The sequence below is a fragment of the Schistocerca nitens genome, chromosome 6, assembly GCF_023898315.1.
Source record: "Schistocerca nitens isolate TAMUIC-IGC-003100 chromosome 6, iqSchNite1.1, whole genome shotgun sequence".
In the NCBI taxonomy this organism is placed as follows: domain Eukaryota; kingdom Metazoa; phylum Arthropoda; class Insecta; order Orthoptera; family Acrididae; genus Schistocerca; species Schistocerca nitens.
This window is the reverse complement of record NC_064619.1, coordinates 474231195-474292708: the sequence shown is the minus strand read 5'-3', so window position 1 is coordinate 474292708 and position 61514 is coordinate 474231195. Positions and strand designations below refer to the sequence as shown.

At 40.6% G+C, this 61514-nt stretch overlaps 1 protein-coding gene across 1 annotated transcript; it reads right to left on the bottom strand.

Moving 5' to 3' along the window:
- Nucleotides 1–856: 856 nt before the first annotated feature.
- LOC126262634 (uncharacterized) lies at nucleotides 857–26806 on the bottom strand. Its single transcript, XM_049959392.1, has 4 exons — nucleotides 26593–26806; nucleotides 19078–19413; nucleotides 2330–2665; nucleotides 857–1078 (listed from the first exon to the last, which is right to left on the bottom strand). Exons 1-4 carry the CDS (start codon nucleotides 26801–26803, stop codon nucleotides 888–890), a joined length of 1074 nt encoding a protein of 357 aa, XP_049815349.1. The 5' UTR covers nucleotides 26804–26806; the 3' UTR covers nucleotides 857–887.
- Between the last annotated feature and the right edge of the window lie 34708 nt (nucleotides 26807–61514).

Sequence of the window (61514 nt, the reverse complement as noted above, 5' to 3'; positions counted from 1 at the left end):
TTCCACATGCCTTCCTATTCTACATCTCCTTCAGCGCCTTTTATACGTATGCTCCCAAGATAGTGAGTATCTTTCCATCTTCCGGCACATATTGCTGCTCTTCGACCTCTATTTCGCTTTGCATTTCATCCCCCTCATAGAGATATTCAATATATTCTTGCCATCTGTTCAAAACCTCCTGTGGTTCTTCTGCTAGAGGACAATCCGCTCTATAACGAAACTCAATAATGTGTATTCTGCCAATTTAAACGTCGAAACATCGATCATGATAAATGAAAGTAGTGAACCATGTTTTAGAACAAAACTTCCTTAATTCTTTTATTCCAAGATTAGTTATCGAGTGAACCGGAGGAAACAGATGGTAGGAGATACTACAAATGATCAGAGAAAAGAGTGAATGTCATATATTCTGTGAAGTTCAGAACGTCCCTTCAAGTGGAGACTGACTGCAGCAAACAAATATCTGTGTACACTCACAGCCTGAGAGACGTAATTCACGGAGTGTTTTATTACGGAGGCAAGCAACCATGTACATGTACTTTTTCCTGTAAATATCTACATTCGTTTACAAAGGCAATTTTTGTGTGGATCGTTACAAATCCTCCTGCAATGAAAGACGTTTCCCAACAGATTTTCCAAATTTCTTTTTACGGAGGGGAGGGGGTATTATCTCTATTAGAAAACTTAGTTCCTGCTTTGCTGATGTCGCCTCTTTCTCGTGCATTACAATGCACTTTCACGATTATATGCGTGTTTTATAATCGATTATATGATAATGTTGTGCATAAATGTGATACATAAAGAAATAACAAGAACGAAACTATAATTTGTGCTTTTATTTGTTTTGGAAGCCACATCGAGTTCAAGGATTTGAGATACATCGTTGCCTAGACTTTCACCCTTTCATAGTCGCTCTGGTATTTGGTTCTGTAGATGCCCTCTGGGTCGTATTTAGCTTCAAGTTCGTTCCACATGGCGGGTTTGTTCTTGATGAGGTGTCTGATGACCTTTTCGGCGCCATCCCGCTGATTTGGTCGGCATCGGTTGCAGCCATTCGTCAGTGCGTCTGGGATGACCTCTGCAAAAATGGGACCGTTGGAGAAACATCACCCAGTTAAAACTAATGAAAGTAATTATTTTATTTTTACTGTTACATAAAAATTCACTAAACTAATATTTTATCCTACTTTAATGATCATGATCTTCAGAATAGTGACCTTTCCACCGTACTACAATTGTAAATTTGTCAACATGAGATACAGAAAATTCCTTTTTTATGATTCCACTATATCCATTGACATCACACTGAGGATGAGAAGAAGTTTCAAAAGACTGAACTGCGAACAGTTTTGAACCACATCGCAAATGCTTCAAAAATATTTTAATGTTGAGAAAAAATATCTGATTCTCTTTGAGATAACTTTATAATTACAAATATTTGTCGACTATTTTGAAGTTTTATGAAATTCCTAGAATGAACCGAACCGCAGATTGTCTTTCATGACTTCATTCTAGACACATTTTCACAATATATGAATGATATTAATTTTGAGTATAAGACTCCGTTTGATTTGTTTTTCGTTCTATGTAACTTCAGATTTTAATGTCATAGAAAAAAATTTTTCTTCCTTTTTTGTATATACACTCATAACAATGAGGTGTTATGAAAACAAGCAGCTCAGGATATCACTGTACACTACATATTGTATGTTTCACTTTGTCGAGAATGATGTAATCAGTGATGGAACGTAATCCAAAGGATATATTTTTATACACAGATTGTAAATTTTAAGCTGATAAACTAGAATAACTCGAAAAATAAGCTTCACACGAAAAAATGTGTCGAATCCAAAGTTGATTATTTTCGAGGGGGACATCTGCTGGTGCTAAAATTAGCCCGCCACTCCAGCCTCCTGGGGTTGGGGCCGGAGGCAACTTTAAAATTTCAAATGGGAACCCCCATTTTTATTGCAGAATCAGATTCTACATAAAAAACTACGTACATTTTGTACTAAACATTTGTTTTGATTCTTGGTAGTTGGCACTGTAATTCAAGAAAATTCATGTTCTCACTTTTGCGTGGAAAATGGTTACGGATAAATAAAAAATACTTACTAACTTCGTAAATTCTGATTCGCTAAAACTAAAACTCTCCCTCTGTTGAGAGAGAGGAATTAGTCTTTTAAATGTTGACCCAAATAATAATTTTTTGCTTGGATGCGAATACGTTAGGTTTGTTTCATGGTCAACATTTGTAAAACTCTAGAAGCTGTTAAAGTATAGTGAAGCAGCAGACGGGTGTACTGTAGTGGCGGCTGGTGGTACTCACCCTTGAGGTACTTGGCGTCGGCGGTGCAGTGATCCTCGGTGTTCTCGATGAGGCAGCGGAAGTAGCTGTCGAACAGGCGGTCGCTGCGCAGCACCTCATCCAAGTTGACGTTGTCGTACTTGCTCGAGTACATATCGGTCTCCTTCTGGCCCTTCACCCTCTCGTAGTCGCTCTGGTACTTCTTGCTATAAACGCCCTCGGGGTCGTACTTGGCCTCCAGTTGGTTCCACATGTCGGGCTTCTTGTTGATGAGGTGCTTGATCACCTTCTCGGCTCCCTCCCTCTGGTTCGGCCGACAGCGGCTGCAACCGTTCTTCAGAGCGTCCGGGATGACCTCTGCAAGACAGAGTTGCCTTTGCATTTGTGCCATGCCATGCGTGTATTGCACGAAAAAGCCTGGGACGCACGTAACGATGGAAAGCGACGCAAAAGTACAATTCATCAGCGCTTCCCAACGGGCCCAAATGGTTGGGTTTCTCCATGATTCAGAAGGGGAGACAAGTAGAACATAGTACAACATTTACGTGCCTGTCCGTGTTTCCTTTCCTTTCTGGCTTCGTCCCTGTAACGAGGGTTGTTGAATCCTCGAGGGTAGATATTCCAACACGAAAGGTATTGAAGTCGAGGACAATTTTCGTTCAATTCCTTGTTTGTGATTACCTTACTAGAGACAAAATTAAACGAAATAGCTGTCTGTACCACATAAAACAGTATGTATATGCTGGGTATAATAAAAGCAACTCCTAACAAGATAATAATCTGTCGATTGTACTTCCGCCTGGCTTTCAACGAACAGCGTGAATGTGAACGAAACAGGTTGTTTTGGACGCCAGGACTCCTTCTCTGTATTTTCCTTCATTATAACACGAAGAACGAGACGTGCCCTCTGTCCCATGACAAATAACGTCAGAGGAAGGAAAAAAAGTTCTAAGGTTCGGACCTGTCCGAGAGAAAAGACATAAATTATATAAAACTGAGGCGAAGATGGCCATTGAACTCTTCAATGGATATGCACGTCAAGCTCGAACTCAATGGAATTGGCGAAATGCTGCGAGTAATATGGACGACGGGCAAGGAACACTACATTCGTAGTGTGTGGATAAGGTGATAATTTGGGTCTGACGGGAGGCGTGCTAGGGTAGTCCGTGCAGTGGCCGTGACCACCGTGTCCGAATCGCGTGGTGTCAGCGCATCTATTTAGTAATCAGGAGACCTAGGTTGGTCTCCCAGGCCCGCACAAATTTTCAAGAGATGTATTTCCAGATATGTAAAAATATAATGTTGCGATCGAGACATCTGATTGGAACATGCGACAAGATCGTTGCATAAATTCTGTTTCATCTATTTCAGTTGACATCAGGAGGCTGATTTTCAGTTGATGGCATAGAATGTTAGATATACTATATTTAAAGGTAAGAAAGCAGCGATTAAATTCCCTTTAATGGTTAAACGTATATTATGTGACTTCTGGGCCCAAACAGAACAAGCACTTCAATATACCTAGAACCACGTTCCGTGCTACAGTTAAACAGTGGCTATAAAATAAATGAATATCAAAGTGGTAGGTATGTTCCTCTAGTTCCTGAATGTCTTAATATTTTATACACAAACTAGTTAATGACATTAACTGCCAGCGAGCATTGATTCATATCAATGGGGAAAACTGAAAATTTGTGTTGGACCTGTATTCGAACACGGGTGTCCTGCTGTCTACACAGATGCGCTGACTCCAGCGCTATCCTGACACGTTGGTCATCCCAGCTGCACAGACTACCATAGGACGCCTCCCGCGAGATCCACCTTGTCAGCTTATCCATACACTACTGATGCAGTGCCCCTTGCCCATTACTCTCCGTACTTGCGAAATTTTTAATTAATTAGTTATTGATACTTTAGATACGTGAAAGCACGTAGCGGTTTCATCAAAGTGAGTTCAGCGTTTCGTAAGGAAGAGAGTGCGTGCAACGTGTGACTCACCCTTGAGGTACTTGGCTTCGGCAGTGCAGCGGTCGTCTGTGACGGCAATGAGACACTCGAAGTAGTTGTTGAGGAGTCGCTCGCTGGCCAGTACCTCGTCCAGGTTGACGTTGTCGTACTTGCTGGAGTACGGCTCGTTGTCCTGGCCGCTCTTTGCCATGTCGTACTCGTTCTGGTACTTCTTCCTGTACGTGCCGTCGGGGTCGTACTTGGCCTCCAACTTGTTCCACATATCGGGCTTGTTCTTCATCAGATGTTTGATCACTTTCTCGGCTCCTTCCCGCTGGTTTGGACGACAGCGACTGCAGCTGTTGTTTAAAGCGTCAGGAATGACCTCTGGAAATATGAATTATTCATAATTACTATGAGGCAAAAAATAATGTATTACCATTGTGATATGCAAAAGAGAAACTAACGTAAGCCACTCAGCTCTCTTACAGAATTAGCAATAAATCGTCCAATATCGTCCTGGTACAATGAAAGAAAGTATCCTCTGAATAACCCACTATATTTATTATTTTGTTTTCAGATTTCCATTTGATGAAAACATCATTTTCAAGTCCAAAACTAACAATACTGAATCATGCATCTATGATACAAGAAGTAAATAAATAGAAATAGACCGAACCCATTGTGTTTTTCATTAACTTTAATTCCGTCAGGACAGAAACTGCGTTTTATAGCTAAAGTAACATATAAGTCTTTGAATAGTGCTAAAGGTGAATGCCTGACCAAAAATCAACGATTACGGGACAGTTAGGATCCAGATGCACTATCGTCAAAGTCATCCACTGAATCATACCGTCTTGTACCCAAGGACGTTCGATGTACTTATATTTGAAGTGTAATAGTTTCATGTCGTACTCGAAGGGCAGTTTTACCCTATTCCTTATCTTCATCATGCCAAAGGCGTTGCCTCAGTGGTAACACCGATTTACGTAAGCCCACCGAAGTTAAGCGCTGTCAGACTTGGCTACCACTTGGATGGGTTACCGTTTGGTCTGGGGAACGCTGCTGGCAAGTGGGCGCACTCAGCTCTTTTGAGGCAAATTGAGGAGCTACTTGATTGAGAAGTAGCGTCTCCGGTCACGGAAGTTGACAACGGCCAGGAGTGCTGTGTGCTGACCACATGTCCCTGCTTATCCGCATCCAATGACGCCTGTGGTTTGAGGATGACACGGCGGTCGGTCGATACCCTTGGAATTTCAACGTCTTTTCAGACGGAGTTATCTTCATCATATAGTACAAATACGACACCATATTCCGCACAGCTGTTACACGTTGTCACCTACAGTCAACAGATACATTTAAGACACAATTCTCGAATGCCGTGTGGAACAGTCCGATAGGGTACGGTCAAGGAAAAGTCTTCTGATCAGCCGTCTGAAGTCACCCACCAGTATCTCCCAACCAACAATGCCATACGTCTCTACGTTTTATTTCTCTCATGTTGTACGTATCTCGTCCTGCTGAGCTTTCTTCCTGAGCTCTAGGGCTGTTATAGCACATACCTTGATAAAAAAAAAATGATTGAATATCAAAAGAAATTGCTTACAGAAATTCCCATTTCATCAGCTAGTCGACAATGTAAAGGTGACAGACGTGTTGCACAAACAGTACGTTAGTCACATTCCTTGAACAGAAATCTCTGTGCGATTTTCAAACGACATTTAATTCCTGAAACACAGTTTGATTTTATTTCAGTTTCCTTAATAGAGCATTTCTTTATTGAATACTCATGACAAATACGAATCTCCTTCGAATCGTCTTCGTAATATTTTGAGATCAGAATATCCTTACAACAATTGTACAATTGGATGACGAATTATTTCAAGTATAATTCGAAGACAGTAGACACAGTTTAGTTTAGGCTAGTGCACAATACTGACATGTGGATCATCTAAAGCAGCATATATAGGGTGGCGCAAAATAGGTGCTAGAAAGTGTTTGTCTACTGTGGCTTAATCGTCTGCCATAAATGAGTTTCCTTGTGATATTTTACTTTAGCTCTGGAAATTCTGCAGCTCACTCATCAACGTCTCACTTTACTTTTCATAACGGAAACGCAAGCACTGGAACAGCGTTTGTTCAAGGTAAAGACGTTTTATACAAATTCTGGACGCGTTAGGGTGAGTCGCGCATTCGACAGCACATTTGATCCAAGAACAGCACCATCCCGAGTGACCACCTCTCCGTGGGATTACAATACTGAAAGGAAGTCCAATTGTGATGACAAATCTCAAACATTACCTGGTACTGATTTTATTTAAAGTTTCCTCCGTTTTATTGAAGGCTGATGAAACATTCTGAATTACTGGATCCCCACGTGCCACAATGAAAGTGCACTCATGATGACCAGCCTCAGCTGAAACCCAGGCGAATGTGGAGCTAGTGGAAACCCTATTCAATGGAGAGCTAACTACATGAGATAGACATTCAGTGTGGCAACTCCCTTAACAAATTCAACTGTGGAAAATTTTTAAGGACAGTGACGTGGAGCGGCGGCATTCGTTTTCAAATGACAGGACCGAAGGCTTTGACAATGGAACAGTCGTTAAGAATCCGATTTTAATGATGAGGCACACTCCCAACCCTATGGGGACGTCGACAAACAGAAATTGTTCCACTGATTTACTGTGGACCGACACCTTCAAGCTGCTGGACGTGGTGTGAAATGGCCCGCTTATAATATCGATCTCGACCCGTATGATCATATCTTTTGAGATTATCTAAAGTGCAGGGTCTTCGAAGATGAACTTGCAACATTTCACCACCTCCATACTGCAGTTTCGAGAAATATCCGTGCAGTCGAAAATGGTGGTCTTCAGTAATTTTTCACGGAATTCAGACTCTGCACACTCGTTGAAGCAGGGGGAACGCTCTTGCACTAATTTTCTGGTTGTCTGCTATAGAATAAATATAATAACAAGAAACTATCACCAGATACTATGATACCATACAAAAACTTTGTAGCACCTATTTTGCGGCTCTCTGTACTTGTTGTAACGATATACAGAGGACTGAAACGTGTGCCTCTATTATATTTACTGTTTGCTGTACGTTAAGCGTTTGCACCACACAAAGTGATGAAATCGCCTCGTAAACCTCACTGCTGCGCTAAATGCTTATTGTGGGTGTCACTCACCTTTCAGGTACTTGGCGTCGGCTGTGCAGCGATCATCCGTGTCGGCCATGAGACACTCGAAGTAGTTGTTGAGGAGTCGGTCGCTGGCCAGTACCTCGTCCAGGTTGACGTTGTCGTACTTGCTGGAGTACGGCTCGTTGTCCTGGCCGCTCTTTGCCATGTCGTACTCGTTCTGGTACTTCTTCCTGTACGTACCGTCGGGGTCGTACTTGGCCTCCAACTTGTTCCACATATCGGGCTTGTTCTTCATCAGATATTTGATTACTTTCTCGGCTCCTTCCCGCTGGTTTGGACGACACCGACTGCAGCCGTTGTCCAAAGCGTCAGGGATGACTTCTGTAAACATGAAAAGACACAGTTTCCTCTTTAGTTTTTATTTGGTAAAGAAGTTTGTCACAATACCTTTAGTGATTAATACAGCTTTTATTTGACGTTACTCGCATGAGTGGGCAGGCTGTTATTCAATTTTATATGCTGTTCATACATTAAATGCTCCATTTCGGTAGACTGAATCGAGGAGAATATGAAGCCCGGAGTTATAATACTCCATTTACTTGCTCCAGTCCTGAAACTCAAGTCGTTAGGCTGATAAAGTTACATTGTTCCTATAAATAGTCATGAGTTGTTATCAAATTTCTGGAAGTAGAATGGGTCAAGCAGGACGATATCCGAAGAAGGTTACCGAAAGGTTTTTCACGACGAAAGCTTGGAAGAAAGAACAAAACGCAAATATCAGCATAATCTTTGACCATCGATTGAAAAGTAATTACAATAGAAAGAAATACGTGAAGTCTCATGCATTGGCAGTAAGCCTTACTAGTAACAGACTACCATGGACTGCACACTATAACTCAGTACATTGATGTACATTTTTCTGGTACTTCGATAAACATGAGCTTCGCGAAATCGAAAGTAACATACCAGTCTTAGACTTCAACACCGTCAATTTTACATTTGCTTGGAATCTTAATTTTTTTTTTCTGGAAGTAGGTGTGATTTGAGACCAAAACAGTTGTGACTACTGTACATATTTTTGCATCTACATCATACTCCGCATTTCACCTAATAGTGCCAAAGGGTACTTCCTGAACCAGTAATTGATAATCCAGCCTCGTTATAAGCGTCAATGGCGCTTGGTGAGAATGGTTGCCAGTAAGCCTGGGTATTGGCTCTAATTTCTCGAATTTTCTCGTCGTGATCATTATGCGAGATGTATTTTGGAAGAAGTAACGCGTTGTCCGACGTTTCTCGGAAAATAGTAGTTCTGTCCGTGATGCACAACACCCCACTTGTAACGTCTGCCAATAGTGTTCCTTGAGCATCTCGGAAGCGCCCTCGCGCCGAATAAACGATTCCATGAAGATCATTGTATGTTACGTATCGTTCTTCACTGTATCCTACCTATCTCTTCTATGAATCCTGTGAGGCTCCTGTATTGCTGAGCAATACTCAAGAATCAGTCGAACAAGCGCCTTATGAGCCACTTCCTTCGTGGATGAGTTACACTTCCTTGAGATTCTTCTTACGAATCTCGGTGTGGCCTCCGCCTCTCCCACTGTCTGTTTTATGTGACCATTTCCCGAAGGTCGCTCTGGATAAACCTGGTAACCTGTTCATATTTGTTACCGAAAACTGCTGAAATTGGTTGCTCTGGAAAATAACGCACCGGACAGTATTTCATTTATCAGATATGGGCTCTTCTCTGTTGTTCCCAGTAAATAATTACACAGAGCTTAATGAAGACGTAAGGGATATATGGCTAGGAAATTATGTCTTACTAGCTGTTACAATTTTCCACTGATGTTATACTCGCCAGTGTTTTCGTAAACTGTATACAACTTTCTTCAAGATCAGGAATTATTGATGGGAAGGAAAGAGGTAATGGATGAAACGGTTCGTTGGAAAATTCTGCACGAATTGCCCTTATTGTCAGCTACGAAATTTGGTTAATACATGAGCAGTGTTGCTGTGGTCGCTGGCATCGGCCATTTCTTTATCCATCGACTCACTTGACAGAGATAGCCGGCAGCCGTTTGTATTCGTAGCCGTGAAAGAAGAATGTGAAAATGTGGTAGGAGGCTAATTCATATTGATCAGACTGTGCTCTAACGTTGTTGCACGTAGGAAACGTCAAACTCTTTATCCTGTGTTCGGTCATGTTAATCTACTGGTCCTATCGCAGAGTTTTAGACCCTGTACCGACTCTATGTTTCAATCCCCGCTAAAAAAAATTGTTTTATTCTCAAGATGCCGCCACAACATGTCAAATAAAACACCTGATACCTAGTCATCACATTAATTTGGAGTATGTAGATATTCCTCTGAGGCAGTTAGGAGAGGAGAGAAGCCATGGCTAAATATTTTAAGGACAGACAAACACACATGGACCTGTGTCATAACTTACTAGTTCATTCTAATGACGCTAATTTCATTAGTAAGAGAATACAGTATCTGACATTTCATTTTGTAAAACTTACTTTCCTCTTAATTACTTTTCCTGAAGTGTCTCACATTGCTCGGATAAACCAAGTGATTCAAATCCCACAGCAAAAGGGAAATATGTATAATTTGAAAGATATTAAAGCTAATGTGATTACATTTCCACGAAAATGCACGTAAGTGAACAAGATTAACTATATTTACGTCGATAGGCACCCCTTAAGTTATTTGTATTTACAAGAGGGTAGTACAGTCGACATTTGTGTGCATTTGTAATTTCATAAAGTGCATAGTACGCTGGGTGTCTTAACAAATATTCAGCAGGTGTTCAGTTTGCTAAGAAATCTCTTTCAGTTGCTTTAGCATTATCTTGGAGATAGCAAGGAAGCTACCTTGAATAACTATTGTAAAATATTTTTCATTGTCACTAATATTCTATGTAATTTTCCATGCAAGCTGCTTCGCGCTGCTAACGATGGTTGGTAACTGAAGCACTGAAGACTTACTTTTAATCCTACTGTGAATCACCCAGTATTTCAAACATCGACATCCTATAATCAACGTGTTTGTCACTAACATGACTGCAAAAAAAGACACACACTTGCTACATAAAATTTTCACTCCGAATCTGAGTGAACTTCGTTTTGAAACATTGCGACTGGTTAAACCCACTTGAAACACTAGGATAGAACACATGTGTATTCGGATTTTTGATGAGTTGGGGCTTCACATCTGTCAAACAATTGTGAAACTTCATTACAGATAACCATCAGTTGTTTGATTTTTTGCTCAGTGCCACCGGTTTCCATCAGTAGTTCATTATCAAGCCGAAGCAAAGTGTGTATTTTCATTTGCCTACCGACATTTATGACCTAGTCCAGTCACTGGACAGTTTTCGGTACCAGCTACGACTAAGTACGTCCCATTGTGAGATTCTGTAATTAGAACGCATCTGCTGACTCACCCTTGAGGTACTTAGCGTCAGCAGTGCAGCGTTCTTCGTTTTCGTCCATGAGGCACTGGAAGTAGTTGCTGAGAAGGCGGTCGCTCTTCAGCACCTCGTCCAGATTGACGTTGTCGTATTTGCTGGAGTAAGGCTCATTGTCCTGGCCAGTCTTGCTCCTCTCAATGGGTGCCTCCCCCCGCTTGACCCTCTCGTACTCGCTCTGGTACTTCTTCCCGTACACACCCTCGGGGTCATACTTGGCCTCCAGTTTCTTCCACATATCCGGCTTGTTCTTGATGAGGAATCTGATGACCTTGTCGGCACCGTCTCTCTGGTTGGGGCGGCAGCGACTGCATCCGTTCGTCAGAGCATCTGGGATGACCTCTGAAATTTCAGCAACGGAAATACTTATTAACACGCGTCATTGTAATACGGTATCAAAATTTCAGTGTTTCCCGTTAGTAACTAGTTTTCTTGACAGAAACTAATAAAATCTATATTTGTTGCATTGCAAATAACTCACAATTCTACAACCGATTTGAATTGTATTATACTTATTTTACCTACTAATTTTTTTTAAAGAAACATTAATGAAATAACATTCCGTATATGCTTATCACAATAAAGCAGAGGGACTTTTTTAGCCCGTAACATGAAATAATGGAGAGACCGATGAATGACTTTGCTCCGTAGCAGTGGTGCGATCACGATTTATTTTCCTTAACTCTAGAGGTATTACACTCACACCAAAAAAATAACATGAGCCAGAGAAAGTACAAAGAAATAAATCATTTGAAGAGACGCTATATAAAACACCAGTTATACCTAACAGAATTTATGTCCCTCACTTGGAGGGAGGAGGAGATTGGTGCTTAACGTCCCGTCGACAACGAGGTCACAAGCTCGGGTTAGGGAAGGATGGGGAAGGAAATCGGCCGTGCCCTTTCAAAGGAACCATCCCGGCATTTGCCTGAAGTGATCTAGGGAAATCACGGAAAACCTAAATCAGGATGGCCGGACGCGGGATTGAACCGTCGTCCTCCCGAATGCGAGTCCAGTGTGCTAACCACTGCGCCACCTCGCTCGGTGTGTCCCTCACTTGAACGTAGATGGGTATTCTGTGAACTGCATTTTGTAGCTACAAAACACAACGATACGTACACATGCACATGTGTCATAACACAGCTATAGCGAAGGAAATGAATTAATTGTTTTTGCATGTACCTAATTTCGATTAAGGCTTTTGGGTGCTTTCCCTTGGTTGTAATACAAAGATACGAACCGATAATAGCACACATTTATTCCTAACAGGGAAACCCGTCTATCCATTACCAGATTATCTGATATTTAACCGAAAAGAACCGAAACTCTATAATGTGAGGGACCTCAAAGAGCCGGCTCTATTCGCTTGACTGGAAAATAAAATACACAATATTAAAGCAGCAGTATCTCATTACTATGTATGTCTCAATGGCAAATCGGTTCGAATCGCAATAGACAACTATTGTACCGTTCAGTCTGGCAGGATAGAGATAAAAGTATTCTGGATGTACGAGGAATGCGTTATGGTCTCATTCTCAATCTAAGGAAAATCCAACTCAAAAAAATAATTCAAATGGGTCTGAGCACTATGGGATTTAATATATGAGGACATCAGTCCCCTAGACTTATAACTACTTAAACCTAACTAACCAAAGGACATCACACACATCCATGCCCGAGGCAGGATTCGAACCTGCGACCGTAGAATCCAACTCACACGTCCTAGTAATGGAGAAAGGGCAACGTCTCAGGTGAGGGCCGAGTGTCTCTCGGAATGAGAAGTCATTCTCTGTCAAGAGACAAGAGTCTCCTTGGACGGCACGCAGGGGATTCTACTCGCCTGATAAAGGGCCAAGCAAATTTTTCCTATTCTCGAAAATGATATTCAAGTTGGAAAGAAGATGTTTAAAATCAACCTAACCTCTCGAAAAGCAAATGTAATCACAGTATTCAGTTTCAATTTACCAGGAAGTTCCACTGCGATATAAACTCAATTAGAGAGTAGGGTTTTTGTCTGGAAAATCGACTAATTTTTACAGGCATACGAGAAGGACAAAGATAGACAATAGAGCGTATTATAGATATTTAGTGGCAACCAGTCACTGCGTTAGTGGCAACTTCAAACGTGTGAGAGTCTGAAACAGGGCGAAAGTATCCATTTCACTTCCAGTGGTTCCACACGTTTTTCTACGCAAAGTGTACTTCATTCAGGTTAGAAGTGACTATTTATTGGCGCCGGCCGGAGAGGCCGAGCGGTTCTAGGTGCTTCAGTCTGGAACCGCGCGACCGCTACGGTCGCAGGTTCGAATCCTGCCTCGGGCATGGATGTGTGTGATGTCCTTAGGTTAGTTAGGTTTAAGTAGTCCTAAGTTCTAGGGGACTGATGACCTCAGATGTTAAGTCCCATAGCGCTCAGAGCCATTTGAACTATTTATTGGGGTACTAGGTCAGTTCCGGCAACGAGCTAAGCGATTTGGAGTCCTGCTTAGACTGCTGACTTAACCCAGTACAGGAGTACTGGGCACCTGCCTAGCTTACTCACCCTTGAGGTACTTGGCGTCTGCCGTGCAGCGCTCTTCTGTGTCGGCGATGAGGCACTCGAAGTAGCTGTTGAGGAGTCGCTCGCTGGCCAGCACCTCGTCCAGGTTCACGTTGTCGTACTTGCTGGAGTACGGCTCCTCGTCCTTTCCGCTCTTGACCCTCTCGTATTCACTCTGGTAACTCTTCTTGTAGATGCCTTCAGGGTCGTATTTGGCTTCCAGTTTGTTCCACATGTCGGGCTTGTTCTTCACGAGGAACCGGATCACTTTCTCGGCACCCTCACGCTGGTTAGGCTTGCATCGGCTGCACCCGTTTGTGAGCGCATCTGGGATGACCTCTGCAGACAGAATTAGTTAATGGATTATCGCACTGCTAATAGAGTAGACTGACACATAAGGCAGAAGTGTCGCATTCGTCATGTGTCATTCGTTATTTGGAATCTTACCATCTGTGACACGATCACTGACGTTTTTAAGATCATTTATAATTAATGATTTGATCAAGGTGGAAAGTGAAGGGAAGCAAACCTTTCGATGTGTTCTTCAGTTTAAATTCAACAGAGCGCCAAAATTCGAAGATGCCTCAAATTGTTGTAATGAATGATATTTTGGGAGAACCAAGACATAAATGTGTCTAGCCGTCTCAAATAGACTTATTTTGGAGCGAGCGTTTCACCTTGTGGCCACTTAACTATGTTCAGGAGAACCCCTTAGTGAACTTCCGTGACATTTGGAGGGAAGGAGAGATGTACTAGCAGAAATAAAGTAGCGAGAGAAGATCGTGAACTGTGCCTTAATAGTTCAGACGGTGAGAGCTCTGCCCGTGAATCACAAGGCTTCACGTTTGAGTCCCGCACCTGTCAATCGTTTCAATCTACTGCTAGTGAGTTGCAAACTGGTATAAATTCCGCTCCAGAGTGGAAGAAATAGTTTTGAAACCGATAGGGCGCGACGAAACCCTTTTTAATGACCCACACGAATTTGAGAGTTAAGAAATATGATCAATTGTCACAAGCCCCTGGAAGTGCCAGTAAGTCTGCATACAATTCAGTCTTTTGTTACCGCGATTCCTTATGTTCTTGGTGAGATAGCTCGTGAAAGGCATAGATTTTTTCTATTCAATATTAATACTACCAAAGTTTTTGTCCTTCGGTTGAAGGTGATGTTATGCACATGATGGAATGGAAAAATTAGTTTAACGGGTTCGTATATACAATTACCGACTTTTGTTACCAAAATCTCTGACGCCCTCAACTATAATAATTAAAAAAAACTGCCGAGAATGCAATTATTCCAACATAACAACGTCGGCTATAGATTTATATCTTACTCTCTGGGACTCCTAAGTGTAAACTGAGATTTAAGGCAAAAGTCGTTATAAATTCTTAATTTATGATAGGTGTTGTTTAAATACTTCTCGTTTTTCTTATAGCACTAAGTAAAGCTTGCAGCATTTTTCTATTTATCACAGAAAGTCCCGTAGTTTTGTGTGAGTCTTTTTTTTTAAATAGTAGACATAAATGGACGGCTACAGAACGGAATTTTACGTTCTGAGAAACTATGCCGTCTCTGAAGGAAATAAATTGAAACGTAAAATTAAATTATAGGGTTTAAATTTGCACTTAGAAATAAGGAAGTCTGCCAAGTTTACGTTCGTTGCTGGGAGCTACGTTTTTATTATCACTACTCAGAAAATGTTTGATTTTAACTGACACTGTAACTGTTTTATTGGGGAAGCATGCAGATCTCCGCCACAACTGTCCTGAAGTTCTTTCTCTGAATGATCCTCCTATTCGATAGCGGAACTATGATCACTGGCTATTGTAAAATTGTCGTATTCTTCGTCTCTTTCTTGATCTATATTACTGACGCCTTCCTCCATCTAACAGTGTCATCAAACTCGAGAAATTTAATACTGACGCGTTCCTGCGAACGCATTTTGTGTTATACACTACTGTGCAGAAGAAAAGAGGTACGTAGTTGATTAGGTGCGGTCTAGGAGTTCTGACACTTGTCAATAGCACGTGTCAGCAACAAGCAAACAAGTCGTTAACGCAACCGACAGCATAACACGCTAAGGCCGGAAATTTAAGGACGATAGAGAGTGCACAGAAGCATTCCGCTACAAATAACCTTGGAGAGCGAGTTCGAAAATTTTCACGCAGTCTGAGAGAATACACCTCATGAGTTAGAGGATTACTGTCTCTTTTGATGGTACACTGAAGTAGGGCGTTGGTAGCATTAGACTTACCCTTGAGGTACTTGGCGTCGGCAGTGCAGCGGTCGTCAGTGTTGGCCATGAGGCACTCGAAGTAGCTCTTCAGTAGGCGCTCGCTGGCCAGAACCTCGTCCAGGTTGACGTTGTCGTACTTGCTCGAGTACGGTTCATTGTTCCCCTCTCCTTTGGCCATCTCGTACTCCTTCTGGTACTTCTTCCTGTACACGCCCTCGGGATCATACTTGGCCTCCAGTTTGTTCCACATGTCCGGTTTGTTCTTGATAAGGAACTTGATCACCTTGTCGGCTCCCTCACGTTGGTTTGGGCGACAGCGGCTGCAGCCGTTGGTCAGTGCGTCCGGTACCACTTCTACAATAGAAAAGTGACCGAATTTTGTAATCTGATGACAGGTATTTCTTTCACATGGTGCAAACAGTTCAATGATTACCTAATTTTGATACGTTATGAACAGAGTACTCAAAATTTACAGTAGTTATTAATTTGCTCTCGCCGTTTCAAAATTTTCACATTTCCCAAATAGGTTACATGCATGGACTCATCTGTCATTTCTAGGTTCTGCAGTATAAGCATAGTTACTCAGTTCAATGATTACCTAATTTTGATACGTTACGCACAGAGTATTCAAAATTTATAGTAGTTATTAATTTGCTCTCGCCGTTTCAAAATTTTCAAATTTGGTTCAAATGGCTCTGAGCTCTATGGGACTCAACTGCTGTGGTTATCAGTCCCCTAGAACTTAGAACTACTTAAACCTAACTAACCTAAGGACATCACACACATCCATGCCCGAGGCAGGATTCGAACCTGCGACCGTAGCAGTCCCACGGTTCCGGACTGCACGCCTAGAACCGCGAGACCACCGCGGCCGGCTTTTCACATTTCCCAAATAGGTTACATGCATGGACTCATCTGTCATTTCTAGGTTCTGCAGTATAAGCATAGTTACTGCGGTGCACTCTACTGCGTTAATTTTACACGCCAAAGGACGGGAAACGGTTGTATGGCTACGGTTACCTTCTGATTCCATATATTGTTCGAGGATGGGCTCCGGAGCACTGTGTCGGCTCACCAGTAATCGATTGTAATGTTTTTTGTTTCGGTCATTTCATTGATGAAGTGAGGGCAAGCACTAATAACAGATTTACGATACATGCGCAAGCTAAGTAATATTAGAAATCGGGTTTTGATTTAACTGACGTGTCACTTACATTGAATTTAATAAGATATGTAGTATTGCACAAAGTTATTTTGTTTAATGTCATAAAATAAATATAAATCAGACAGACATGTCACGTCACAAGCAGGGGAAGAGATTATATGAGAGCACTGAAGGGAAAATGCATTATGTAAGAGTTTGCAGCCAAGGCTACCACTGTGTTTGCGTGTTTGTGCGTGCGTCTGCATATATTGTAAGTAGGCTGTTTAGGTTTTTATGTTGGTAACGCCACGTAGCGCTCTATGCGAAAATCACTGACTGTGCTGTGTGAAGTCTGTGGCTGGTTTGCATTGTTGGAATATTTGCTATGGTAGTGTTGGGCAGTCGGATGTGAACAGCGTATAGCGTTGCGTAGTTCGAGGTGAGCCGCCAGCAGTGGTGGATGTGGGGAGAGAGATGGCAGAATTTTGAGAGCGGACGATCTGGACGTGTTTCCATCAGAAAGAGTAAATTTGTAATACTGGATATCATGAACTGATATATATATTATGACTTTTGAATATTATTAAGGTAAATACATTGTTTGTTCTCTATCAAAATCTTTCATTTGCTAACTATGCCTATCAGTAGTTAGTGCTTAGAATCTTTTATTTAGCTGGCAGTATTGGCACTCGCTGTATTGCAGTAGTTCGAGTAACAAAGACTGTTGTGAGGTAAGTGATTCAAGAAAGGTATACGTTATTGTTATTCACGGCCATTCTTTCGTAGGGATTATTGAAAGTCAGACTGCGTTGCGCTAAAAATACTGTGTCAATTTAGTTATGATCAGAATAAGTAAAGAGAGAAAAGTCTGAGTACGTTCAGTTTTGCTCAACTGTTTGAAAATCAAATAACTTAAGGGGTTTACCAGCACAGTAATTCGTAAATTTTTCTAAGGGGAGAATTCAATATGTGTGTGTGTATGTGATTTGATGCACGTGCTTGTGATGTGAAAATAGTGAGAAAATTTTCTCTAAAGAACTTATCAATCACTGCACCATAGTTCCCTACAGTATGCACAGATAAACCCATGTGCAGTAGCATCTGTGTTTGACTAGTTCCCTCTGTCGTCAGAGAAAAAAGATTAGAACGTAGGAGAACATTTTGTTTACTTCATATTAGCATCCTAGATCTTTCATGAAATCGGTAGCCGGCCGAAGTGGCCGTGCGGTTAAAGGCGCTGCAGTCTGGAACCGCAAGACCGCTACGGTCGCAGGTTCGAATCCTGCCTCGGGCATGGATGTTTGTGATGTCCTTAGGTTAGTTAGGTTTAAGTAGTTCTAAGTTCTAGGGGACTAATGACCTCAGCAGTTGAGTCCCATAGTGCTCAGAGCCATTTGAAATCGGTAATAAAGCACAGGAAAAGATGATATAAAAGATCAAAACTAGTATCCATATAGAGGGAGGAAGGTAATACTTTTGGACTTTGTTGACGTGTACTTTTAGAAGTAATCATGCCGCCATTTACCTGAAGGTACTTAGGGAAGTTGTGGAAAATTAGAAGCAGTTGAGCTCTTCCCAAGTAAGAGTCATACATATGTGTGTCTGTCCACCAGGTGTGTTCCGCAGTTTTAGAAATTGTGCAATAAACTGTTCGCAAGGCAACAAACCATTTAAGCCGTCATTCCCGTACTACTCAGTGTTAAAGTTAAGAAATAAAATGGAAACTATTGCCGTGAAGGACAAATGATGCATACTCTTGGCATTAATATCACACTTTGTTGGCTCCTATAGAACGTATTTGTGAAAACTTTGTCTGTGCCAGACATGCACTTTTGAAGTTAAAGACGAGAAGAGGCAGCAAAAGTTTGAATACTGAAACATTTCGCTACAAAGGGAGTATCATTATCAAGTATAAAACAAGCTAGCAAATGATGCGATTCTTTAAGGCAAACGTCGTAAGGACTTTTACTACCACTTAAGGCACTGCTAGTACCAATAATGGAGCGATAAGTAAACCTGAACATAATAAGTAAAAGGCAACCACTTTGCTGAATGGATCAGATTTTACAGGGTGCAGAATTTTCGAAGGTTGCGAAGATTTTTTGAAGAAGTGCTGTCCACCGTTTTCTTTCTCGTTGACATTAATCTGTCAGTTAGTCTACGTATTATTCCAGAAGAGTACTCGTACGATAGCCTTTTCATGAAACCATCATCTTTCTTTGCCATCAGTGGTATCATTTGCCACGTCTTGCAGCAGACAGATAATGTACAAAAGTACTCACCCTTGAGGTACTTGGCATCCGCCGTGCAGCGCTCTTCTGTGTCGGCGATGAGGCACTCGAAGTAGCTGTTGAGGAGTCGCTCGCTGGCCAGCACCTCGTCCAGGTTCACATTGTCGTACTTGCTGGAGTACGGCTCCTGGTCCTTCCCCCCCTTGACTCTCTCAAACTCGTTCTGGTACCTCTTCTTGTATACCCCCTGTGGGTCGTACTTCGCCTCCAGTTTCTCCCACATGTCTGGTTTGTTGTTAATAAGGAACTTGATGACCTTCTCGGCTCCTTCCTTTTGGTTCGGACGGCACCGATTACATTCATTGGTGAGTGCGTCCGGTATTACCTCTGTAAGAAAGTAAGTTGATGTATACCACATAAGTACAATGCATACGTGATCAAATTCTCTCCCAGCATTTGGCATAAAATCTTACATGAGTTTCTACAATAGGAGGTAAAGCCTTAGAGTAACCAAAATTTTCAAGAGAGAAGGTTGCCTAAGAAAAACTTACCACTGATGCCTTTTGCATGAAAAACCGTAACATATACGCGTTTAATCCACAGCAACGAAGAGTTACAATTACTTTGTAGGTCAGAGATAATAAGAATGTAATTAATCGGAGTGAGGAGCATCCCCGTGATTGTAAAGGATCAAACCTTACTTCTGTTAGTAGATTTGGGTATGTTGCCTGAGCGACATACAAACAGAAAAGTCAAGAATTCCGATTTTTCGGTTTAATTTCCAATAAGACAGTGATTCAAAAGTAATAAGGGTAACTTTATTAAACAGCTGGCAATACAATTATGCAATTTACTTTTCAAAAGAGATTTGGAGGTAAAGTAAGGTTACTATGATAGAATGGGAATGAACCCCAAATACGTGACTTTACCAGTATTGTACCTCTATGCATGAAGAAACTGAAGTGCCATAAATGTAATCTAAGGGAATATTCGGCAGTACAAAGACTGATAAGAAATTAGTTTGTTTCGACACAGAATAGCGAGAAAATGAATGCCGAGAAACACTAAATCGAAGAAGCGATATGACAATAAAACATATGTTAGGACTTCATAGTATAGCTTGCAGGTCGCTGTAGGGAGCCATAAACGTCAAACACACTAGCAGAAGAAAGAGAAGGGAATATGAAGAGCTAATAACCTCGTAAATGCTACTCTGAGATCAAGAGACTGGCGCGCTGAATCATGCCAAGCAGAAGACTGATAACCACCAACCCCGTCATACACTCACTCCAATTAAAATGTAGTCGAAAAGCGAAGAGCTAGAGTGTAGCGTTTATTTGCGATGTCAGCAACGAGTACCATGCAGGCGTTTCCTTTACAAGCAAACACTAACACCGTTGCACACGAAAACGTACTTGTGTGAAACTAATCTTAACACTATACAGTCTTAAAACTAATTCGGGTAAGAGGGAGAATTATTTTCCATGTGCTTCTTGTTTCTCAGCTCAAAAACATGATCGAGCACTGGTGATCTGTCACTTAACTTTTCTCACCCTGCACGCACACCTGCCGAATAGATGCGTAATACTTGTGTGTTCATGATGAAAACAGAGAGGCCAACATTGTTAGGTCTTACATCTACATTTACATAGAGATGCCGCAAGTCACTATATAGTGCATGGCGGAGGGTACTTCGTACAACTTTTAGTCATTCCCTTGCCGATTCCAATTGCTAATGGAGGGAGAAAAACGGAGTGTCTATATATCTCCATAAGAGCCATGATATCTCTTACCTTATCTTCGTGGGCAGTTATGAGAGATGTGTGTTAGTGGCGATAGGACTGTTCTGTAGGCTGCAGCAAATTCTCTGAAATTTTTCAGTAATATTTCGAGAAAAGAATGCCTTCTACGCTCCATGTATTCCCATTTGCGTTCACGGAGCATGTGCGCACCACTCGCGTGTTGATAAAAAGCACCAGTCACGAGTCAGAACACCTCTGAACTGCTTCAAAGTCTTCGTTCAGCCTGACATATCTGACTCAGTCTGACTCGAACACTATTTACAAACAGGTTTGACAAGTGTTCTGTTCGTGGTCGCTGATACAGATGAGCTACAGTTCCTTCTAATTCTCCCAAGAAATCTAATGAACGACATTGCGATCGTACTTGAGGCTTCGAGGGTTTTTGAAATGTTTTTCGAAAAGAAAATGGTTAATTTTTCTGCACAGTTACTCATAACTTGTACCAGACGTTGCTGGTTTCAAACGTCACCAAACTTCTTCAGACGTTGAGAAGGAAGTAGTAGTTGACTCGCAAACAATGAGAAATCCGGTTCAGTTACTGACTCTGTGCTATCCTAAGTGTTTGCGAATGACTGTTGCTTCCATTCTTACGATATGATGTTAGCCCTCGATGATCGAAACCGGTAATTTCTTGTAAAAATTATAAGTGACTGAGCTGGAAAATAGACTATGGTGAAAAAATCACTATCTGAAGCCCTGTCCAAAATTACCGAGAATTAGAATATTGCCCCCAAACAATCATTAAACAAACTTGCATCACAAGGAGCCTCTAGTTGTTCTAGTCAACTACCAGTCTTCCAGGTAAGGTCATTATTGATTGCTTCGTCCGGAAGTTGTTTTATTCCAGATATTTTTACGCCATGTCCTACGAACTTCTCAATAGCTGACTTGAAGAACAAATGAAGTGTGTTAAGTTCCGTTTTGAGCTCCCCAAAAACTACCGCTAAACCTCACAGCATGCTAAGGGACGCTTTTGTTGAGCGTCAAGAAAGAACACTGGAGTGAAGAACGGCATGATTACCTCCAAGACCTCTTGATAAAAATTCTTTAGTGAACAATTTCGGTCGACGTATCATCATCACGTTCATAAAATCACTTACTACATAGTGCTAAGCGATATAAAATCAATGGCGTCAGATTATAAAATTCAGGAATTCGTCAATGTTTTCGCATAGTTATATAAATTACATTGCTTGCCATAAAATGTGCCAGACAATGCACTCATTCATGCTATATCAACAGTCAGCATTAACGCTACGAACGATGTAATTATAATGTAGAATTGTCAATTCGTAGCCTTAAAGCTGATTGTTGATATAGCATGATTGAATGAAGCCACAGACACGTTTTATGATTAGCGATCTAATTCGTATTGCACAAATAACCTTATAGGTCGGGCAACCTCTACTGAAAAATTTGTACTGCGAAGGACAATCAAACAATTTAAAGTCAGAGATGGTAAAATAGCCTGTGTTAAAACTGAGTGAAAGTACAAATCCGCAATAGCTGTTTATTTTGTGTTCACGTATGACTAGCGGTTTCATAACCTGGAGGTATCTTCAGGTCATATCTGCATACAGAATAAAACTTCATAAGTAAAAGCACTAGTAATCAACATAACCTACCGCACAAAGTAGGCAGTAAAGCGATGTTCTCACAAAACTAATACATCATGTGCTACGAATTCCAACACTGATGATTTCAAGAGTTCTATTATGTGACGCCACTGATTTCATACCTCCAGTGCGATGTTGTAAGTAAATGCTTTTATGAACCTCATGACGATCCGTGGACCGAAACTGGGTTTTCGACAAAGCAATTTTTCAGTAGCTCTTGGCAGTAATCATAACGTTCGACAAATATTTACAAGTTCTGGGGCACCACATTCTGAAAACATTTGAACAATCTTAAGCGAGTTTTAGATGACCAACATTCTGTGGAGAACAATAAACACTCCGACCGATTGTCATCATGCACGACTTAAGACATTATCGTGAAAGTGTGTGAAGTGATCCACTAGGGCAGAAAATAGGCTATCCATGACACATGTGAAATCGTTGGAATTTCGTACTAGATACGGCAAAGCATTCGAGCTGATGAACTGAACATAAATGCAAGGAATTTTGTTCCTCGTCTTTTGAACACCACTCAGTGAAACGATGAGGTGCAGATGCGCACTGAACTGCGAACAACTATTCGAGACGATCCATATTCCCTGTCGTAGGTCGTAACTGCCGAAGAATCATTGATGTACGGTTATCCCCCTGAAGCAAGACAGCAGTCTGTACAGTGGAAGACATCATACTCTCTGCAGTCCGATAAAATGCGCCAGGTTCGCAGCAACATCATGTCGATGCTAACGAATCTTTGCTTGATAATGATGAATTTGTCCTTCAGTACTTTCTTCCATTTGACTAGTCGGTCACAGGTAAGTTTGTAACACCATAGCTCTAATACTCTACGGATTTATTTTGCGTTTTGCTTCGGTTTAATGTTATAACATTGAACATCTGTAAATGTGTTTATTTGAATCGATAACATAAAATTGTATACCCTTTTCTTTGTTAAAACTTTGATGTCATGGTTTGGTTCTATGCAAAGTAGTGTATCTGTCTATTAAATGCTTTGTCCCATTTGGAGGGAACAAAACTAACTGTATATGATTGTAATTTTGTGTGAATAATTTTGTGTAGACATGTTAATATGTGAAAATGTTCTGTCTTATTTAATGTATTTGATAGCTGTTATGTAAACTGCTGATCCTCACTTAGGGCTCTTAGTCATTCTGTATGTAAACGGTGTAGTGGTTCCCCTCGGGAACGGAACTGTGTAGCGCTCGCAAATTGTGGTTGGCCTAGGTGGAAAAGGTGGAACAAGAGTCAGTCGGGGACGAGCCAGCAGTCAGAGATAAGCTACGAGTCCGTGCACTGCTGTGTAAAAGTTGCATAGTGCTGGTTTCGAGAGAGGCTTTTCTGTTATTTTCCAATGCCTCGGATGAACGGATAAATAGCTGGGCTATTCTGGAATTTGTATCTATCATCGCCACCAAGAAATGACAGAGTCCAGCAATTCTGCCTGCAATTCCACCTACCAATATGCAGTTGCCACCACACTGCGCAATCACTGTAACGTAATACTATAATGATGTACAGTGAAGGATCAGCTTAATGGATGTGTTATTGTGCTGAAATATAAGGTAATTTATATCTGAATTTATGTACCTACCTTGACTTTTCTCCTCATCATAACACCTCTCAGGTTCCTCTCCGTTTGAGCTGAAGTGATATCCGAGTGTCCTTACTAAAAGAAGTTAAAGCCTAGAGTTTTGCTAATTAATGTCTCTTGAACTTAGTAAAAAGAAAGTTAAAGTTAATGTGGCAATAGAGTGAGTTAAAGTAAATATTATTTGCTCAAAATAACTTTCCTATTAAAACTGCTACTTAAAGTGCTGTTGCTAACTTCAATATTAAAAGTTCTTAAGACTGAGACTTATAAGGCAAATGATTACATTATCGTCCGTAATAAACCCTAAAAGGTGAGTCAGTTCTTGCAATTTGGTCAGTATTGTGTTTCGCTGTAGTAAAAGTGAGAAAGCTGCAGTTGTGAAACTCTATATATTCATGTTTTCTAAGTGTTTGTGTATCTTGTGTATTAGAAGTGCATGTTAATAGTAATATTATAAAGACCATTCACTTTATGTAAGCCTGAAAGTAATAGTGTGTTTCGGTATCTCTTATAATTTAGCAAATACTGTAGTTTGTGCTGCTCCAGTTGTTAGCTTCAATCTTAAAACATATGTGTGTCAGAGTTCATTGCACTCGCGTGTGGCTAAGTGTAGGTTGTGTTTGTCCATTAGAGTTACTAATAACTACTTTCTTGAACGAGAATGTTAATCATTCTCTTGCCTAGTTAGGCTGACGGCCGTTTTCTTTATCCGTTGAACAGTGCAGATAGGCAAAATTTTGTTTGGTACTGTTCAAATATTTACGTAATTCTGACTTTCATTTCCGATGAGCCACTTCTGTTAGGTACAACACGGTCAACATAACAAAATTCCTCTCAGAGGGTAACACTGCTCTGTTGCTTTGTACGATAATTGCTTTTACAAAATAGTTTTATGTCACAACCTGTTTCTAGCATTGAGGTTATGGTATAGCAGTAGCAGACAGGGAGTGTTATAAGTTCTGCTGCTATGTTTTGAGGAGACTGAGGGAAGATGCTACGCGCTAACATTCTAAGAGAATGGAGAACAAAGCTTCATCGATTCTACTCGCCTGATATAGGGTCAGGCAAATTTTTCCTATTCTAGTAAATGATATTCAAGTTGGAAAGACGAAGTTTTAAATCCATAGAAGAAAGTCACTGCAGTCGGAAACATTAGTGAACACACTTCAAGTACGAGACTTGAAGGAATGCATTTACAGCAATAGAAAAATTGCTGGAAGCGTTGCACACAAGGGACTATTTTGACGATGATGGTGGAGATTAAAATCTAACTTAAGTTGTTTGATTTTTACTAGGATATTCTTGTAAATTACGAGCAGTTTAATGTCATCCATATTTTGCAGCTGTGAGGGTGATATATTCTACGCGCAACAAGCTTCAATAGAAACGCCCTCAGTCATAACTTTCTTCTGGTCTTTTTTTTTAAAAAAAATTACACGATTCACTGCGGGCTCTGAAGGTCCATCTGCAGGTGTAAATCGTCAAATACATAATCGACATTTTCTCACGACTGTGGTGAAATGCATTTCCCTGCTATAAGAAAGTTTAGCGTTAGGTTTCGTATCTCGTGAATCGAGAGCGGAAATTGTGAGAAACAGTGGATGAAACAATGAAACACTTGCAGAACAACAAAAAAGAAACACATTTAACCTTTAGAAGTAAGAATACGTTGATTTATTCATACTTTCGTCGCACATCAAGTCCCTCGATGCGCACATTAGTTTACAAATGTTTAAAAGCATAGAATTAATTTAACCTGATGTGATCAAAGATGAAATTTATCACACAGAAAGAGAGATCTGAATTTTAAGAAGTAAATATACCCATTTAAAATAGGTCTATAAATTTACTAAAATGACTATGGATAGTGAAATCAGTTTGTTCATTTAACACAGGTTTAGGCTTTTCGTCTCTGTGGAGATATATTTCCAGTTGTTCTAACAGATTTTGTGTAGTACCATTGGTTTCATTTTATAGTACTATCACATTGATCTTGTTGATCACGTGTTTGGTTTCTAGCACATGCTGTGCAATAAGCCGATGGTAGGACCCAAGTTCTATTAGAACAATTGTAAATATACCTATTCAAAATAAAAAGCCTGAATCTATGTTAAATAAACAAACAGATTTCACTAGTCATAGTTACTTTAGTAATTTTAAAGACTTAATTTTAATTTATTCCTTTCATAGATCAAATTCTTAAAAGTCAGATCTCTGACACTATGTGATAAACTTCATGTTTGATGACATCAGGTTAAACTACATCTGCGACGTGCTTATAAACACTTGTAAACAAGTATGCACCTCGAGCGAAGTGATATGCGACGATAACGTGAAGAAACCATCGTACACTGTGGAAATGTGGAAACTTAACATGTAACATTATAATAAAAAGAAAATGCATGGTAAGTGTTAGACGAATTGCACCTGAAGTTGAACCCACAGGGTTCGAAATGCAACGTGTAATTTAATGAAACACGAATAAAATTGTAACTGATGGCGTTCGTATCACAAATGAATGAAGATGAAGGAGACGTACCTTTGAGATACTTGGCGTCCGCGGTGCAGCGGTCGTCGGCGTCGGAGATGAGGCACTGGAAGTAGCTGTTGAGCAGGCGGTCGCTGGCCAGCACCTTGTCCAGGTCGACGCTGTCGTACTTGCTGGAGTAGAGCGCCGCGTCCTCCGCCGGCGCCGCCGTCGCGGCCGCCACCAACACCGCGAGCAAGACCGCAGAGCGCGTCTGGAGCATGGCGATCTCTTGTCCGTGTCCGTGTCTGAGTGCACCCCGGGCCGGGCGGCAGCCGCTCTTATAGCTCGCTTCGCGCCGCCGGCTTTTGCCCGGTCACTGACACCGCCATATTTCCCGTTTATTGACCGTTCGCTTTTTGAGCGGCAGGCGCCATTTGCCGATTCCCCGGTCTGCATTTTGCAGGCTCCGGCGGCGCCAGCGAACGCCCGGATCCGGTCCTGCAGGATTTCCGCCGTCACGTAGCGGGCTGGGATTACTCCCTGAGCCTGATGGTTAGGTCGCTGGTATTCCCGGACGAACCAACCGCCGCTTCCTTACGATAGGTCGCGGCGAGAGCACCCACATCTGCCGCAGCTGTCCTCTTTTGTGCTTCCATTTGAACCGCTTATAATTTAATATGAATTTATGGCGGAAATGGAGGAGGAAACGAGGTTACCTTCTTAGACGTCCTATTCAAGCGGGAGTTAGGTGAACGGCTTGGCTACTTGAAGCATCACAGACCCACGCAGACTGATTTCTCCACAGCCTTACTGACGAATTGCTAAAATCCCCTGAAAGGTAATTTTCAGTAGCATCGCACCGAGGAAGCAACGCTTAGCAGATGTGGAGGTGAACCGGACAGTGTTGTCTTGGTTTACACGTTTCTTCCGCTGACGCTACGATGAGGTACCCACATATATATAACGCTGATAAAATAAGTATACCTCACTGGTCAGGATACAAAAAATGTTCACCATTGCGATGGGATTAAAAAAAATGCACAGATTTGGTTATGAGACAATTTTTATGATTATTAGATTATTAGCAATTACATATTACTAATCCATGAGTAATATAGATTACGATTGTTTTCGAGTGAAGAAAGCTGTGATGGACGTAGCAGTTAACTACGGCAATTCAGGTGCGATTGCTCTGGGAGTGAGTATGTGAGTCAGAACGCATTATAGATGAGTGGTGTATTAACTACACTGCGCGCATCCTGAGAACAACCCTGATGTAAACATCACAATATGTATTCTTCCGCTTTTGCTGGAACCTCATTGGATTTCGTTTCACGTGGAGTGGAAGCCAAGCTTTCTTGAGAACAGTCACGTATAATAATAATGATATGGTTTATGCTTTGGCTTACGCGTGTGTCGACACGGCGATGATTCGGGGCAGCAGTTTTGCCGGCGCATTCAATTTTGACACCACTGGCAAGGCAAGTGGTCCAGCTAACTTGCAATGATGTGAACAGTTGCATTTAAGACGGAAAAAGAGACGAGCAGAGAGACAACAGCTTCGAATGTCACTTTATTTTTAAACAGACTGAAATAGTATATGACAATTTTTCGCAATACGTTTCTTATGTAATTAGATGAAAAATATAACATGCTCGCGTTCTTAGTTAGCATAACATTGTAATTAAAAACAAGAGTGCTGAAAATTCCTAGCGTAAACGCAGAGTAATTCCTCTACGTGGGTTATGTGTGACGTAAAAACGTATAGCAGCGATCTCACCATGTAGTTAAATACTGAAGCCACTGAAGGTATTACTTAGTCAGTGGTTTGGTAATCTCTTAACTTCTTCCGTATCCGAATCCGAGGAATACATTTAGGTACTGGAACTATCTGCTACGTTGATAACGAGTCAATCAACAACAGAATCCAGAAAGCCATCCACAAACCACATTTTCTGCTCTTCTTTTATAGCGTGCTGTCCTGCATATCGCCATCGTACGGCAGTGACGTGTGATAAAGCTTCGAGTGTTAGTTCCAGTACGTCTGAAAGCTTAGATGTCTTGTTATTTCTCACGAGAAATCCCTTGACTTGGCTCCAGTGCAATTCTATTGGGTACAGATTGTGTTGGTACGGTGGCAACTGAAAAATGCAGCGTTTGTGCAGTGTGCTCGAGGCCTTGAAAACTACTGTTTTCCATGTTTCTTCGACGCTTATCACTTTGCCTCGTGCGATACCACATCTTTGGTATAAAAATGGATATATGCATATAAAGAGTATTTTTTCATTTCTGTCCTAAAAATTTAGTTGTATAATGTTTCCTTAACTTAGACAATATTTTATAAAATATCAATAATTAAGAATGCCATGTCTAATTAGGTACGAGGAGACATGCATTTTTCACGAAAAATGGTGGCTAAGTATTTTTTAATTAGTGCATTTGATGAATTTCATATTTAAATGATGTAGGTTTTCTGACTGAAGGAAAGGTCAGCGACCTACAGAACACGTGATTACCAGACTCAAAAGCTACCAGTTCGCCCATGCACCTTATATCCTTGATTGGCTTATATTTAATAAATATCGCTTCCCGAAAAACTTCAAAGCAAGTTTTCTTTGCAATCTTGTGAGAAACGTTACGAACAACTTGTTACTCACCATTTTTAACGGTGTACCTCTTGCATGTTTCACTATGAAGAAAGAGGCAGTGTCAGCCATTTTCACAGTACGTATTAACAGCGCGATAGTCAGAACACAACTAGCGTTTACAATGACTGCGACTGTGCACTGTTTTGGTAATAAAAACTACGTAGCTAAAGTGTGATCAAGAAAAACGTTGATGGCTGTCAATGCATTAGAATATCTTGAAGTTTCATTTACAGTGACATATTAATAAAATATCTAATACATAAAGTTGGAGCTACTTCTAACAACGAAACAACACTAATATGCGTGTGCCAGTGCTGCTGACCAGTCAACGCGTCTGTGTTTCTTTACCTCAGGTTTATTTTTGCTACGAACGAAGTATTGTATATCGTAATAATTGTAAGATAATTTCATACGAACAATTTAATATGCAATGCATATCTTGATGTATATAAAGAATATTATATGCTGTGGTTTAATTACAAATAGCGACCGTATTATGATATCACAGTATACTTTTCTTTCGATGTAGCAGTTAGCGCACTTTAGCCTATTCATTTGACGGAAACCATACATGTGATTATAATAAATAAATATTATGTGCTGGATACACTGATGCACAGAGAAGAAGCTATCAGAGACGAAAGACATTTCGGCAAAATGGTTCAAATGGTTCTGAGCACTATGGGACTTAACATCTGTCATCAGTCCCCTAGACTTAGAACTACTTAAACCTAACTAACCTAAGGACAGCACACACACATCTATGTCCGAGGCAGGATTCGAACCTGCGACCGTAGCAGCTGCGCGGTTCCGGATTGAAGCGCCTAGAACCGCTCGGCCACTCCGGCCGGCACATTTCGGCACCAAAGCTAAAAAAATTCGTATAGAATACAAGCGTAGAATTCCATTACATCGAAAGAAGCTTATAGCTTTCCAAAGTCACCACCGGGTAAAATCTAAAATACTAGCTAAAAGCGAAACAATTGAACGGGTGACCGATTTTAACTGCTTTGGCTGCGGTACAGGTTATGATTATGATAATAATACAGATCAAAAGCTGCACAGATACAAGTCAGTATGTGGCACTAAACTACAAAGCAAGTAAACATATAAAAATATTATTATGGGGAAGTGACAGTTCGATAAAAACAAACGTATAAAAATATGCTAACGAAATACAAACAACAGAGACGAGATTCTTGACAAGAGTGGAGATCTGCACAGGAAGAAATTTAATCCTAATTACAAATGTTCCGATTGAACTATTGAACTGAATGTACATCTTACTACTCGAGAAATATTTGGATATAAAAGAGGAATGAGAAATGAAATAGCTACGAAATCGATAGAAAGGATATAGACACAGTTCGACCAAAGAAACGATGGCCGTAATCTTTATGGAAGAAAGCAAAGGCACTACGGATGACGTTTCACCATTGCCGACAATGTAATCTCTGCCCGTATGTGCTACGTGCGATTTCATTGTTTCTTCGAGCCAGTTACTTTCGTGTCGAAGACAGGTTAGATACTATCGAAAGCTGGAATATTTTCTGAGAGTCAAGGTGACAAGAATGGTAAGAGCATTTAATGCAAGAATAAAGATGCATCATTAATTACCAAATTGAACGTGCTTGTATTTATTTGCAACAGAACGACGTAGCTCGTCAATCATCGAAAACACTGAGATAGCGTAATACGGGAAAAACACACATAAAAACGAGAGCCAGTCCTCGAAACGCGTAGTGCAAGAAATAAATAAAAACAATATTCTGACTGGCAACGGAAAAGCTATTTCACAAATAAGCCCATCGTGTTAACAGTCGCTGGAATTTTTTTTTCATCTATATCTCCCGCTTGGAGTCCAGAAGGCCCTGTCAGATACCATCCACTTACACAAACCGCCCTAGGAGAAAACCTCAAGATCGGAAATCTTCGTTTGAATCAACTGTATTGGAGCAGAAAAATGCTCCTTATCGAATAATTCTCGAGTATAGAATATTTATGGCCATTATGAAACAGTTTCAATTCATTTCTTACTTCAATGTGTTAGTATTATCTGTCAATTTGTGAAATGTTTCAGCTGTTCGTAGTAAATTTAAACCGTTCAAAGTTACTTTTAAGTATTTCAGCTTCATGTATATCTACCAGAAAGCGGAAAAACATCATCCGCTAAGTCACAACGCAGAAGATGTTAGTGTTGAGTGTCGTGACAGACGGATACTGAAGAGAATTATGGCAAGAAATAAGAGGATGACAATTGCAAAAGTCGGTGCCGAACTGAATGTCGCACTCACGTACCCAACCAGCACGAAAACAACGCGAAGGGAGCTTCATAAGCAGGGCTATAGAGCAATGAAAGAACATAATTTGGTCGGCTGTCTTGATTCACACTGTTACCAACTTCTGGCCGAATTTATGTGCCAAGAGGTTATTCTGTTCGTTGTACTTCAATTCTTTGTCGAACTGCTGGGAGAACAAGTTGTGTTACGTGTCTTAATGTATTTTTACTTCATTTTATAAGAGCGGCATTGTTCATGGTATAGCACCGTCCTTTTGTGTAATTCTATACAGCAGAGTAATGAAAATAGGTAATACGGTTAGCACAAAATATCTTCGAGGCCAGGTAATCAGTTGTAGCTGTTGCAGTCTTCAGTCCTAAGACTGTTTGATGCAGCTCTCCATGCTACTCTCCCTGTACGAATCTCTTCATCTCACAAGAAGTTCTGCAACCTACATCCTGCCGAATCTACTTACTGTTTTCATCTCTAGGTCTCCCACTACGATTTTTATCACCAATCCCCTCCCCCCTTACACACACGCACACACACACACACACACACACACACACACACACACACACACACTTCCCTCCAATACTAAACTGGTGATCCTTTGATGTCTCAGAATGTGTCCTATCAACTGCTCGCTTCCTTTGATCAAGTTGTGTTACAGATTTCTTGTCTCAACCATTCTATTCAGAACCATCTCATTAGTTACGTTACCTACCCATCTAATCTTCAACATTCTTCTGTAGCACCATATTGTGAAAGCTTCTATTCTCTTTTACCTAAACTGTTTATATCCATGTTTCACTTCCAAACGTGGCTACTCTCCAGACAAATACCTTCAGAAATGACTTTCTAATTCTACATCGATGTTAACAAATTTCTTTTCTGCAGGAATGCTTTTTTTGCTATTACCAGTCAACATTTTATACCCTCTCTACTTCGACAATCATCAGTTATTTTGCTCCCCAAATAGCAAATCTCTTCCACTACTTTAAGGCTCTCGTTTCCTAAACAAATTCCCTGAGCATCACCTGATTTAATTTCACTGCATTCTATTATCCTTGTTTTGCTTTTGTTGATGTTCATCTTATATCCTTCTTTCAAGACGCTGCCCATTCCGTTCAACTGCTCTACCAAGTTCTTTGTTGTCTCTTACAGAAACAATGTCATTGGCAAACCTCTAAGCTTTTATTTCTTCTCCCTGAACTTTAATTTCTACTCTAAATTTTTCTTCAGTTTCCTTTACTGCTTGTTCATTGTACACATTCAACAATATCGGTGATGGCTACAACCGTGTAACGCTCCCTTCTCAAACACTGCCTCCCTTTCATACCTCTTGACTCTTAAAACTGCCGTTTGGTTTCTGTACAGGTTGTAAATAACCTTTTGCTGCTTGTGTCTTACCCCTGCTACCTTCAGAATTTCAAAGAGAGTATTCCAGTCAACATTGTCAAAAGCTTTCTCTAAGTTTATGAATGGTTTAAATGTAGGTTTGTCTATCCTTAAACTATCTTCTAAGGCAAGTCGTAGAGTCAGTATTGCCTCCCATTGTCCTGCATTTCTCCCGAATACAAACTGATCTTCCTTGGGGTCGCCTTGTACCCGTTTTCCAAGTCTTCTGTAAGGAATTCGTTTTAGTATTTTGAAACCATGACTTATAAAACTGATAAATCGGTAATTTTCACATCTGACAGCAACTGCATTATTTGGAATTGGAATTACTATATTCTTTTTAATGTCTGTCAGTGTTTCGGCTGTCTCATACATCTTACACACCAGATGGAAGAGTTTTGTCATGGCTGACTCTCCCAAGGCTGTCAGTAGTTCTGACGGAATATCGTCTACCAACGGGGGCTTGTTCCGAATTAGGTCTTTCAGCGCTCTGTCAAATTCTTCTCGTACTATCACACCTACTATCTCATCTTCGACTACGTCCTCTTTCCTTTCTCTAATTATGTCCTCAAATACATTCCTCTTATATAAACTCTTTATATACTCCTTTAAACTGATTTTCCATCTGAGCTCTTAATATTTATACAGCTGCTTCTCTTTTCTCCAAACGCTTCATTAATTTTGCACTTTCTGGCACTCTTATCTTTTAGAAGTTTTTATTCCCTTTCGCTCCCTCATTTACTGCATTTTTATATTTTCTCTTTCAATCAGTTAAATTAAATATATACTGTGTTACCAAAGGATTTCTACTACACTTTGTCTTTTTACCTATTTGATTCTCTGGTGCCTTCACTGTTTCAAAAATGGTTCAAATGGCTCTTAGCACTATGGGAATTAACTTCTGAGGTCATCAGTCCCCTAGAATTTAGAACCACTTAAACCTAACTAACCTAAGGACATCACACACATCCATGCCCAAGGTAGGATTCGAACCTGCGCCCGTAGCGGTCGCGCAGTTCCAGACTGTAGCGTCGAGAACCGCTTGGCCACTCCGGCCGGCTCACTGTTTCATCTCTTAAAGCTAACCATTCGTCTTATACTGTATACCTTTCTCCTGTCCTCGTCAACTGTTGCGTATTTTGAAGTTGTTTCAACTTATCCAGGTCCCATCTCCTCAAATTCCTACCTTTTTGCAGTTCCTTCAGCTCTAATCTGTATTTCAAACCAATAAATTGTGGTTGTAGTCCACACCTGCCCCTGGAAACTTCTTAGAATATAATACCTGATTCCTAAATCTCTGTCTAACCATTATATAATCAATCTGAAATCTTCCCCTCTCTTCAGGTCTCCTCCACGTATACTACGTTCTTTTATGATTCTTAAACCAAATGTTAGCGAGGATTAAATTATGCTTTGTGCAATTCTACCAGGCAGCTTGCTCTTTCATTCCTTTCCACCAGTCCATACACACCTATTATTTTTCCTTCTCGTCCTTTTCCATTCTCTCATCACAATTACATTTTCGTCTCCTTTAACTACGTCAACAATTTCTTGTATCTAATCATACACCTCTTCATCATCTGAGGAGGTACTTGAAATATAGACTTGTATTACTGTGGTAGACGTGGGTTTCGTGTTTATTTTGGCTGCGATGATGGGTCCAGGAAGTTGTTCATAGTAGCTTACCCGAATTTGTTTCCTTATTTATTATTAAACCCATTCGTGCATTACCCCTATTTGACATTGTACTTCTAACCCTGTATTCATCTGCCAGACATTCTGTTTCTCCTGCCACCAAACATCACGAATTCCCGCTATATTTAACTTCAACCATCCATTTCCCTTTTTAAATTTTCAAACCTATCTGCCCGATTAATGGATGTAAAATTCGACGCTCCTATTCATAGATTATAAGTTTTGTTTCTAGTGATGATGACATACTCCTGAGTAGTCCTGGCAGGAGTTCAGAATGGGGGACAATTTAGCTCGGGAATATTTTATCCAAGAGAACACCATCATCTTTTAACCATACAGTAAAGCAGCATGTCCTCGGAAAAAATTGCGGCCGTAGTTTCTCCTTGTTTTCAACTGTTCGCGGTACCAGCTCAGCAAGGCTGTTTGTATTGATGTTACAATGTCAGATCACTCAATAATCCAGACTGCTCCCTGCAACTACTGAAAAGGTTGCTGCCCCTCTTCAGGAACCACACGTTTGTCTGACCTCTCAACAGATACCCCTCTGTTGTGGGTGCACATACGGTACGGCTATCTTTATCGCTGAGGCACGCAAGCCGCCCAACCGACGGCATGGGGGATGGGAAGGGAGGAAACAATCGGTGCTACTACAACTATTCCAGTGGTTAGGGTAACTGTGACTGAATTATTGCCTTAAGCGTATGGTAAGATGTGGAGGGATTTCATCATGCTGAAAATTTGTTACATTCATTGTGTATCCTAGCAGAATATTATCTAGTTTTGGCTGGCTCTGAGCACTATGGGACTCAACTTCTGAGGTCATCAGTCCCCTAGAACTTAGAACTACTTAAACCTAACTAACCTAAGGACATCACACACATCCATGCCCGAGGCAGGATTCGAACCTGCGACCGTAGCGGTCTCGCGATTCCAGACTGCAGCGCCAGAACCGCGCGGCCACTTCGGCCGGCTGTTATCTAGTTGTTCAATAGATTTGATTTTCAGCAATTGTCTCCTACGGAAATAAATCACTCGCCATTTACAAAGTATTCAACGGACATGAAGTACAATGATGAGGTAAAACGTTATGACCACTGCCAATCGCGAGATCGGATGCGTCCCGGTGAGTTTACAGGCAAGTAACGCACGAGGTAAAGTAAAGGGGACACATATTTTTTTAAGTCTCACTATCATTTCAAAAAATCATAACTTCGGAACTATTAGAGGACCGTAGTTTGTTGTAAAAAAGTTTAGCAGGTTCTCAAAGTCTTTTCCTTCGTCCTTCGTTGCAGATCTCATTTGGAGTGCATTAAAATGACGACAGATAAGGAGAAGTCTCAATGTGCCATCTGATACTGAGAATACAAATATGTAACAACGGATGAAGAGGACCAGAAAAGTGTTTAACGTCCCGTCGACAACAACGTCATCAAAGGCGGAGCACAAGCTCTGATTAGAGAAGGATGGGGAAGGAAATCGGCTATGCCCTGTCAAAGGAGCCATCCCGGCATAAGCCTGAAGCGAGTGAAGAAAATCGCGGAAAACTAGATCAGGATGGCCGGACGCGGGTTTGAACCGGGGTCCTCCGGAATGCAAGTAGAGTGTGATAACCACTGCGCCACCTCGTTTCGTATGTGACAAGGGTACTGCAGAATTAGCGACATCAGTATGTGAGGACACCATCGGGATAATCAGGCGTAAATAGGTGATTCAAAAGCTTTAAGGAGACTAACAATTTCGAAGACCTCTCTCGAAGTAGACGTTCACATGTTTCTTATGCCCGTGTTGACAGAGTGCAAGCTATATGGCAGCGGAGCCCTCAGACGTCAGTTGGTCATGTATCATGCGAACTCCAGGAAGTAAGATCTCTTATTTATAAATACACGATGTGGTATGTATGACATCCGCAAATGAGAGGCAAGATTAATTAATTTAAAGAGATCCGCTTCAGTTGTACTAACGATTTATTCAAACCATGACCGGTTTCGTTTGAAACGTCCGTCATTGATCAATCACTTATTTATCTCTCGTCCGACTACAGTTTCTTTTCTTCACGTGTATGAAATTATTCTGTTTGAGCATGCTTAAGATGCCGTCAGTCCAAGAGCACCCATACGATAGTGGGGGGAGGGATGAACTATTTTTAATAGCGGTGTTCTGAAAGACGAATGGCGACTTGTAAGTAGCCATAAAAACTGTTTTAGTTCCGGCCTGTTAAAAACCTGCGTAATACCGATTTCTAATTCATTTTCTTGAAAGAAAAGCACATGACTACACAATATGTTTTCCTTTTCCTGAGAGCCATGGGGGGCGGGAGGGGGCGGCCCTTCCAAGCCCCCTAGGATGGGCGCCCTTGGATCATGCCAGTCGGTGCAAGGGCTCTAAACCATTGCATCTTAGGCGGAAACTGTCTGCCCTCTGGCAGCAACACGCTATGACAGCCAACCACGGCTGAGTGGAGGGTCACAGCGGAGATCTGGATGATGAAAATGACTAGCTGAAAAAGTTATCAGATGATGCAACGTTCCACACATCTGGAAATGTGAATAGCCCCAACATTAGAATTTGTTGGTCACAAAACCCACACAAAGTTGGTGAATACATCCGTCCTAACCGGAATCTTAATCTTTCGTGTTGCCGAATGCACGATACGGTCATAGGTCAATTTTTACTCGCAGAGCAAACCATAAAGAGAAATGTTTACCTGGACATGCTGGAACAGTCCAGCTGCCAAAGACTGAAGAGCTGTAGTCGTCCACCGAATTCCCGCGTGGTGGTGCACACCCATGTTGGAGTTTGAACTTGCGGGATCTGCTGAACGACAAATTCCCTGAGAGTTGATAATTGATGGTTGGAAAGACAACATCGCGATTACAGGTGGTCTACGTTAAGCACTATAGAAATCGGCCATTGATACAGCATGTATAAGGATGGTTTTAGATCCTTCAGCATCAGCTAAGGCCTGAAGATGGTGCAATGAAGCACCGAAACTGGTAGCCATATATAAAATGACACCGTAAGGACGGCTGTAGGTTTTTCATTTTCTTACATAAGAGAACGGCCGAAGTCCCTCAGACCTGCCATTACAAGGATGGACAAACAAAATTCTCTGAGAGCCAAATGGAATGTGATGCCTCTACGGATGTCGTGCTATTACTCTTATTTTGGTGAGGTTACACGAAGGACTGCGTGTACCAACAGCAGTCATTAATATTGCCACCCTTTGGGTGCGAATCAGTGAAGCAATCAGGACTGTTGGTGCTTCTGTGTTGTCCCGTGTACATGCAGAACCTGAATAGTGCCTTGGTGCTCTACGATCGACTTCAGGAGAACACACTGAAATTCTGACACAAATTTTTTTTTCAGAAAAACATGGTGATCTAATATTTCCAGATAATGATTTTTAGGAACTGTAGGAGGACATCATGGACACCCAGTATGCAAGCGGAGCAGAGACGAATGGGGAATAAGTCTAGCGACGATGCGGGCCCTAAACGGGAAAGTCTGCAGTCGATTTAGACAAGGGATGGACGGTTGCGGTCCGCCATCTGAGGGATCTGTTAACGGTGGTCCGCTGACCACGTGTTACTGCTTTGGGCATCTATGGAAGGTGACTGAAGGACGGTGAAACCACGAGTAGTGTTGGACGTCCACATCACAACACAGAAAGTGTGGGTCAGAGGCTCTCCCGCTCTGTTAATCAGGATAGCTGGCGATTTGTGGCAGGTCTGTCGACAGAGTACCATGCTAGTGCAGGCCCGAGTGATTCGAAAGAAACTGATTACCAGACACTGTCGAACATAGGCTTCGCAGCAGGCGAAACGATCGTGTTCTTTTATAGATCCAACGATATCGTCCACCATAGTTGCCGTGTACACGAATCATGGAGATCACGGGATACTGGACTTGTTCACAGCACATATGTTTGAAATAATTGCTGTACACCATTACAATCCCCTTAACTGTCTGTGGCAAGAGGTGATTTCTTTGCTTAGTGCTCTGAGCCATCCTTAAGGGAAAAATTCTTTAGTGATCACGTTATGGGCTGGAATGGAAAAATAATCATACAAATTTTATAAAGTTCTTGGAAAGATTCAGCACATGTAGACTGTTCCCGATTGATGAAATTACATTTTTTTGGTCTGAAGTTAAATCTGTTTCCATGCCCCAGCTACCAAAGTCGACGTAACGGTGTAAACTACAGACTTGATCAAATGTCTTAAAATCATCAATACTAATTCTCTTGGATTGCAGGTACTGTATGCAAGGAAAAACGTTAAACTCAATGTTTTCCATGCTTCCTAATTTCATTCGCTAGAAGCACTTCAATCATTCCATAGGCTTCGAACAAGTCTTTCGATAAGAAATGCAAGTACCATAGAAATTGTACACGTTTCACGGAACATATCACATACCCTTTGAAAACCATATTCTGGAAGACAGTTAAATGAAAACTTTTCTTCTCTCTACTGTTATAAACACTACTCATCGGTTCTATAGCTCGTCATTTTAAAGACGTAAAAATTTCAACGCAACATGTACTTAGTTAACTGTCCGCTGCGAGTGTACTAACTCTACTTTTGGTCAAGAAATCAGTGTTCATTATAGAAAAAGTAATCAATAGAAAGAAACGTGACCGTAACGTCTTTTCTTTTCTTTCACATCACAGTAGGACTCGAACTATCCAACAATGTAATGAGTCTTTGATGTTAATAATGTAAAGTTGGTAAACGTTTCTTTCACAAGTCAAGGAGTTTTGGCGTTTTTACCGGAAATTATTCATCTTTGTTAAAGCAATTAGAAGCGTTTGGTCCTAACAGGGGAAGAAGTAAAATAAAACTATTGAAAATTAAGCAGGTACCGTATATTAAACACATACAGAGTAAATTGCCGGGAACATTACGAAATTTGAAAATGATTTCCGAAGACAAGCAAAATACAGAAACAAGAGGACATGCCTTCCTTTTTCTGGACGGACGGTAGTCCTAGACAAGAGCTAGAGGCTAAGAGACTGGACCTGCATAACGAGAAGATTGCGTGTGGGGTGCAAGAGACTTTCCTGCAAATTACGTCTGTGGAAGGGCTTAGTTGTACACACCACTTGGCGGTACAAAAACTGTGTCATACTTGGAAGATGTTAAACGCCCAGTGACACGGCAGTGAACCGTTACTCATTAATGTTGCAGGCCTCTGCTTGTTGTGCTCCAAATTCTAAACAAAGAAATGGCCTCCTTTTCAAAGTCGGACCGGTTTCCAGCCGTTGCACACGCGCATTCCGGTCGACAATCGTTTAATTTTCCTGTAAGTTCTCCTCAACTCTTTTTATAATAATATAAAAGTGTTTGTAAATCAATATTTTCACTGTGATTTGTCCGCCACATCTACATCTAAGTGATTACTCTGCTATTCACAATAAAGTGCCTGGCAGAGGGTTCAATGAACCACCTTCAAGGTGCCTCTCCTCCGTTCCACTCTCGAACCACGAGCGGGAAAAATCAGCCCTTAAATTTTTCTGTGCGAGCCCTGATTTCTCTTATTTGATCGTGATGATCATTTCTTCACATGTACTAGGGTGCCAACAGAATGTTTTCGCAATCATTGGCTGGTGTGTAAAGGGCACTGGCAGCGTCACGTAATTAAAGGAATTACGTCTCCTAGAAATATACGAGTACAGCAGTTTCTTATAATGATAAATTTCACAACTATTCAGGTATCAAATAATTGCCTGTCGTAATAGGAATACAATTAAGACTGCTGTAGTACCCGTAACCGTTGAAATAGCTCAACCAGAGTAGCTCCGGCTGTAACATAGCTGACATATCTCCTGTTTCAACTTATGGTATACTGAGACATTCTCTAGTAGTATTTACTTTTAAATTTTAACTGATCCTCAAATAACAGTTTTTGAGGTTAGTGTCTTCTTTCAAACTAGTTATTTCTTCTGTCTCGTCATTCAACATTCATAGCAATTTCACTAAAGTAAGGGCAAAGCTTTAGAAATGTCTGTTACTCATCGATGGGACTGAGCAACTGCGGCTGAGAAAGTAGAGTAAAATGTTTTCTCATTTGATAACAGTTCAATCAATTAGTCAACTATCGCAAGGTAACAGCAACCTGTTTGCCTAGTTTAATCGTGTGTGGCCATTTCCATGTGTTTGTCGGATTTTTAGAACTATGAGCAAACTTTTAAGATAACACTGTTCTACAAAAAAAACCTTTTTTTCTATTTCTGATAAAAAGTATTGTGATCCTAGTTGTGATTTGAGTGCTGAATTGAAAACTGTTTTTGGTTTTTTTCTGTCAGGGATAGTTTATGAGTAATCGCAATTTTATTTCTGTTTTCAGTTTCTGATATAGTGCAGAAAACGTGAGGTGAAATTCGACAAACAAATGCACATCTTTATGATGTTATAAGTTCATCACATTAATGGAGGGTGGGATCTAACATATAACACAGTAACCTTTGTGTATACACTTTGAAGCATTTATTTGACATGAGAAATTACAGAAAATTGACAAAAAATGAGCCACTGCCTTGTAATGCACATCACTTTTTTCTCTTGTATTGTGAATCTTTCTTCTCTCGAATGATATTCCAGCAATAATCTGCTAACATAGAAGGTACCCACTTCCCTTCATAGTGCCTTTCTAAGATAGAAATGTCCGATACCTCTGTGAAGTAGTCCAGATGAGAGTCCATCATATGTACCTTTCAAAGACATATTGCACCCCAAATCCTGATATGCTTTAATCATATCCTTCACCATTGCTTTGTAGTTAGTAGCTCTTCTTCTTCCGAGGAAGTTTTCCGACATCATCTTGAAACAGTCCCATGCGGTTTTTTATCAGTTAAACATGCTTCAAAATTTGCATCTTTCTGCAGCTCTCTGATTTGTGGGTCCACAAATACACCTTCCTTTATTTTTGCAGCTGAAAGACGGGGTAATTTGGTAGCTAGATATACAAACCCACAGTCTGTTGGATCCATGGCCTTCACGAATTGTTTCATCAGGCCAAGTTTGATGTGAAGCGGTGGAATTAGTATATATTCAGGAGCTACCAGACTTTCACGTTGTACATTCTTTTCGCCAACTTTCCCTCTTCGCCTAGGCCATTTCTTTTTCACGTAGTGAGAATTTTGGTCTCGACTATCCCACTCGCAAAGAAATCAGGCATGCTTTGTGTATCCTGGTTGCATTCCCAGTTCCATGGCAATTACCTTGAAATCTGCACATATTTTCCATTTGTGTTCATTGTATTTTAATGAATTTAGCATCCTTTGTACGAATTCGTAATTCTCTTTTGTCAAACTAGCGTAAGATACTGGAACAGAGGGTATTTTATTTCCATTATGGAGCAAAACACCCTTCAGACCTGTTTTCGATGCATCTATGAAAAGTCTCCACTCCAGTGAAATATAAGTGAAGTTCAGCACTTTCATCAGGCCAGCAACGTCATTGCAAAATGTTAGTGCTTCGTCAGTTGAAAAATAAGAAATAAAGGCATGTTCTCTGTGCCTGAGCACACTGATTTTAGTACTTTGGTGCAGTAGATTATACTCTTGTAATCTTGAACCAAGCAGCTGCGCCTTTTGTTTACTTAGTCCTAGATCACGTACTAAATCATTTAAATCTGCCTGTGTTAACAAATGTGGCGATGACTCACTTGTGCAGTGATATAAAGAATCATCATCTGTGATTTCTTCAGTACTACTTATTTCACTGTCACTCAGAATTTGACCTCGAGCTCTTGAAGGTACTGGAAGGTTGTCGGAATGCTGAACTGGCATTCTCGCTGAAGGCAGATCTGGGTAAACAATGTGCCTCTTCGCCTTTTTGCTTGTAAAACCCTGAATTTTTGTTAGACAGAAATAACAATCAGTAACATGGTCCTTAGGCTCCCTCCACACCATGGGAACAGCAAACAACGCCACATTCTCTTTACCTTTCTACCACTGAATTAGTTTGCAGTAACATGTAGCACAACGGAAATGTGGTGCCCATTCTTTATCTTGGTCTCCTACCTCTACTCCAAAGTAATGTTTGTATGCTTTCTTTATGACTGAAGAAATTTTCTTCCTATTTCTGGCAAAAGTGAACTTACCACAGATGTAGCAGAAGTTTTCCGGCTTATATCGACATCCACGATGACGTGGCATTTCTGCAAATTTAAAAATACCACTTTGGTAATACACCTGTATTAAATTAATAGTAGGGAACTAGAGGAACGCTGATGTGTAAAAACAAGCAGTCGTTTTACCTTCAGCACCAGGCTCAATCAGTATACACACAGGAACTAAAAAATTCAAACGTGCTCAGAAATATGACAGACAGTCACTTGTCAGCCAAAACACCCACTTGTTAAGACTGACACAAATTGCAACTAACACCACTGTTGTAAACTCGATGCAACTGTCCCTAGGAGGCGTGAAGCTTTACTGCCGAGGCAGCGACCGGCTGTCGCCGTTCGAGTTAATGAGATGTTTCAGGTGGTCTTAATGACATAGGTGTGGCAGCGGTAACCTAATGATGTCTGATTCTTCCCACCTGCTGTTGCACAAGAAATTATCACGTTCTATCACTACTGGATGCAGCAACATAACCTTATTTCTCCATAACGTCTCTGTGTTTGCCATGAATTGTGAATATACATATATATACGTATTACATAAAAAGTATCCCTGACAACGATATTTTCTTTACATATTTGAATTTCCCACGGTAAAATGGTCTAGAAGCACATACTTTAATATCAGAAATAGAACCCATGTCGAACAGTGTAATTATTTACTTGTTACAAAAAAAGTTTAGATTATTTTTGAACAAGGTGTCATGTGTACCATAGCTAGACACCGACACCAGCCGCATTGACCTAACTAGCTATTACTCAGAGGTAGAAGAAGATATGACCCCTCATATAGGTTCGACATTACCAAAGAAACGACAAATCCAAATCACATATGATAAATGTATTTACCTTACTGTAGATGTACGAGGATTACTTAAGTATCAGATCAATATCTGACGTTTTCAGCAGGCTCTTGTCTTTTGCAAGTAGAATTAATGTGAACTGCATCACTGACAAACCATTTAAGGAATATGACGACCCCATTGGCCTGTCTTCTGAATCGAAGAAGTACTTTGTCTCGAAAAGAAGAGTCAGTTTGCGGCTTTAATGACCGGTAATTAGGGCTCTGAAGTCTCGCAATACATCTTGTTTTATTGTTATTGAGCCATTAACGGACTTGATCATATACAGGATGAGTCACTAACTATTTCCACCTAGAATAACTCCGAAAGTATGATAGTATCAGAAACGTTTGCGGGACAAATGTTGCATGGGACAACGGGGACCATAATATGACGTTGGTTTATTGTCGCTAGGTGGGTTCGCGTCAGAGATATGAAGGTCAACTTTTCTTAAAATGGGATGCTATAGTTTGGTACTTATTTTCTGATAGCGGCTATCGAGACGAATCCAATGATGAGTAACAGTAAGGTTTTTGAAGGTCAATGATGGTCAGAAAGGTGGCATGAATGTCCATTTACAGAAGGTGTTCCAAGCGATGACCATTGGTATCAATGCAGTGCTACAATCTTCTTATCATGGACTGAGTGGTATTCCTTATCACTTCGGCACTTATCGAAGCACCTACTCTGACAATTCTCTCTCATATATCGTGCAAATAGTGATTATTCGCCGAATACGGCGTATCCACCTAACGTGCCATTGACATGTAAACATCATTCGACGGTTTCGAAATAAACAGTAATAGAAACGGTAAGACCAGTGTCGTCGAATGAAGCGAATGTGAATGATGTATTCCTTCGAAAAACAAGTAGTTATGCTTCTCATTTATGGATATTTCCAACGAAATTCAGTGAGAGCTAGAGACTTATTCAGTGAAAGATATCCTCAACGTACTCACACTACACGTCATACATTTAAATACGTGTATCATAAATTGAGAACGAATGAATCTTTCACGCATCGGAAACGTATCCTGCAAAGGAAAGTTACTAACGAGAAAGCGTACATTGGTATTCTTGCCATTGTGGTTCAAGATCTTTGTGTTAGTTCGCGACAAATCGCAAGGGAATCTGGCATGAGCCAGAGTAGTGTTGTTCGTGTTTCGCATCGCCGTAAACATCATCCTTACCATTTCAGTCTCCACCAAGAATTAACTTGTACGGATTGTCTGCGTCGCATTGAATTCTGCCGATGGGCTCAACTTCAGATTCAGAGAGATGACACATTTATTAATTTCATTTTATTTACTGACGAGGCTACAGTCACGAACCATGGAAATGTTAATTTGCATAACATGCATTATTGGGCAACTGAAAAATTCGTGTTGGCTGCAGCGAGTTGCACTCCAAAAATCCTGGTCGCAGAATGTATGGTGTAGGATTCTGGAGGACAGAACTGTAGGCCCCTATTTCATCGAAGGAAGTCTTAATGATAGGAAGATCATCACATTCCTACAAGAAACATAGGGTCTGTTATTGGAATAAATACCTTTAGGAACAAGGAACAGAATGTGGTATCAGCGAATTGGGTGTCCGGCACATTTTTCACTGATGGCTAGAAATGAGTTGCAGAGACAATCCCAAAATCGTTGGATTGGTCGCGGAGGATATGTGACGTGTCCGGACGCCTCTGGATTTTTTCTTGTGGGTATTCGTAAAAGACAATGTTTATAAAGACGTTCCAACTACACCTGAAGATATGCGAGAGAGAACTGTCAGAGCATGTACTTCGATAAGTGCCGAAGTGATAAGGAATGATAAGAAGATTGCACCACTGTATTGATACCAATGGTCATCACTTCGAACACCTTCTGTAAATGGACGTTCATGCGACCTTTGTGACCTTCGTTGACATTCAAAGACCTTACTACCTCATTGGATTCGTCTCGATAGCCGCTTTCAGAAAATAAGTACCAAATTATAGTATCCAATTAAAAAAAAAGTTGACCCATATGTCTCTGAAGCGGCCCCACCTAGCAACAAAAAAATAAACGTCATATTATGGTCCCCGTTATCCCATGCAACTTTTGTCGCACAAACTTTTAAGCTCTTATCACACTTTCGGAGTTATTCTAGTTGGCAATAATTAGTGACTCATCCTGTATGTTAAATAAAATACATACCAAGACAGATTCTGATTGTCGATCTCTTACTGTTTATTGACACACAGTGTTGTTTGGATGATCAGCTTGCTATAACATGCAGGAGTCTCAATATTTGACACATTCAGTAAGCTACACAAATTAACCAAATTGAACGACGTTCACTGGTGGTAGAATAAGAGATTACGTTACATAACTCTGGCTGACATAGTAGCTTCATATTTTACCAGATCGGCGCTAACTGAATGGCACGTAGTAGCTGTACACCTTTACTGCTCAGACCCAACTGATACACGTAGACGGTTACACGGACAGCAGCATGATATTTATGTTTGGACTGCATATAGCGAACTGAAGTGAAAATTACGTAATAAGGCATGACAGACGAAAGCCTACATGACAGTCGCGTACTGATGCTAGCCTACTATTGACCATTTATAGACGTGCGTAATACAGGAATCAGCAAATGGTAAAATTCAAGCTGATAACATGATAGATATTAATATAAAAAACAGGAAAATTAAAAACTATGAAGACACAGTAGACCGTGACTTTAGTTAGTTTAAATAACAGCTTTATAAAAATAAAAAGACAAAACTATCTGTATTATTGTATAGTGCAGCAGTTAACAGTGAAAATGGATTCCCGAAGTTTGGTAAAAGCTGAGAAAGTGGAATTTTTTAATTGGAATAATTAACGGACTACCCAGTTAGTTTACTACTAAACCTGAACTATTGAAAATGTAAAAATCAGGGTAACAAATTTATGGTAGTTAATTTTGGAAATAATTACGTTTTAAGACTGGAACACAAGATTTTTGTACACCAATAACATTTCAAATATGACCGTTTTAGTAAAACGTAGAACGTTTGTTGACGAGATGAAAATGAGGGCTATCAAATATGCTACAACCCTTTAGAAAGAAACAGCTTTCAGCTCGTCGAAAATTATACCTTGACGTGGAGCGCATGTATAATAAATAATGAATATCTATTTAGAAACAATCTTTGCAGTTGAACTGAGTATTATGCTATCATCAGTAATCGGCAAAGTACACAGTGAATAATGTAGTGTTATGAACCCCTGTTTGAAAATGAAATTGGACATTCCAAGTAATTATTCTATAAGCATTCGTTTTCAGAAAAAACGGAACACCTTGAACGACTAGAGATAGGGCGTTCATAATCACAGGACATGTAAATTAGTATGTTCTGAAGGAATGATTAGCATTTGAACCAATACCGCCGCTTGCGGGTTCAAGATCTACATCGACATCGCAGTGCAACATCACCTACAGGTAAAAAGTGCCTGCGCCCTCTTTATCGCTGTGAACCGAAGGTAACGGATCAGTGTGATGTGAGCAGACGTGCAGGATGTCTCTCAGACGTATGCACGAACCGTACCGTCACATCAGTGAGTCTTTAAGAGGACGCACCATTGGCATAAGATAACGTGATTGCTGCTCGTGTGGGACGAAGTGTTTCGGCAGTGCAATGGGCATGTGGAGGATGGTTCACGGATGGCCGTAGAATACGACGAGACGGGTCATGTCGCACGACCGAGACCACTCCCGAGAAGATCTGCACCTCATACTAGTGGCGTTGCAGGACAGATATGCGTCCTTCTCGGCTTTAGTGGAACAGTGCAACACATCGTACACTATTAGGGTGACAGTCGTCGCCATTTACTACTGCATGGGTTACGTGCGCGTCTTCCACTTCTCCGCCTATCTGTGACGAATGTGTAGAAACACGCTAGAAGCGAAAGATGTATGGAACGACGTAAATGGCGACAGGAAGATAGTGTTTTCGGACGAATCCTGGTCCCGTCTGTTTGAAAATGATGGCTGCATTTTGGTTCGTCACAGACACTGAGAGTGGCATCAAAGTGATTGCATTCGAACAAGACATACAGCGCTGACTCAATGGCTTAAGGTGTAGGGTGCCATTGGGTACAACCACAAGTCACAGCTGGTGCGAGCCCAGGGCACTGCGACCAGTGTGAACTACGTGAATAGCGTCCTACGACCCGCAACCATATCCGTTCTGCACAACACCCAAGACGCCTTTCTTCAGCAAGACAATGCACGAACACACGTTGCTGCCCGAACAGATGCCTTCTTGGTGTCATAGGCTGTTAGCCTTTTGCCCTCGAGCGCCATATCACGAGACTTGTCGCCAGTCGAAAATATGGGGATATGGTAAACGGAAATGACCGTTTAGCGTCATTGGCCGGGAAGCCCCTTTTGGGGCAGGTCCAGCCGGCTTGGTGAAGGTCTTATTACATTCGACGCCACGTTGGGCGACATGCGTGTTGGATGGGGATGAAATGATGATGAAGGCAACACAACACCCAGTCCCTCAGCGGAGAAAATCTCCGACCCAGCCGTGAATCGCACCCGGGCCCGTAGGACAGCAATCAGTCACGCTCACGCTATCGGGGCGGACTAGGGATATGGTGAAATGGCGCTAGCAGCTCTGTGACCCAATGCCAACCACAACAGATGAGCTTTGGAACCAGGTGAATGCAGCATGTATGTCCAAACCACAGGACTCCAATTTTCTCTTTACACGCATCGATCCCATTACGCATGTTATCTGGGCCCATGGCGGACCCTGTGCGTACTAGGCAACAGGAGACATGCTGAACCGAGGTGACTGAAATGTTAATCATTTCTGCAGAACATACTAAACTACATGCACTGTGAATATGAACGTACTCTCTCTTGTGTTCTGTTTCTTCTGAACAGGAGTTTACTATTAATAAAACGAGATTAGGGAAGCGAAAATTTTTTGTTGATCTCAGGAGTAGCATAAAAAGACTCTAAAGAGTCACACCTCGCTCTGTTACAAGTCTTGTACTGCTAATCAGCAAATCTTTTCATTTGTACATTTCTCACAGTCTCTCAATATGTTATAGTTTTTAGAGTTACGTGGCAAGGTCGTATTTACCATGAAGTGTAGTTTTCCGTTGCGCATTATATAAATAAAAAGCACACGGTTTCATGTCCCAAGTTACACCTAAACTGGCCTAGCTAGAAAACTAAGAGTAATTTATGAAACCGTAAACTCGTAACTGAATTCCTACTTAGAGTCCGCTGTTGTATATGACCGCTAACAGCACCTGAGCAATCTATTCAATACGTTGCAAGTGTGAGTCGTGGTCAGAAGAATGTTCTGTGTAATTGTGAGTGCACTATGTCGAACTAATATAATTTGAACAAGGGCAAAATGTTGATGATCGTATGGTTGGTGCCAAAGTAACCAAGGTAGACAAAGTGTTCGGTGTCTCACGAGGCAGTTAATCGAAGATTTCTACCGCATACAGGAAAACCGGAAGAACATCATCCGCTAAGTCACAAAGCGGACGAAGTTTGCCTTGAGTGATGGTGACAGACGGTCACTGAAGAGAATTGTGGCGCAAAATAAGAGGACAAATAGCTGCAAAAATCACTGCAGAACTGAAGTCGCACTCGCGTATTCTGCAAGTATCAAAACATGTCGAAGGAAAAGCTCCATAATCAAGGAATTGCAGGACGAGATAGATTTCCAAAACCAATGATCAGTGATGCAGATGCTCGTAAATGGAAGTTATTTGGCCGGATGTACCTTGTTCAAGACTGTTTAAAACTTCTGACCAAGTTTACATCCCAAGTGTGAAACATGTCTGGGGTTCGGCGATGATTTGGGCAGCCATATAGTGGTATTCTATGGTCCCCATGGTTACTCTGCAAGGTCGTATTACTGCTGAGGATTATGTGACCATTTTGGATGACCAGCAAAAATTTGTTACCTAATGCCAATGTTTGTTCCAAAATGACAGGGCCCCTCCCTGACCACGCTGATGACGTGGTCCGGGACTGGTTTTCTGAGTATGAACATGAATTGCAGCATCTCTCGTGTCAGCACAGTCACCGTGTCTAAATATTATTGAGCCTTTGTAGTCTGCTTGCGAGAGAAGGCTGTGTGATCCCTACCCACCTGCTTGAGAGTTACCTGAAATTATCACATTGTAAGTAGGCTGTTCAGGTTTTCTTATTGGCAACGCCACGTAGCGCTCTGTATGAAAATCACTGGCTGTGCTGTGTGCAGTCTGTGGCTAGTTTGCAGTGTTGTCTGCCATTGCAGTGTTGGGCAGCTGGATGTGAACAGCGCGTAGCGTTGCGCAGTTGGAGGTGAGCCGCCAGCAGTGGTGGATGTGGGGAGAGAGATGGCGGAGTTTTGAAATTTGTAAGACTGGATACCATGAACTGCTATATACACTACATTATGACTTTTGAACACTATTGAGGTAAATACATTGTTTATTCTCTATCAAAATCTTTCATTGGATAACTATGCCTATTAGTAGTTAGTGCCTTCCGTAGTTTGAATCTTTTATTTAGCTGGCAGTAGTGGCGCTCGCTATATTGCAGTAGTTCGAGTAACGAAGATTTTTGTGAGGTAAGTGATTTGTGAAAGGTATAGGTTAATGTTAGTCAGGGCCATTCTTTTGTAGGGATTATTGAAAGTCAGATTGCGTTGCGCTAAAAACATTGTGTGAGAGTTTAAGCCCAGTCACGTGTATAATTTTTCAAAGGGAACGTTTCATATGACGACCCTTAGCCGAGGATACCTCACTGGAATCTACTGATTTTTTCTTGTAGTTTGTGTAATTAGTGTAGCTTTTGTTTATTGCTAGCGCATAATTATAGAGAGAATTTCCTTTGTAGTTGTAGTTCTTCATTGTTGTACAGTAAAAAAGTTGTAGCATGCATGTAGATTTGCAGCAAGTATTTCACAGCTGCGCTTGCAATTAACTAGATATTATTTTCAGTGCTATGTTAATGTGTTCTCTTATTTTTGCTCTTCAAATTGTGTTTTTCTGTGTTGTCGTGTGAAATATTGTGACAATAATGGCGTGTGAGAAACGTAATACTAGGCTCCAAAGTAAACTGAGAAATGACAGTGAAGACGAAAGCAGTGTGTTAGTGCCACCATGTAATGAATTAACTAATGTTCAAAGTAGTAATTTGGTAATTGTGCATAGGGAAATGGAGCGGGCGGCAAACAATGGCGTAGGCAGTGAAACAATTAGTGAACAGGGAAGCATTATCGATCGATCGATCGGCAACAGCTCGCCTCAGGAATCCAAAATGACAGGACACAATTTTGCAAATACTGTAGATTCAGGTTTTGCGTCCTCACCGTTTTCTTAAATAAGTCAAGACACATTTTCTGCTTGTCAAAATGTCAATGTTGCCGGTGCAAATGCACTGCCGAAAAGCGTAGAGGAACAGATTCCAGACACTAATGCATTGTTATTACAGCTAATGCAACAAATGGAACAAAATCATAGACAAACACAGTAAAAGCTTCAAACGTTAGACACAATGGAACAAACCAAAGACAAACACAGCAAAGGCTTCAAAAGTTAGATACAATGGAACAAAATCTTCAAAAGTTAGACACCACACTTGAACAAACACGTGAAGATTTAACTACTGAGTTACATAAAATCGAATCGAAATGTCGAAAAGTATGTAATAACGTAAAAACACAAATTTGTGAGCATTTCCAACCTATTTTTTCGCGTCGTGAAAATGCATTACAGAATCACGAAGCAGCCATAAAAGAACTGCAAACTACTGTTCATGAAAATCACGACACCTTGCAAGATAAAATTGACTCAGTTGCATCTACCGATTCGGTTATGCAACTTGCAAAAACTCAGGAAAACTTAAAGGACACAGTAGATACGATTTCAACACAAATGGACACTCTGAAACTTGGTTCAGAAAAACACACAGAGGAAATAATTTCACTAACGGATAAAGTAGCCGAACTTTCAGATCAGTTCACTAACTTATCTACAAAGGTAGATGATGATCTGAATGACACAAGACATGTAGCCATCACTGACACAGAAGAGTATGAACAAATTAAGAAATTCAAACAAAATCAGAATCAAATTAATACGCAACACAAAAGAGAAATCCGGGAAGTACAAGATCAGTTGGCACAAGTAACACAAAAATTACATATTTCAGAGGACACTCGCGCTCCAACACGGGAAGAGGGACTTAGAAATACGGAACAACCACAAAATAATAACACAGGACACTTCGGAAATTATGAAAGAAATTGGCAAGGCACACCGAATTTTGAGATGGAACCGCCGAAATGACGTAACAATGTCCGACATGTGACTCGCCGACATGATGATTTTGACTATAAGCTGTTCATTACTACACATAAATTCAAAACATTTAAGAATTCTGGCAACGACATTCACCACAAGCATGGCTCCATCAATTCTCTCATTGTTTTCCTCCCAACTGGTCGTTAGAGCACAGATTAGAATTTATGTGTGGCTACTTAGAGAATGAACCAGCTGTGAGAATGCGATCGGTCATTCACGATTGTCACAGTGAAGGAGAATTTTACCATGCCTTCCTCTCAGCATATTGGTCTCAAGCTACACAAGACCGAGTAAAACATAGCATCATGATGATGAAACACTTTGAACAATCTGAATTTTCCAGTCTTGTCAAATATTTTGAAGACATGTTGCATAAGAATCAATATCTTTCAAACTCATACAGCTCTTCAGAACTCATCCGCATTTGCTTAATGAAATTGCCTGAACATTTAAGAAATATTATTTTGGCAGGACGTTGCAAAGACGACATTGAAGCTTTTCAGGGACTCTTACAAGAATTAGAAATTGACACAGACAGTCGCGGGATGCGAAAACAGGAAAACAATCACCACAGGTCACATTCGTCACAATTACGTGACTACACAAACAATAACTGGACACGACAAGTCTATTCTTACAATGCAAATCGTGACCAAAACAGACACCACCCATATGACAACCACTGGCAGAGTATTAATAGTTACAGAGAAAGATCGCATTTCCGTAGTAATTAATATGACAGAGATTACCATAGAAACAGACAATATGGAAACAAAAACAATTATTATCAAGGGAGACAGAATAACTGTAGACGCAACGGTCCAGCGCGCAGTTACGATTCAGGGAGAAATTCTCCACCACGTGACAGACAAGAAAGGAACTATGGAATCTACCGACATGACGACAGACGATATGATCGTAACGACAGATTTGAATTGCATCAGAACTGGCGACAAGGTGAATTTGTAGAAGTTAGGTCTCCAAATCCCAATAACGACGCGCGCCAACAAAGAAACAGACAATAACTCGCACCGCAGGCAGCCACCTGCGTCAGCTGGCTCAGGGAAAAATAGCATACATGCTAACCTTGAGAAAAATTGTAGCATTCCTTACCGACGTATACAACATGATAATTGCATTCAAATCAAACTGTGAGTACTATGAAGCGTAAAGGATAGCACCACACTTCACATGTAAAACCGTTTATTGAAAGATAATCTGTTTTTTAACTTAGTCTTTGCTATAAAATTTTTCACTTTACATTACTAGTATGCTTTGTCAGACTTAGAATCTGTTAACATGCAGCAATGTCTGAAGTTAAATATCCAGTCAAGAACCAAGAGAACTTATTTAAACAGAAATTACCACTGCATTGCGATAGTGAACAGAGGACACAGTGTTAATGTGTGTGTACATTCTTGCTTGTTAGTTGCACGATTACGTAATGACTATACAGCTTACATATTTAGGACATATACTGGTACTGCTAATGAGATTTTAATGCAACATTTTGGTTTACTTGAAAATACATTCTGGATTTAAAGTACTTTCTGAGAGATACCAGACGACACAGTGGTTAGTTTATTTGACAGCTACAAGATTATACCACGACGCTACTAATGAGTGATATAATTTATATTATTGCTTTTGCGTTGTATCTGTTTTATATCTGCACAGTTTTTCTGTATTATTCTGGAAAGTAAAACATGTTTTAGTAGTAACTTTTGTGGTATAGCTACAATGAGACTGCCTTTTCTGTAGCACAACAATACATTACAGCACAGTACTTTCTTCATCACGGCAATAAGCGTAATAACTAAGATATCTATACGCAAAGCATTTCACCTTGGTTTATCATGAGGTAAGTACATTGACTTTTGCGGAACTTAGCTTTCGGAGGACGATAACTACGACACTTCCACAGAATTATCTTACAGCAAGACGCACATTTAGCGCTACAGGACACGCATTTGAGTGCTTAATTTTGTACTTAAACCATTTATTTTTCAAGATTATTGAATTACAAAGAAAGTTTTCCGTGATACATTTCATTCCATTGCTGTAATCTGTAACACCTGAGGGTATAATTACATTAATCCTCTGGGGGTACACGCCTACTTTGTGTACCATGTGTTTCGCAAGCACAAGGAGCCCTAGCTAATATGGTATTTGCTTACACAACTTTACACATCAGTACCATATTTTTCTAACACAGAATTACACAGCTATCTGATCATTTAACTGAGAGACAAACATTTTTTTTACTACATCAGTGACAAATGTTTACGTAATTACACAGTTGGATAACTTCACACTTATGAAATTGTATTTTGTCTGTACTTTGTGAACTTTTCATATTTTGTTGGAACCATTGTGATACTATGAGAGCTTTGAATGATGTATTTGGTATGGGATCATGATTTTAAAGTACGTTTGAGGCAGACAACACTTTGACATGAGCAGAGAATATTTTTTTAGGTATTGAAATTATTGGAGGAAGCTACGACGATTTTGAGAGTTGACTGAGGTGTTATGATGTTATTATTATGATGACTATGTGTATTATGCTGTTGCGGTATGTTTATGATCAATAAGCTGATGCTATATGAATTATTTGAGTATGCTACGTATCTGTTATGATGAAATATTTAAGAAGTGTCGACGAATAAGGTAAGGAATAATGAGTATTGGTTAGGAAAAAGGTTGTTGGAAACCAAGAATCGTACTTTAAGAGTTATGAAATGTATGTAAATGCGTGAATGTATTACAATGCCGACGAAAATTTTTTGGACTCTGTTATATCAATAGGATTTTGTTTCTACAGATTCGTAACGCAAATTCTTGACCTGTGAAATATTTTTATATGAGACTGTCACTGTAGCAGAAACTGCTGTCGTAAATATTTCCGTAAGAAAGTTAAGTGACCACCTGCACGTAATGCGTTGTGGGCAGCTGCGCGACAGTCGCCTGGAAAAAAGTCATTAGTGTGTGCCTTTCAGAGGCACAGGTGGAAAAAAAAGGGAGGCCATTATCCTCGCTATTGACATTTCTTTGTAGAAAGCATCGCAAATACGACACGCTCAAACTTGAAAACATATGATTATACTGTGGAGTTTTTAATTTATGATATTTACTAAAATGCCTAATGAAATGATGAGAAACATTTTACATCTATTGTCTTTCTAGTTGAGAGTTTGCTCATTTTGTTTAATATCAAGTTTCTAGCTGCAGCAGCATTGGTTAAAATAAAATTTTATAGATGTACTAATATAAATATTTTATGCATACAGATCCAGTAAAAAATAACTTTATGATGGATGTACTCCAAAAAATGAGGGAGCACAAAAAGACATTTCCACTTCACAGGAATTGCATACATAATTTTTGTCAGTGACTTGGTAACTTGTCTGCTAGAGCAAGTTACAGTGATGCATTACTCTAGTGTTAAGATGTGACATAGGTATTAGACATGGCCATCTTTACTATAATATTTTTTCTGCTTGAGCTACGTCATGTTTAGATATAAGTTATTGCATTTGCTGCTGCTGTTTGCCAGGCATAGTGCTACTGAATTTGACTTTGTATTTCGCTGTTAAGCCAGTTTTACTACGGATTTATTTTTCTTGTTTGCTGCACAGTGCCTTATATTAGTTGTAATACTGCAATTGCTTCGCCAATTTGAATTTTTTGTCATTGATGTTTGTGTTTTTTGTTTTGTGCTGCTGCATTGCCTCGTTCCTTAGTTTAGCAACTGAGCTCAGAAGATTTAAGTTAGCTTAAGAGGGGTAGACTGTATAAGAGAATGAGTTGCGATGAATTGGAAGAAATGCATTGAGAAGTTTTACAAAAAAAAGTACAGAAAGCAGGTAGAGATAGCACTTTTTGAAATAATGAAGAACGAAGGGAGATCTCCAAGAAGTAAAGGAAGTTTTGTTTGCAAGATACTGCAGTAAAACAAACCCTGTCCTTTCCCTTTCTGTTATTCCGCTATGTGTTTGTGTACTCTTGTATATTTGTGTTCTTCCTGTCTTTATATGTTTATCTGATAAGACTTACGTTGTAGAATTTTTCTAATACTCAGCTACATGAACTATGATGAGGAATACTGTTATCCTCAAATATAATCTGCATTAATAAAATGTTATTTACTTTGTAAAGATGTTAGACATTATTAATTCTGTTCTGTTTTAATGCTCATGTGTGAAGTTGATGTTTCAATAATTATTCTGATCTTTTATGTATTTACTTATGTCATAATTCCTGTAACACTGATGTATATGTTTATTTCTATTCTTCTGTAAAGCCCCTATTATTACAAATGTTATCTGTATTATTATGTTTTAATGATGTATTTTGTACCATTGTTATTGTGTTCTTATGTTATAAAATTGTAATTGATACCAGTTCATCATATTATTAACTAGTAAGTTACATTTCACTGCACACATTTCTGTTGGTCATAGTATATGGACAATATGTGAGAAGTAGGGACTGTTAGTGTTTGCACGTGTGTTAATAAATCAGCAAGGGACTGGATAACAGCATTGCTGGTTCTAAGGACAATTCCAAAAACTTTGTGAGTGCACAAGTGGTGGTTGTGGACTTGCTATATTATCTGCAAGACTCTTCAATTGTGATTGTGCACCTGCACCGTCGCAACAGATGGCTGCTGGCCATCTCTACAAGGACTACAGTGGGTCTGCATCTTTGATGACCCACCAATACCATTATTTCTACATGGACTACAGTGGGTCTACACCTTTGCTGACTCACCAGTACCATTATTTCTACAAGGACTGCGGTGGGTCTGCACCTCTGGTGGCCCACCAATACCGTAATATCTACCAGGACTACAGTGGGTCTGCTCTGTGATGACCTACCTACCAATACTCTTCAAAATTTCGACTGACTCTGCTGTGGGTTTGCTCTGTTGTGGACCAATACCTGTCTGCATGTCAAGAGTCAGCACTGTCTTTCCGTTGGAAGGACAACACTACTTCTTCAAAATTGCATGGAAATCCACTACTTCCGTGTGAATTTTCTTTTACTGCTCAGACTTTGAGAAAAAGAAACACTGCAATTTTACTGTGATGGATGATCAGGACTGTCTTTATGGACAGTGAGAAAATTTTAGCTTTTGACCAACATTGTATCAATAAGTGTGTGCATTTGATTTCTTTGTTATTGTAATTGTGAAAAAAATTTAACAAATATGTATCGGCCAGTGCCCAAAAAAAATTGTAAAATTTTTTGTGGGAAGCATGGGGGCTATGTAAGTAGGCTGCTCAGGTTTTCTTATTGGTAACGCCACGTAGCGCTGGCTGTGCTGTGTGCAGTCTGTGGCTAGTTTGCATTGTTGTCTGCCAATGTAGTGTTGGGCAGCTGGATGTGAACAGCGCGTAGCGTTGCGCAGTTGGAGGTGAGCCGCCAGCAGTGGTGGATGTGGGGAGAGAGATGGCGGAGTTTTGAAATTTGTAAGACTGGATACCATGAACTGCTATATACATTATGACTTTTGAACACTATTGAGGTAAATACATTGTTTATTCTCTATCAAAATCTTTCATTTGCTAACTATGCCTATTAGTAGTTAGTGCCTTCCGTAGTTTGAATCTTTTATTTAGCTGTCAGTAGTAGCGCTCGCTATATTGCAGTAGTTCGAGTAACGAAGATTTTTGTGAGGTAAGTGATTTGTGAAAGGTATAGGTTAATGTTAGTCAGGGCCATTCTTTTGTAGGGATTATTGAAAGTCAGATTGCGTTGCGCTAAAAACATTGTGTGTCATTTTAAGCCCAGTCACGTGTATAATTTTTCGAAGGGAACGTTTCAACATTACCCCAGATTAAGATTCCCTTGACAGCCACAAAAGAACTATATTTACATATTCCGAGTCGACTGGAAGCTGTTTTTAAAGTTAACGCGTTTCTTACAAGATACCAAGTTAAATAAATCAGTAAATAACATAATAGGCTTAGTGTTTTTGGTGTTTCCATATTTCTGTCCATATCCTGTATACACTTCAAGAGCCAGAATACAGTGCACGTCTGAGGCTACATAGTACAGATATTATTGATTTTCTTACCCACTCGCATCACGTTTGAGTGAGGGAAAAATGGCTGCCTTTTCCTTCTGGACGAGGCCTAATCTCTCATTTCTTATTCTCATGACTGCACTAGAAAATACATTGAGGCTGCACAAGATGTCGTTCAGTAGTCTTGGAATACAGGTTCTATAAATTTGGCCAACAGGATTTGGCGAGAAGTACGTCCTCTTTCTTTCTAGGATTCCCATTTAAGTTCTCCGTCCATTTACGTTACACTTTCATATAGGCTATATCGACCAGTTTCGATCCTAGCAGCACTGAGACAGTAATACTACTATCACTCATTGTGAATCTGAGAAGTGACCAGACATTGCTACGGTAATGTACTTTTGCGAATTCGTTGTGCGTTATTTTAAAATTTCTCTAATGTACCTGCCTTCTTCAGTTTCGGTATCAGACAGACCCACGTAGGTCGGGACTGATGGTTCAGTATAGAGCTTTAGACAGGATCCTTATGTGAACATTTTTCTGAGTTTCATGCATAACCATTCATACAGATAGCTGTACGGAGATTTCTGGCCTGTCGGTAGGGGATCAACTGTGAGAGAGTATGCAATGAAATTTAATGTAAAGAAATGTGAGATCTTGGTTACAAGTAGAAAAAAAGATACACCAACTAGCGGTGTAAGGACTGGAGGTGAAAAATTGAAGAAGCTGGAGAGAATCTGTGGGGTGGCAGGTAAATAACAATAATAATAATAATAATAATAATTATTATTATTATTACTATATATTCTAATCAGTCATAAGAAATAGGAGAAAATATTTGAAATAGTATAATATTGTTGAATTGCTGTAAATATTTGAATATTGTTGCTCTCTTTTACGAGAGCGTGGAAATTATTTCTGTGGTCAGCCAGAAAACGATGGAGAACATACTGACTATAGTTCCCAGTCTGCAAGTCCACATTCATGTCCAGCCCACTGAAAGAAGTTTTTCTATTCTCTGTTTGCTCATCTCGATCTGGACTATGATTATAAATGAAAATTTTGAGTTCTAATTGATAGATATATTTGGTAATTTTTTACACGCTCAACTATTGCAGTACTCATTATGTTAATACTGACAATAAATCTCTCTATCATAAACAGCTCTGTGCGCAGTTCAGAGGTCACCTCTACGGTAAGTTCATATTAAATTGTCTTTCGCCCTGACTTCTGATACTCAAAATAATTGCTCGCTACAAAAGTGGAAAATAATTGTCACCATTTGCCACGCATTACGAGCAGCACATTAACAGTTACTTCTGCGAAATCTAAGCGATTCAGGATGGTGTACAGTTCTCGCGAGTTCACTTTCTATTATTACAGAAAATAGGTGTCTATTAACAGCCTGTCTCTGACGTCATCCAAGGCAGCACGCACTCTGGCGTTTGACTGATGTGGATCGTACAGTGACTGGGTGGGAAGTGAGGCATAGTCTTGCCTCTTGGGCTGTATTTATATATGTGGCGCAGTGGACTACCGAGGGAACACCTGCTGTCATCCGCCCTACGCCCACGGTAGCAGCCTCTGAACGGCCACTTACTCGGACACATAATATTTGATAACTCTGTTGTGAATTAATTTAGAATCTTCGTAATTTTTCTGTTCATGTAGTTAAGTTGGTTAAAATCAAAGAAAAAGTTTTAACTCGCTTACATTTAAAATTTGCCTTCTAGAAATTTCAGAATGAAGGTGACAGTAGAACCTCACCTTTGAACAAAAATTTTATGAGACCATGTATTTGTTATTATTTAAGCCAGGCGTTGAAACTTTTTATAGCTCTATTCTTCGATAAGTTTCATCGCATGCTGTAACCAAAACATTCTAGCATTAATACACATAAAAAAACCAAAACTTTCTGGCATTAATACAAAGCAAAAAAAGTTTTGCATCACCTCGGTTCCCAGAACTCCCGATGACAGACGCTCACTGTAGATATTGTATTCCAGATACAGTCACTTTGACTGTTCGGAGATGTCACTAAACCCACCCAAAGATGTAAACAACCATGCATGAGCAGCGCCTACTAGACGGAGGGGCTCCGACAGCCAATAAGTTCCAGTCATTCCACCAGGAAGGACATACACGGCTCGTGTTGCCTGTAGTTCAATCACACCTAGACGGTCAATACTGCGGTTCGATCTTGTCCTCATTGTTACCTTGTGCCAGGAAGGGCTCTCAACAAGGGAAGTGTCCAGGCGTCTCGGAGTGAACGAAAACGATGTTGTTCGGACATGGAGGAGATACAGAGAGACAGGAACTGTCGATGACATGCCTCGTTCAGGCCACCTAAGGGCTGCAGTGAATGATCGCTACCTACGGATTATGGCTCCGAGGAACCCTGACAGCAACGCCACCATGTAGAATAAAGCTTTTCGTGCACCCACAGGACGTCATGTTACGACTCAAACTGTGCGCAATAGGCTGAATGATGCGCAACTTCACTCCTGACGTCCATGACGAGGTCCATCTTTGCATCCACGACACCATGCAGCGCGGTACAAATGGGCGCAACAACATGCCGAATTGACTGCTCAGGATTGGCATCACGTTCTCTTCACCAATGAGTGTCGCATTTGCCTTCAACCAGACAATCTTCGGAGACGTGTTTGGACGCAACCCGGTCAGGCTTAACGCCTTAGACACACTGTCCAGCGAGTGCAGCAATCTGGAGGTTCCCTGCTGTTTTGGGGTAGCATTATGTGGGTGCGACGTACGGCAATGGTGGTCATGAAAGGCGCCGTAACGGCTGTACGATTCGTGAATCCCATCCTCCGACCGACAGTGCAACCATATCGGCAGCATATTGGCGAGACATTAGGCTTCATGGACGGCAATTCGCGGCCCCATCATGCACGTATTGTGAATAACTTCCTTCAGGATGACGACATAGCTCGATTAGAGTGGCCAGCATGTTCTCCAGACATGAACCCTAACGAACATGCCTGGAATAGATTGAAAAGGGCTGTTTATGGACGACGTGACTTACCAACCACTCTGAGGGATCTACGCTGAATCGCCGTTGAGGAGTGGAACAATCTGAACCAACAGTGCCTTCATGGATTGTGGATTGTATGCCACGTCGAATACAGTCATGCATCAATGTAAAATAAAGTGCTACTGGGTATTAGAGGTACCGATGTTTACAGCAGTCTGGACCACCACCTCTGAAGGTCTCGCTGTGTGGTGGTACAACATGTAATGTGTGGTTCTCATGAGCAATAAAAAGGCGGAAACGATGTTTATGTTGATCTCTATTCCAATTGTCTGTACAGCGTCCGGAACTCACGGAACAGAGGGGATGCAAAACTCTTTTGATGTGTGTGTAACAGATACTTAATCTACTACAAATACGGAAGTTTTGGTTCCAAGTTTAGTTTTCTGCAAATTACTCGAAAACTATTAGAGTTAGCTCCGTGGGGTTACATAATTTATGTTTTTATGTCGAACTGTAGCTTTATACAAATTTTCATATTTCCAAGTCTAATAACTAGCGCCTTCAATTTTTATTGAAAACGCGTATACTGGGAGAAATATTTCTTAAATACGTCGAGACTTGCAGCAGTTAC

Coding starts and splice junctions, on each gene's coding strand:
- LOC126262634 (XM_049959392.1), bottom strand. CDS start 26,803: ATGCTCCAGACGCGCTCTGCGGTCTTGCTCGCGGTGTTGGTGGCGGCC. Junction 19,414..26,592: donor GGACGCCAAGTATCTCAAAG/GTACGTCTCCTT, acceptor ACTTTCTTACAG/AGGTAATACCGGACGCACTC. Junction 1,079..2,329: donor CGACGCCAAGTACCTCAAGG/GTGAGTACCACC, acceptor CCATTTTTGCAG/AGGTCATCCCAGACGCACTG.